At 42.1% G+C, this 71,507-nt stretch overlaps 2 protein-coding genes across 4 annotated transcripts in view; one reads left to right on the forward strand and one right to left on the reverse strand.

Moving 5' to 3' along the window:
* The first annotated feature begins 5,599 nt into the window (after positions 1-5,599).
* Positions 5,600-52,471, forward strand: GARS1 (glycyl-tRNA synthetase 1). Of its 2 annotated transcripts, none has more exons than XM_021689813.1 (17): positions 5,600-5,842; positions 18,758-18,859; positions 19,566-19,668; positions 20,693-20,834; positions 22,276-22,364; positions 23,923-23,999; positions 27,979-28,124; positions 30,271-30,420; positions 34,655-34,817; positions 35,923-36,087; positions 39,873-39,980; positions 40,813-40,958; positions 45,113-45,198; positions 47,271-47,380; positions 49,786-49,879; positions 50,543-50,733; positions 52,093-52,471. In XM_021689813.1, the coding sequence occupies exons 1-17, from the start codon at positions 5,627-5,629 to the stop codon at positions 52,216-52,218; spliced, it is 2,214 nt and encodes a 737-aa protein (XP_021545488.1). In that variant the 5' UTR covers positions 5,600-5,626; the 3' UTR covers positions 52,219-52,471. The 2 variants fall into 2 exon arrangements, with proteins under 2 accessions (XP_021545488.1, XP_021545490.1); XM_021689815.2 differs by lacking the exon at positions 5,600-5,842 and adding an exon at positions 8,214-8,315 and having other exon boundaries at positions 52,093-52,410.
* Positions 52,472-67,630: 15,159 nt separating this feature from the next.
* Positions 67,631-71,507, reverse strand: part of CRHR2 (corticotropin releasing hormone receptor 2) — a 29,167-nt gene continuing 25,290 nt past the window's right edge. For both annotated transcript variants that reach the window (XM_021689706.1, XM_021689705.1), the window contains exons 9-12: positions 69,921-70,006; positions 69,602-69,737; positions 69,185-69,226; positions 67,631-67,771 (exon numbers count right to left, since the gene is read on the reverse strand). In XM_021689706.1, coding sequence (XP_021545381.1) covers positions 67,631-67,771; positions 69,185-69,226; positions 69,602-69,737; positions 69,921-70,006 — 405 coding nt within the window. The remainder of the gene's footprint in view (positions 67,772-69,184; positions 69,227-69,601; positions 69,738-69,920; positions 70,007-71,507) is intronic.

Below are 71,507 nucleotides of genomic sequence, written 5' to 3' on the forward strand. Positions count from 1 at the left end.
ACATAGTCAATTTATTTTCAACAAAGGCACCATACCTGATCAATGGTGAAATAAATATTGTGAGTTTTTTTCCTTTTAACAATTGGTGTTGGGGAAGATGGTGGAATAGGAGGACCTTAAGCTTGTCCTGTCCCATGCCCACGCTAGATAATACTCACAGCAGCGTAAACAGCCCCCGAAACAATCTGAAGACTGGTAGAACAACTGAAGGCTGAGAAGAGGCCACATCAAAGAAGGTAGGAAGGGTGAAGACACAGTCTGGGAGCAAAATGGACCATGGCCATCTGCGGTGGGGAGGAAGCTGGTGGCATGGAGAAGGGCAGAAAACAGACTATCACACCAGAGAGCTCATAAACAGGGAGGATGAATCCTCATAACATTTGCCTTTGAAAGCCAGAGGGGTCAGTTTCATGAGTTCATACAACCAGCAGGATTTAAAGCCTAGGATATTAAAAATCTGCAGGCTCAGCTCTGGGAGAACCTGGAGGGGGTTAGGAAATGGAATCCTTATCCTTAAAGAGATAGCAGGACAAACAGTCTATGCAGATACAGCATAGACCCAGCAGTCTGACAAATGTCAGGGGCAGACGAGAGGGAGAGTGATTTGCTCATCTCAGAGTGTGGCCCAGAGAGACAGGGATCACCACAGGGAGACCCCTCTAGGAACAAAGGAGCTGGCAGGCATTATTTCCCTCCCAGGCAGCTCAGCATAAACATGGGCCACCTGCAGGAAGCAGCACCTCAACAAAACTCTCTACTTTGCACCAACCCTCGCCCTCCACGCTTCAAGGATCCGCTCACTTCCAGCCATGCTCACTTCAGTCCTGGCACTGCGGGACCCTCCCACAGAAGACCTGTGCAAATTCTGCCAACACCACATCTCTTGGACTTGTGCATTTTGCAGGACCTCAGTTCCCGTGGCAGTGGGGGTATGCCTTGTTTCACAAGCAGACCAACCCACACCTTGTTAAAATGCCTCCCACCCCTGCTGGGGACCAAACACTGCCCACAAACAGGCATAGAGAGCCTCTGCAAACAACTAGATTGAAGGAAAATTAGGCCAAGACTCAACAGCAGAGTGTAGGCAACACACACAGGAGATACTCCCTGAAGTGCCAGGCCCTGAGGAACAGGGAACACTGCACTGCAGGGCACTATAGGACCTCTTCTTCATAATGCTGTTATTGTTAAGAGCAAAAAAAGTAGCTGACTTTCCTAACACAAAGAAACACACACAAAAATTCAGACAAAATGAGGAGACAGAGAAATATCTCCCAGATGAAAGAATAGGACCAAACTACAGCAAGAGACCAAAGTGAAATGGATATAAGTAATATGCCTGATAAAGATTTTAAAGTAATGATCATAAAGATACTCACTGGACTTGAGAAAAGAGTGGGGAACATTAGTGAAACCCTTAACACAGAGATAAAAAAAAGAACCAATCAGAGATCAAGAACACAATAAATGAAATAAGAAATACACTAGATGGAATAAGTAGCAGGCTAAAAGTAGAGGAATGATTTAATGAACTGGAAGACAGAGTAATGGAAAGTAACCAAGCTGAGCAAAGGAGAGGAAAGAAAATCATGCAAACTAAGAATAGTCTTAGGGAACAACAACAAACAAAACCCAAACCCAGCAAAAGGAAGGAAATAATAAAGAATAGAACAAAAACAAATAATATAGAAACTAAAAAAAACAGGGCGCGTAGGCAGCTCAGTCGGTTAAGCATCTACCTTTGGCTCAGGTCATGATCCCAGGGTCCTGGGATTGAGCCCCGCATTGGGCTCCCTGCTCAGCGGGGAGCCTGCTTCTCCCTCTACCCTTCCCCCTCTGCTTGTGCTCTCTCACTCTCTCTCTCAAATAAATAAGTAAAATCTTAAAAAAAAAAACCAAAACAATCTCATTTACAATTGCACCAAAAACAACAAAATATCTAGGAATAAACTTAACCAAAGAGGTGAAAGACCTCAACAAAACAAAAAAACAAAAAACGCAGAGGTGGAAGACTGAAAACTATAAAACACTGATGAAAGAAATTCAAGACAATGAGAAGAAATGGAATGACATTCCATGTTCATGGGTTGGAAGAACAAATATTGTTAAAATGTCCATACTACCCAGAGCAATAGACACATTTAATGCATACCTATTAAAATATCAACATTTTTCACAGAATAGAATAAGCAATCCTAAAATTTGTATGGAACCATAAAAGACCCCCAATAGCCAAAGCAATCTTGAAAAAGAAAAGCAAAGCTGGAGGCATCACAATTCCAGACTTCACATTATATTACAAAGTGGTAATAATCAAAACAATATGGTCCTGGCATAAAAATAAACACATAGATCAATGGAGTAGAACAGAAAATCCAGAAATAAACCCACAATGATATGGTCAATTCATCTTTGATAGAGAAGGAATGAATATCCAAAGGGAAAAAAAGATAGTCTCTTCAACAAATGGTATTGGGAAAACTGGACAGCTAGATGCAAAAGAATGAAACTAGATGACTTTCTTTCATCATGCACAAAAATAAACTCAAAATGGATTAAAGACCTAAATGTGAGACCTAAAACCATAAAAATCATAGAAGAGCACAGGTAGTAATCTCTCTGAAATCGTCTGTAGCAACATTTTTCTAGATATGTATCCTGAGGCAAAGGAAATAAATGCAAAAATAAATTATTGAGACTACATCAAAATAAAGTTTCTGCACAGCAAAGGAAACAATCAACAAAACTAAAAGGCAACCTACTGAATGGGAGAAGACAGTCGCAAATGACATATCTGATAAAGGGTTAGTATTCAAAATATATAAAGAACTGATACAACTCAATACCTAAAAACCAAATAATCCAATTAAAAAATGGGCAGAAGATATACAAATGGCCAATAGACACAAGGAAAGATGCTCAACATCACTTATCATCAGGGAAATACAAATCAAAACCACAATGAGCTATCATCTCACACCTGTTAGAATGGCTAAAATCAAAAATACAAGAAAAAACAAGTGTTGATGAGAATGTGGAGAAAAAGGAACCCTCTTGCACTGTTGGTGGGAATGCAAACCGGTGTAGCCACTGTGGAAAACAGGATGGAGCTTCCTCAAAAAATTAAAAATAGAACTACCTTACCATCCAGTAATCACACTATTGGGTATTTACCCCCAAAATACAAAAACACTAATACAAAGGGATACATGCACCCCTATGTTTATTTTTTTTAAGATTTATTTATTTATTTATTTGAGATAGAGAGAGAGAGCATGAGTGGGGGGCGGGGAGGGGCATGGGGAGAGGGAGAAGCAGACTCCCCGCTGAGCAGGGAGCCTAATGTGGGACACGATCCCAGGACCCTGGGATCATGATCTGAGTCGAAGGCAAATGCTTAACCGACTGAGCCACCCAGGTGCCTCACCCCTACGTTTACTGCAGCATTATTTACAATAGCCAAATTATGCAAGCAGCCCAAGTATCCATCGATAGATGAATGGATAAAGAAGATGTGAGGGATATATCTACAATGGAATATTATTCAGCTATAAAAAGAGTGAAATCTTGCCATTTGCAACAACATGGATGGAGCTAGAGAGCATAATGGTAAGTAAAATAAGTCTGTCAGAGAAACACAAATACCACATGATCTCACTCATATTTGGAATTTAAGAAACAAAACAAATGAGCTAAAAAAAAAAAAGAGAGAGAGAGAAACTGAGCTTCATTAAGTTATACGTTAAAACTGCCTCTGCCCCCAGCTCACATTCTGGTCCTCTATTCAGTAGCTGTGTGACCATGGTCAAGTTATTTATATCTCAGCGCTCTGAATCTTGAACCTATAAAATGGGAATTATTAAAGAGTCTATCTTATTGGATTGTGAATAAATTTACAGGAGATAAACTGGAATGCTAACTTGTACATAGTATGCCCTCAATGAATATAATCTATTATTATTGTCTTGTAGATGTAGTTTCCCAAGGGAAACCACTTAGGAAATTCTGCTAAGGGCCATGTGGACCTATTGAAGTGTCCTGAGCAGAGAAGCAAAATGTACAGCTTTGTCTTTTAGAAATAATCACTGAGGCAGCAGTAGCAAGGATGAACTGGAGGGGGGAAAACAGATTTGGAGACTAGAGCTGGGATTGTCCTCATGTGAAAATCGATGAGACATTATTGATCTAAAGAATTGAAAATACATATAGAAGTAGATTCAAAATATACAGAATTTGAATGTTTTAATAACAATGTAAATAAGAGTATATGTGAACATTAAAATTGTTTTTCATCTTTAAAAATATTAAATTCAAAATTACCTATTAAATGAAGCCAAATAAAGATGGTGATTAATGTCAAATCTTGAAATAAAAGTTTTAAAAACACAAATGGTTTAATACTGCAGAAGGTTCTTCTGCACCTGCCCTGCTTATGCTCAGCTGTTAGTACTTCTCCAGAACCACAAATTGGAACAAGAAGAGAATATGGACTTCCATAGTACTGGGAAAGGCAACTTCATTCTGGTGAGCCTGTCTACTCTCCTAAGCTCCTGGGGTGATCACAGGGAAGGTGTGTATGGTTGGCTCTAATAGATGTCATCAAACAGTTCATTAATGCAGCTGTGTGGGACAGACAGTCCCAGAGCCTCACTTGCCATTTTCCATCATTTTAATTTTAGACATTCTGGGGGGTGTGCGCAATGCTATTTCTATAACCAACACTTTCTTTATTTTTCTATTCTCTCTCTGGAAAGGGAATCCAGCTTTGCCTGCCAACCCACCTTTGGGGCAGAAGGGAGGGAGGAAGCCATCTCTGGAGGGTAGCCAGCTGAGACCCAAGCACAAGAGGGCAGGTCTCCTGGGGCAAGGCCACGCAGGAGGAAATCGCGGGCACCTGGATTCTCAGCTCCACTTCCCTGCATTATCTTTTTTCCTAGTCTTTCCTCCTCTCTTTGCCTCTTGCCTTTCCTCATGTCCGCTGGTTCAAATCCTGCTCGCCCTACAAAGGTTGCTTAGAACTCACCTTTTCAAAAAAAGACCCTCACCTCTCCTCCGCCTTTCCCCAGCTATTTTCTTGAAGTCGGTAAGGCATGGGTGTGTTAAGATGGGCAAATCATTAACCTCTTTTGTTTCTTCATACGAGGAGCATGAGAGCTTGAGCAACATTGAGGCTACGTCCCTGAGTTGATGTGATATGAGCCTTTAAGGCTCCGGAGCGCACGAACACAAACAGAAGTGTGTATTCCCGTGGGTGAGACCGAGTGTCAGTGCCCAAAGCCTACGCTTTGACGGTCCTTGTGCATCTCAGTCTGCAGGTCTCGGATGGGGCTGCGTCCGGGAGTGTCCACCCTGGGGTGGCCAGGCTCATCTTTGTGCAAGTCTGTTGGCGGGGTGTTACCTGAGATCCCGCAGCCCTCCCAGGCGCCCAAGGTGGAGCGAGCCCTCTGGAGTCTCTGAAGGACTGCGGGTTCTGTGTCGAATCTGCCGGTCGCCGCGTCGCGGGGTGGGGAATGTGCGGCTGCGCGCGCGCCGCGGCGTTTACGCGGCGATTTCATCATGCTCCCGGCCGGGCCGCGCGCGCCGCTTCCGCCGCCGCCCGCTCCGGACCGCCCAGGCCCGCCCGCTCATGCACTCTCTGCGCTCGGCGCTGCTTAGAGCCGCCCGCGCCGCGCTGCTGCTGTCGCTGCCCTCCCGGCTCCCGGCCCGGCCTCCGCTCCCACCCTGTCGGCCCCTCAGTGCCCGCGCCCGGAGCTCATTCCCCGCCGCCGCCTCGCGGAGCAGCATGGACGGCGCCGGGGCTGAGGAGGTGCTAGCCCCTCTCAGGCTTGCCGTGCGCCAGCAGGTACTGGCATTCTGCGCCTCCCCTGGGCCCCGGGCTCTCCTCCCCTTGGTCTGCTCTCCGTCATCCTCTCTCCTCCTCGGGCACCCGTCCACCGCGCCGGTTACCCCTCTCCTTCATCCGCTGGAAGCCCTTGGTTTCCTGGTATCTTCCTCGCCTCCCCCACTTTGGACTCCAGTCCCCGCGTGCGTCGGCCACCTTCCTTGCCGTGGACCCGCGTCCTAGCTTATCCTTGGGTGACTCCCTCGGATCCCCTCCGACATCCTGCGTCCCTCCCTTCGCGATCTGCTCTCCTTTCCCAGTCGTTGTTAATGTCTGCGCCTCTCCTCTCTCCGTTGGGGCTGGGATCTGTGACCCTTGGTTACTCCTCCTGGCCTACCTCAGTATCCTCAACTTCATTTTTCCAGTCTCTGCGGTGTTCTTTGTGTCACCCGGCTGGCGAGGTTCCTAATTCTTCCCGGTCAGGGGCGAAGCTGTCGGTTCTGTCTTCTTACGGCTGGACTATTTTAAAATCTTCAGAATGCTTTGCATAGTGTTTCCTCCTTGACACCTTCCTTCATTCAGTGCTTAGTTAGCCAGATGATCGGCTGAGAAAATAAAAAGTTGAAACGTGGATGTGAGAGGGTGTTTGAACTTCTTTTTCTAATCATGATGTGAGTTCATTGTCCTTCGCTCATCGTCCTTCGCTCACTCCTGTCATCTTCTTTGCGTTCCCAAAAGACTATTTGGAGTGAGTGAGCTTTCAGATCGTAAACCTGGGAAACTGGAAATGTTCCTTAGTTACTGGGTGAAGTCAGCCATCCTCTGTATGGAACATTTTGAAATTTGATTTTGGGGTAGGGAGGGAAGTTTCATGGGCTGGAGGGCTTGGTGATTTAATACAGGCCTCCTTTACCTAGGGCACGGCATGAATGTTAGAATTTAGAGAAGATAAGGAAAATGATTAGCTCAAGTGGATTCTCACATCCAGTCAGGCAACGCCAAAAGCTTGGAATAGGACCCGGGTGTCTGTGACCTAGTAGTAAACACCAAATGGGCTTCTTCGGCACCGGTGCCTGATGCAATAACTTGCCTTAGCTACGGAGGGTGGAACCCTGCCTCAGAAATAATTCATTGGGGCAGAGTTGCCAAAAATTAAGCAAATGCTGCCACTTTGTAATGTCTACTTCTCTCCAGTTTGAGCCTGATTCAGTAGTGTTTCGTTTTGAAATTTCACTATAGGCTTAATTTTTTCTTATTTATTATTGGTATTTGTTGGTATTATTCTGTCTCCCTCCACCCACCCTACCCAAAGAAAATTAGGTGTGGTTCTTTGTCCTTTCTGTAACTCTCAATTTTTTCCCCCATATCCTTTACTTGAGGAGGGAGAATACATCTAATTTGGAAAAACACGCACCCAAACCCCTCCCTCTGCCACGTTAGCCTGAAACTGCAGTGCAGATTATCCATGTGTAGTAAGACTGTGGAACTAGTTAACTGAAGTAAACTTTGATCCTGGAACAGCCTTCTGATGTGATTACTATTTAGTGTATTGTTTATGTTGGCTTGGGTTTTTTGTTTTGTTTTGGTACTTTTAAGATTTTTTTTCTGAAGATATAAGTTCTAGTTCTTTTTCTATTTCTCCAGGACCACATTTATCAGTTAGCTATCTGGAACCTTGAATCACACAGATTCCAGTGTCAGCTGGAAGGGAATTTAAAGATCATCTGGTTAAAGCTCTCTTTTTGCTTATGAGGAAATGAGACACATCGTCACATCTATCCATTTGACATATTTCCATTGTGAAGTTTGTGCAATTGAAGACATTCTTGGAGTGGGATTTTTAAGGCGCTTAACAACTGGTCTTGTTAGTGGCATCTGTTTTATATAAATATGCTAATCTGCTTGACTACGTGGATGCTGTTGCTTTTAAAGGTTTGGCTTGTTGATGGACTGAAATGAATTTTCCCCGTGGCATATTCTTAGTTATTTCCTGGAGAACTAGTTATGGAACTTGTAGGAGGGCTTCAGAGCATCTAGAAAACACATTAGTTGTTTGATCAAGGGCACACTGGGGCACTTGAGGTATGTATGTATGTATGTATGTATTTATTTATTTTATTTATTTTTAAGTAATCTCCACCCCCAGCTTAGGGATCAAACTCAGGACCCTCAATTGCACCCCAGGGCAATTGAGTTTTTTTAAAAAGTTGGGAATTGGGGCATCTGGGTGGCTCAGTCGGTTAAGCATCCGACTCGGTTTCTGCTCAGGGTCATGATCTCAGGATCGTGGAATCAAGCCCTGTGTCAAGCTCCATGCTCACTGGGGAGTCTGCTTAAGATTCTCTTCCTGTCCCTCTGCCCCTCCCCTGCTTGTGCTTTCACTCTCGCTCTAAAATAAATAAATCTTTAAAAAAAATATAATAAAAAAATGTTATTTAAAAAAAAGAGTTGGGAATAAGAACAGTGTGGCCAGCCTTCATTTTGCCAAATAAGAGTAAGTCAAAAACTAGTATAATCCTCACAATACCATCTACTTTCCTCTTTTATTTTATAAAGGAAAGGATATTTTAATACAAAAAAAGCAGGTTATAACTCGAAAGAAAGAGCAGTCCTTTTTTTTTTTTTTTTAAGATTTATTTATTTTAAAGATTTTATTTATCCATTTGACAGAGAGAGCCCAAGCAGGGGGAGCTGCAGGCAGAGAGGGAGAAGCAGGCTCCCTGCTGAGCAAAGATTCCCAGGACTCTGGGATCATGACCTGAGCCGAAGGCAGACACTTAACTGACTGAGCCACCAAGGTGCCCCAAGATTTTATTTTTAAGTAATCTCTACACCCAAGGTGGGGGCTTGAACATACAACTCTTAGATTAAGAGTTGCATGCTCTACCACCTGAACCAGCCAGGTGCCCCAATTTTTTTTAAAAAGCTGTCTTTTATTATTTTATTTTTAATTTTTTAAAAAATTAATTTTTAGGGTGCCTGGGTGGCTTAGTTGGTTAAGCGACTGCCTTCGGCTCGGGTCATGATCCTGGAGTCCTGGGATCGAGTCCCACATCGGGCTCCCTGCTTAGCAGGGAGTCTGCTTCTCCCTCTGACCCTCCCCCCTCTTGTGCTCTCTTTCTCTCTCATTCTCTCTCAAATAAATAAATAAAATCTTTAAAAAAATAAAAAATAAAAATTGAATTTTTATTCAGCTTTTTTATATTTAATAGGTTTAGTTTTGGAAAAAAGATCTAATACAGTGTCTTTTTTTTCCTTTTACCATGTGTTGGAAAAACCTCTGTCTTGGAGTATCTTGTTTGGGAACAGTTGCTGTAGGGCAGTGGTTCTCTGGTCTTCAAACCCTTGGAGGTCTTCAAAGTCAAAGCCATTTTCATAATGAAATTGAGATGTTATTTTCACTTTTTACTGTGTTATTTGCACAGAAGATATAAAAATCATGGTGGCTAACTGCCTGCCCTTAGAACTAAACACACGAGGACACCACATCATACTCTGTCATATCCTAAAAGTTAAAAAAAAAAAAAAAAGTTTTGCTTTAGAGTGTCCTTGATGGGGCAGCAAAAATTATTAATTTTATTAAATCCAGACCTTTGTACACCTTTTTAGTGTTCTGTGTGACAAAATGGGAAATACACGTAAAGCATACGGAAATATGATGATTGTCTCAGGAAAAACATCTGTATGATTGTTTGAGTTGCAAGCTGAACTACCTGCTTATTTTCATGGAACACTATTTGTAAAATTCAGTTTTGGCTACTGGGCATTCATTTTCTGAAATATGAGTGAAGAGCGCCTGTCATTTCAAGAAAACAACTGATAGTATTTATAGCCAATAATAAAATCAGGCTTTTGGTTAATTTTAGAGTTTTGGAAACATTATCTGCTGCATGAACTAGACAGCTTCACAGTATTTACAGACTTTTCTGATGGGATGAGTAGTGATACTAACAAATGTACTTTTTTTGATATAGTGTAATAAGTGGGTCAGTATCTAGAAGATTTACATAACTCAGTATTTTCCGTATGACAATGCCTGATGTTATGGAATCAAATATTGGTAAAAGATTTATTCAGAGTCTAAAATACATTAATAGATTTAATGTAATGGTATAAAAAGTTCATTGGTATAGTTTCCAATTCCACATTGCTATTAACTTTTATGAAATAACCTTTAAGAAACTACCACTTGGGGCACCTGGGTGGCTCAGTTGGTTAAGCGACTGCCTTCGGCTCAGGTCATGATTCTGGAGTCCCTGATCCTGGAGTCCCTGGATCGAGTCCCGCATCGGGCTCCCTGCTCGGCGGGGAGTCTGCTTCTCCCTCTGACCCTCGCCCCTCTCATGTGCTCTCTCTCTCAAATAAATAAATAAAATCTTTAAAAAAAAAAAAAAAGAAACTACCACTTGTCAGAATTTGGGTATAGTCTAAAAAAAGAATATCCACAACTATTTGAAAAATCTTTTAAAATTCTCCCTTTTCTAACTTGTGGTATTCTTTGTATACTTCACCATTAAAATGCTATATTGCAAGAGAGGCAGATATGCAAATCTAGCTGTCTTCTATTAAGCTAGAAATTAAGGGATTTGCAAAATTATAAAACCTTTTCTCACTACTTTTTGTTTTGTTTTGGAAAATACAATTATTTTCACAGAAATGTTATTTTTATGCACATTGGCACATATTGAGCTTTTATTGTTATTGAAATGAATTAATATTTTAAAATTTGCATTTTAATTTCTAATATAGTAAAAATTGGTAGAAATAACCCACAATAACAAAAACTTTTTGGGATTCTCAGTAATTCTTAACAGTATAAAGAGGTTCTAAGGCCAAGAAGTTGTAGAACTGATGTTTTCGGGGAATGGAAGTGTCTGATTTATATGAAGACAGATTTGGGCTCTTGTTTGGAATGTAGCCCCCAGAAGCTCCCATTTCCCCAGCCTGTTTTACCCTTTATAGCTCAGTGTTTTCTCTTATCCTCTCATTGTCTCCACTTTCTTATTTCTCATTTCATTCCTTTATCCACTGCCCTCTGCCCTTGGCCTCTACTACTGCCCTTTCCTGGTACCCTAAAGGGTACTTTTCAATAATCATCATTTCACCTATCTTCAGCATTTAATTGTGTTGATCATACTCTCCTGTCAAGAATGCCACCCCCCCCCCCCCCCCCCCCCCCTTTTTAAAAAAAGGGGGGGGTATTTTTTCTCAAGGTCCCAGTGCAAACAGGATCTGTTGAGATGACTTTCACTTGATCTGGAGGTTTAGGGAGGAAGTGGTGTAGAGATTTGGTTATGTATTTTCAGTATCATTGCTTGGAATTAAGAGGTCACTGAAATGATTTAGGTGGATATAACTTGATGCTCTAACAAAGTAATTAGTATGGAAAAAAATAACCAAGAAAGACTTTTTTTTTTTTTAAACCTGTAGTAAAATTTAATAATTGTCAAAACCGGAGAGGTTTTGCAGAATTGCTAAATGGGCTTTCTTTATACCCTGGCGTATTTTTGTGTTGATGCATCTAGTAATAAAAGTGTAGGCTGTAGGGTGCCTGGGTGGCTCAGTCGGTTAAGCGTCCAACTCTTGATTTCGGTTCAGGTCATGATCTCAGGGTCCAGGGATCCAGCCCTGTGTCAGGCTCTGCGCTCAGTGGGGAGTCTGCTTGAGATTCTCTCCCTCCCTCTCTGTCTGCCCCTCCCCTCCCCCCAGCTCTCTCTGCCTCTCTCTCAAATAAATAAATAAATCTTTAAAAAAAAAGTGTAGGCTCTGAAGTTATATTTCCAGAGTTTGGATCTGACTCCACTGTCTCCTAGCTGGTGATGTTCAGCAAATTATTTAACCTTTCTGTAGCCAAACTTCTTCATCTGTAATACGGGAATGGAGTTATAAACATTAAAATGAGATAGTTCATGTGAAGTGCTGAGAATGCTGCCCACTGTGCATATAGTAAGCTCTTGCTAAAATGTTAGATATTGTTCTGAGATGATTGTGGCTTACTGGGGGTACTAGTTTTACCAAACCATTGCTGGCATGGAGCTCACATTTTCTTGTGATTGCCAGTTTGAAAACATTTTGCACCTTTAGGAGAGGATTGATGTCTTCTGAATTTGGTGAGATGGGGTGCTAGAAAAGCATTTTTAATGGTTTCTTGGGAGGTCTTTTGTAATGATTTACCATGTGAAATGCCAATGGTAGGAATAGATGTGTGAATAATATTACTTGTGTTTCAGTATTTCAAATTTTCTTTTGCTGTGATTGGGAAGACACAGATGAAACTCGTATCTTGGTAGTAGTGAGAAGACTTAGGGTGAAGAGCCTTGGATTTTTCTCTGCTTTGATTTTCTGGACTAAGAGTACCCATTAAAGCTCTTGCTTAATCCACAAGGGGGAAAGGAAAAGTTTATGAAGTTTTTGTCAATAATTATAAAACATTGGGGAATCTGAGATGAACTCAATCATAACAGGATTCTTCTACCTACGTGTATGTAAAGCTAGGTGAGGAAATGTTTTCTTGTTGGTTTTTCTTGGCTGGCTGAATATGCACCATGATATATATGAAGGATCCATGAAGAAGATCCCTTGGAATGATTTCTCATCTAATAGCTACTCTGCTTTATAATCATAGGCTCTTAGTTCTAATATATGTCTTTATGGTAGGAATTTATCCACGGACTAAGCTGCTGCTTTTTTTTTTTTTTAAAGATTTTATTTATTTATTTGACAGAGAGAGACACAGCGAGAGAGGGAACACAAGCAGGGGGAGTGGGAGAGGGAGAAGCAGGCTTCCCGCTGAGCAGGGAGCCCGATGTGGGGCTCGATCCCAGGACCCTGGGATCATGACCTGAGCCGAAGGCAGGCGCCTAACGACTGAGCCACCCAGGCGCCCCAGGGACTAAGCTTTTTAAGGATAATTTAGAGATATTGATGATATTTCATGTCAGTTTTATTCAGCGCACACACACATACATGCAAACACAACCCAAAATATAGTTGAGCAGTGAAGAAAGAAGGAAGAAAAATAATTAGATATTAGGACTGTTTAAGTACCTTCATTCCATGTTTAGATTACCTCCAATTCTTTTGTTTTCAGGATTGGATCATTATAAATCATGGTTTAATTATTCTATTATTCAGAATAAACATGATTATTTCCTTTCTTCACTGCATTTTACAGATGATTAACTCAGTGTAGGAATCCTTACTCTCACACGGTTTCTATCTATTTATTTTTAAAGATTTTCTTTATTTATTTGTCAGAGAGAGAGAGCGAGCACAAGCTGGGGGAGCAGCCGGCGGGGGGAGAGGGAGAAGCAGGCCCCGCCGAGCAAGGAGCCCGACCCAGGGTTTGATCCCAGAACCCCGGGACCATGACCTGAGCCAAAGGCAGATGCTTAATTGACTGAGACACCCAGGTGCCCCACACTGCTTCTTTTTAATAGTTGTACTGGATGTATGTGTTCTGTACCTTGATGTATGTGTTCTGTACCTGAATCTTAAAAAACAAAAAAAAAAGTTTTTCAGGGGAATTTATTTTAAATTCTTCCTGCCTTTACTGTGGCCTTGCTTGCTAGTATTCTCTGAGAAGCTTCAAAAGAAAAGGTAGATGAAGTATGTGGGAGTGCTAACCCTTGACACAGAGTGGTTAGATATCCGAAAGAACTACTTGCTTACTTCTTTCAGACATTCAAAAAGAACTACCATTTGCCTACCTCTTTTCAAAACAAAGGCTTTCACAGAATTCTTATCCTCATGAAAAAGCCCTGTTAGTGAACATTTATTTTTTTTTATTATTTATTTATTTATTTATTTATTTTAGTGAACATTTATGAGATAGGTGTTCTGATAGGTAGAGAAAAGGAGAGGAAGCACTGAGTAAAGAATAAGTCAGTAGATATTTACCTGAATACTAAGTGCTTTGTACTTTGCTAGATTTAGGTTGTGGTATCAGTCAATAAGTATTTGAGCGCCAGAATTGACATGCCAGAATTCCCATTTTTAAAGAGCATACTTTATTCTGACAGGGACAAATAAAATGCATGTAAATAAATAAGCCACTGCATTGATTGGGTGACTTCAGTTACTGTAAGTGTAATGAAGAAGCCAAAATAAAGTTAGAAGATGACTGAAGATGTTTCTTTAGCTAGAGAGGTCAGGATAATAGAATAAAAACTGCTAGTGTGATAACAGACCAGACTTATTTGCATATGATAAAGAATAAGAGGAATAACTAATTCAGTGGCTCTGAACTTTCAGACCTAGTGTCCCCTTTTACACCAGATATTTTGGAATCCACTAATGAAATTCATACAAAATATCTACAAGATCTAATTAAAGAAAAATATGTGTACACATAATGTTTTAAATGTAATACAAAGAAATAAAGTAATTTATGATAAAATAATGTGCATTTCAATATGTAAATTGTTGGGTATGAATCCACTGGAAGTCGTATGGAAGTAAGTAGATGCTCCTACCTGTACATAGATTTACACTGAGAGTAGCTGCAATGGATACACATGGATATACGTATATCCTGTTGGTTGCTCAGATACCAGACAACATTGCTGTTGGTCCCATCTTATTTTTTGTTTGTTTCAAATAATACCAACTCTCTGTAAAATTGTGAACAAAAACAGTATATAGTCTTCCTTTAAATTACATTTTCCTGGGTGCATTCTTGGAAAACTCAGTGTAAAAACTGGGAGAATACTTCTCATTACACGTAAGCAGAGTTAGGTTCCAGGTTAGATAATTATAAACATCTTTGTCACCTCCTGACCAGGACAATCTAAAGTAGAGTGCATCGCGGAAAAGAAAACTGTTAGTGAGGGGAAGTAAGCGGGAGCTTAAGAAAATGTCAGCAACAAGGGGAAAGGGTAATGACAGGTCCTTCAAAGGAACTTGGGTTTTAGAAGTAGCAAAGAAGAATCAGTTTGAAAGTGCATTGGGGAATAAGGAGGACATCTATTCCATTTCCAGCCTCTGAGGATCAAGGGATATGGGAGAAAACTCAGCCTTTAGTTGAAACATCCTTAAGGGAAGCTATTGTAAGGTTGGGATATTCACGAAGTGAATTTCATTAAGTGAAGGGAAGTGCTTTTGGATAACAGGATAAACATTATTAGTAGTATTATTATTAAATTTTTTTTAGAGAGAAAGAGCACGCACTCATGTGCAGTTGGGGAGGGGTGGAGGCAGAGGGGGAGAGAGAATCTTAAGCAGGCTTCACGCTCTGCGGGCAGCCTCACATGGGGCTCTATCTCATGAGCCTGAGATCATGACCTGAGCCGAAAGCAACAGTCAGATGCTTAACTGACTGAGCCACCCAGGTGCCCTGAGGATAAACATTATTGAAAGCATGGGGGTAGGAACAGTCACCAAATTAGGAATGCTATGTGCTTGTGAAAAGATTTACGAAGGTTGGGGAGAAATGACATGCATTAGGATAGTTTGGGGTGAACGTATCTTAGTGTAGACACTTTGGATGAGAACCAAATTGGTAATCTGTTTTAGCAATCGAGTCTACGGGGTGTGAAAGGGAGACAGTAGATTGAAATTTGAAATTGACCAGATTTTGGCAATAAAGAAGGATAACTTGATGTTTCTTATTCGGGAAATGGTAGTTTTTTTGTTGTTAACAAATAGAAAGCAATACATAGGAGAAGGAACAAGTTTAGGGCAGAGAAAAATAATTCTGTATAAACAAGTTGGGTTTGAAGTATTTGAAAAATAACTCAGCCACAACCAAGTTGGGGTGTTTTATAGCATGGTAACTATAATTTTTTGTGTGTCTACTGTTTGTTAGGTACTATTGAAAATATTCTGCTTAAATTGTTTCATTTACTCTTTTTTTTTTTTTTTAAAGATTTTATTTATTTGACAGAGACATAGCGAGAGAGGGAACACAAGCAGGGGGAGTGGGAGAGGGAGAAGCAGGATCCCCGCCGAGTAGGGAGCCCGATGCGGGTCTCGATCCCAGACCCTGGGGTCATGACTTGAGCTGAAGGCAGGTGCTTAATGACTGAGCCACTCAGGCATTCCTTATTTACTCTATAACAATTCAGTGAGGTATTGTTATCCTGATTGTACAGTTGAGGAAACAAGCTTAGAGAGGTGTCAGCTTGTTCAAAGTTTCACAATTAGCTGATCGGGAATTAAAACCCAGTCTCTAATCTCTCTCATAAGTTTATAGACTTTTCTAGATGTAGGTTTTTGTTTTGTATGTTGTTTGGATTTCATGGTGCTTCCTAAATCTGATAATTCATGTCTTTGAGCAATTATAGAAAAATTCATAGTCGTTATCTTTTCAAAATCTTACGGATTTTCTTTATTTTCTTTGAGAATTCTGGTTGGATGAATGTCAGGCTCTCTTTTTTCTGTGTCTTATTACCCTGTTTATATTTTTACATCTTTGTCTCTCTGCTCCATTCCATGGATTATGCGTGGATAATTTCTTCAGGTCTGTGCTGTAAGTCACTAATTCTCTCTTCAACTTTGATCTGCTGTGTAACCTGTCCAGTGGGTTTTTAATTTCAGTGATTCATTTCTAGATGATCTGTGTGGTTCTTTTCCCCCTTATTTATTTATTTATATATATTGAAGCATAGCTGACACAATGTTACATAGGTGTACAACATAGTGATTTGATAGGTTTATATGTTATGCTGTGCTCACCACAAGTGTAGCTCCCATTTGTCACCATACAGTGCTATTACAATACCACTGACCATATTCCCTATGCTGTCTCTTTTATTCCTGTGACTTCATTCCATAACTAGAAGCCTTTATCTCCCACTCCCCTTCACCCATTTTGCCCCTCCCCCACTCCTCTGTCATCTTCTTGGACCGGAACCTGTGTGGTTATTTGTCAGGTTTCCTGATTGTTTTTGATAGTCTCTAGTTCTTTGCTCATGTTTTTGACTTCTTTTCTTTTCCTTTCCTTTTTAACGTCTTAAGCATTTAAAAAAGTATATTTGATCATTCTAATACTTTGGAGGCTCTAATTCTGTTATTTGTCATTTCCACGGAGTCTCACCTATGGTGGCTTGTTTCCTCAATGGGTTTTTAAATTTTGAGTTGAATGCTTATTATTTTGGTGACCTCGATCTGTGAAAATCCTAAAAGGCCTATGCGGAAGGTCTACTCCTCTAGAGAGCAGTTACTTCTGTTGGGAACCCAAAGGCTCTATCAATTTGACAACTTTAATTTCTCAGCTTGAAGTTTCTTAGACCTAATAGGTAATGTTTTGTTTGTTTGCTTTTTCAGATTCCTTACTCCACCACATTACTGTAAGTGGGGGAATCAGTGTACAGGTGGTAGGTTGTTGGAAGTGAATAAGGTATTCTAGAGAAATTATCAAGGAAAAATTGTAACAATTAAGAAGAGGGCAGAGGGGGGCGCCTGGGTGGCTCAGTTGGTTAAGCGTCTGCCTTCGGTTCAGGTCATGATCCCAGGGTCCTGGGATCGAGCCCCACATCGGGCTCTCTGCTCAGCCGGAAGCCTGCTTCTTCCTCTCCCACTCCCCCTGCTTATGTTCCCTCTCATGCTGTCTCTCTCTCTCTCCCTGTCAATTAAATAAATAAATAAAATCTTTAAAAAAAAAAAAAAAGAAGAGGGCAGAGGAATATGAGTTAGTTGTGACTAAGAAGAAATGGCCAAAGTAGGTGGAAAACCAGGACGGTCGTTTTTGTAAGTAGGAGAGAGATTCAAGGGAAGGGTGGTTTATTTATTGGCTCTTTGTGTTCTCAGTACTAACCTTGTTCTTTCACAGTTTTTTGTTTTTGTTTTTACTTTTTAAAATTAAACTTTTTATTTTGAGATAATTGTAGACTGGCTTGTAGTAATAACTAATACAGAGAAATCACTTGTGTCCCTAACTCACTTTCCCCCAGTGGTGACATCTTACAAAACTAGTACAGTATCACAACCACAATATTGACATTGATATAATCAAAATAACAACAGTTCAATCACCAGATTCCTCATGTTGCTTTTTTTATGTATACAGACTTTTATTTTTTAGAGCAAATTTAGGTTCACAACAAAACTGAACACAGAGATTTCCCATATACTCCCTGATCCCACATATGTACTGCCTCCCACACTATCAGCTTCTTGCACCAGAATTTGTTACAGATTGTTACAATTTGTTACAATTGCTGAACCTACGTTGATATGTCATTTCACTCCAAGTCCATAGTTTACATACATTAGGATCCACTCTTGGTGTTTTACATTCTCTGAGTTTTGACAAAAATATAATGGTGTGTAACCACCAAATATAGTATCATACAGAATAGTTTGTTACTAAAAATAGTTTGCCCTAAAAATCCTCTGTGCCTGCCTAGTCATGCTTCCCTCACCCCTAACTCTTGCAAACCACTAATCCTTTTACTCTTTGCCTTTTACATAATATGATAGCTTTTCCTTTTACAGAGTATCATATAGCTTAGAATTAGCCTTTTCAGACTGGCGTCTTTAACTTAGCAATATGCATTTAAGATTCCTCCATGTCTCTTCATGGTTTGATAGCTCATTTATTTTTCAGTGCTGAATAATATTCCATTGTCTAGATGTACCACAGTTTATCCATTCACCTACTGAAGGACATCTTGATTGCTTCCAAGTTTTGTCACAGTTTTTATCAATGCCTTCCTCTCCTTTTCCACCTGTTTCCTCTCCCAAAAGGAAAAAAAAGCACAGTAGTACTAATCACCCTTGGAACATAGTTATTTGTATACTTGTTTGTATATTTTGCTGGATTATAAATACTGAGGGCAAAGACCTTCAGTTATTTATAATGACATCTCACATAATAAACATTTGAATGGCCTCATTCTTACACAGATACTTTTTAAAGCCATGCTTAAAAACACATTCATAACTTTTCTTGACTTCTAAAACCAATCCTGAATATAAACTCTCTTTGTTGGCTAGGGAGATCTTGTTCGAAAACTGAAAGAAGATAAAGCACCCCAAGTAGATGTAGACAAAGCTGTAGCTGAGCTCAAAGCCCGGAAGAGGGTTCTGGAAGCAAAGGTGAGTCTTGGGATCCTAAAAGAGGAATGTCATCTTTATTTAATGTCTTTGGATGGGAAAGACCTAGAGAAGTTTCTGAACAGTATCATTTGCCTTATCTCTATTTATCCAGCATGCCTTCTTATCTCCTACCTGGCAGACTTCTCATGCTTTCACGCTCCATCTCAAAATGTCACCTTGTCTGTGAAGTCTCCCTGACTTCTGACCCACCCCTCCCCTAAATCCTAGATTTAATATACTCCGCGAATTTCCCTGGAAGGCATTGTGCTTGCTCTTCTTTATAAATTCTTCTATCCCTGGAAATAATGGTTTTGTGTTAAACTTTTTTTTCTTTTAAGGAAAAGGTGTATCCATCTGATACCTGCTCCCAAATCTTTCAAACAGTAAATGTCCCATCACCAAACTGAAATAGTTTGGAGTTCTAAGTCACTGTCTCACTACAGTGATCCAATAAAAATTCAGATATTGCTTATCAGTATCTGCATCTAAGTAACCTTAATCTTCCTAAGTAATTAAGTTAAAGGGATCTTTTTTGTAACTGAAAGGGGGGAAAAAACCCTAAGGTTTCTGTTTTTTAAAGGCATCAAAATCTTGTCTGATAAATTTTGTATTGAATTTTGCTGAGGAATAAACCAAACTCACATATATAAATTCATATTTCCTCTCACTCCTAATCACACGTTTTCTATTTGAAAATCCATTACAGGAGCTAGCATTACAACCCAAAGATGACATTGTAGACAGAGCAAAAATGGAAGATACCCTGAAGAGGAGGTTTTTCTACGATCAAGCTTTTGCTATTTATGGAGGTAGGGGATTAATGATAGCGCAATTATGTTGTTGGTCACTTTACTATTATTCTTAAATCAAAAACATGGCTTTTCAATCGATAACTGTATCAGGTCACATAAAACAGAACATTTTGCTTTTGTTTGTTTAATATTGGCCATTTGGTGTAAAATCTGTTTATTCCTTTCCATCCTACTTATTCTCAAAGACTGCTTTTTTCCCATTTGGATGTAGGGAATTGTTAGGGGCCCAGGTATGAAGCACTTAATATGTCCATGTACCTATCAGACTCTTCTTTGGAGCAGTTGAGGGCCATTGTAACACTGGCCAGCTGTATCGTGCACCTTCACACAAGGGCAGTGAGAAGCCAGGGTCCCTAGGTTATTCTTTATGGCAACTGCCAGGAGAAAACATTCTTCATAGGTATGTAGGTAAATCTCTACATCTTTCTGAATGCTTTGTGAAGGTATGTAGGCAAATATAATTCACTGATTAAATGTATAGTGGTATTTTTCATGGTGGGTGGAGATCATTCCAATAGTATTAGACTTTTAGTACTTTGTCCCTGAAACTTGATTTGAGTTTGGCTAAGCAGATCTCTAAATGTTTAACTTGAGGTTTAAATATAGTGGCTCATATACTCAAGATTAAATATAGTGGCTTGTATATCCAAGAATAAATTAGAGAATTGGGTGCTAAAATTCATCATTGTTATCAGCTCATGCAACAAGTTAGATCTATGGCAGAAAAGTGTAATCTGTTTTTCATTGTTTCTCATATATGGAGGAACATCTTTTGCTTTTAGTTTTTTGCTAATCCTACTTGGGATTCTTAATATAGAAGTAGTAAATGGAGTAAGAGCTTTTTAATTTTACTTCTCTTAGCTAGCTGGAAATAACCCCTTCAGTATTGAGGGGTTTGAATTGTTGACTTTAATACCTCTTTAGGGAACATGTGAAGTCGTACAGTTTCGTACATCTCCTTGCTTTAATTTGCTCGGAGTGACAAGGTAAAGTACGGATTTTCCTTGTTCATATTTTATAGGTGTTAGTGGTCTGTATGATTTTGGGCCAGTTGGATGTGCTTTGAAGAATAATATTATTCAGACCTGGAGGCAGCACTTTATCCAAGAGGAACAGATCCTGGAGATTGATTGTACCATGCTCACCCCTGAGCCAGTTTTAAAGTAAGATTTCTACTTTGGGGGCTGAAATTCATTAATATGCATATTTAAGTAACTTCTCCTGATTACAAAAACTACTCATATTCATTGTAAAAATGTGGAAAATAAAGAAAGACAAAATATACACCTAATGTCCATAGACAGCCATGTCAAAATCGTTGTGTTTATCCTGTCTTCTTTCTCTGTAAGTCCTGTACATACATCTGTGTTAGCAGCACACTGCTTTTTTTCATGTAATGTAGGTGAACATTTACTTATGTCATTAAATATTCTTCTAAAGCATTTTTAATGACAGCATAGTACTCTCTTGTGGGTATACCATAATTTATTTAGCTAGTGCCATATCATAGGCATTTAAATTGTTCCTGGGGCGCCTGGGTGGCTTAGTTGGTTAAGCAGCTGACTCTTGGTTTCGGCTCAGGTGTTGATCTCAGGGTCCTGGGATCGAGCCCTGAGTCGGGCTCTATGCTTAGCAGGGAGTCTGCGTGAGGATTCACTACCCGCCCCCCCCCCCCCCCCCCGCCACCGCCGTGCATGCGCACTCTCTCTCTAATAAGTAAATCTTTTAAAAAAATAAATTGCTCCTGATTTTTGAGTCCACTGAACATCCTGATAGATGGATTTTGTATATATATGATTATTTCCTTATTCTAAGTTTTTAGAAGTTCTGGGCAAAGGTGTGTATACATTTAAAATCAAATAACTACTATTTGTGTTGAAGTGTTAGTGCAGAAATTTATTTTATTCCTACTAACATTGTTGAAAGCAGGGCAGGATTGCTAGAATATAGAAAGAAGAATCCTTTACATTTTGTATCTCATCACTTCATTTAATGTTGCCTGGTAAAGAGCTAATTTTCACTGTTTGCATCCTTTGGGCTCTCTCAGTAATTTCAGCCAATAAAAACAGGATGAATTCCTGTTGAGGGATCTAAAAGATCAAGACAACCTATTCTTTAGCTACTTGCTCCACTAATAGGAATGCGTAAGAGATAATACCAGTGTCCATACAGTTTTTGGTGACAGAAAACTCTTTTCTTAAGATTCAGGATCTATACTGAGTTATGAATTCTTGCCTAGTCAAATTCCCCCTGGTTTTGGCCTTTGCATAAGTCGTTAATAATGAGATAGGCATGGATTAATTGATTCTGCAAGGTAGCACATACTTTATGACAACTTGTAAAAGAGTATAATCTAGTTGATGTCTCTTTCCTGTGGGATGGAAGAGCTTGGAGGAAAGGGTGGAGATAGATTTGAGGAAGAATTTTCTGTAGCCTACATTATCTACCATGGATACATCATTATATATATGGGAGCTTCCATCTTTCAGATACACAGATATAAGCGTGATATACTACATATAGAAGGGGGATTATCTTAGAACGTAAAGTTTATGTATTAATTTGTATGAAAATGACAAATTGGCTTGGCATTTGTTAACTTAGGACCTCTGGCCACGTAGACAAATTTGCTGACTTCATGGTGAAAGATGTAAAAAATGGAGAGTGTTTTCGTGCTGACCATCTATTAAAAGGTATGGTTTTTCATCTCGGATAAGTATTCTTCCAAGTAAAATTGATCAAAACAGAGGGTTTAGATTAAGCTTTTCTCATATTTTTTCTATTAAAATTTTTGGGGGGCATAACATACAAAGAGTAAAGTGCTCAGATCTTAACCATACAGGCTGACCTCATTTATTGTACTCTACCTTACCGTGCTGTATGGATACTGGCAACCCGGGGCCAAGCAAGTCCGTCAGTGCTGTTCTTCCAACGCTTTTGCTCACTTTGTCTCTCTCACATTTTGGTAATTCTTGCAATATTTCAAACTTTTTCATTATTATTTGTTATAGTGATCAGTAATTAGGACTCGCTGACAGCTCAGGTGATGGTTAGCATTTTTCAGCAATAAAATATATTTTAATTAAGGTATACTTTTTTAGATATAATGCTGTTGCATATTTAACAGAGTACAATATGAGGCAAACAATTTTTTTTTGATTCTTATGTTAATCCCCATACATTACATCATTAGTTTTAGATGTAGTGTTCCATGATTCATTGTTTGTGCATAACACCCAGTGCTCCATGCAATACATGCCCTCTTTAATACCCATCACCAGGCTAACCCATCCCCCCACCCCCCCTCCCCTCTAGAACCCTCAGTTTGTTTCTCATAGTCCATAGTCTCTCATGGTTCGTCTCCCCCTCCAATTTACCCCCCTTCATTTTTCCCTTCCTACTATCTTCTTTTTTTTAACATATAATGTATTATTTGTTTCAGAGGTACGGGTCTGTGATTCAACAGTCTTACACAATTCACAGCACTCACCATAGCACATACCCTCTCCAATGTCTATCACCCAGTCACCCCATCCCTCCCACCCCCCACCACTCCAGCAAACCTCAGTTTGTTTCCTGAGATTAAGAATTCCTCATATCAGTGAGGTCACATGATACATGTCTTTCTCTGTTTGACTTATTTCGCTCAACGTAATACCCTCCAGTTCCATCCACGTCGTTGCAAATGGCAAGATCTCATTCCTTTTGATGGCTGCATAATATTCCATTGCATATATATACCACATCTTCTTTATCCATTCATCTGTCGATGGACATCTTGGCTCTTTCCACAGTTTGGCTATTGTGGACATTGCTGCTATAAACATCGGGGTGCACATACCCTTTCGGATCCCTACTTTTGTATCTTTGGGGTAAATACCCAGTAGTGAGGCAAACAATTTTTATATGAACTGGGAAACCAGAAAATTTATTTGACTTGTTTTATTGCAATATTTGCTATATTGTGGTGGTTTGGAACCAAACCCACAATATCTCCAAGGTATGCCTGTACAACTTGAGTCCCTTATTTAACAAAAAGAAGTTAATATGATAATTAGAAATTCTGAGTCAGCAAAGGAATCAAGACAGTATCATGATTCTCCCTGTAAAATCAACCATGGGATTTATATAAAGTGAAAACATTATCCTTGGATTCAGTTTTTTTTTTTACCTCTCCAGCACTGAAACTCAAAATGCATTGTCCTTTTACCCCTTGATTGAAATTGACATGTACCAACACTGTTCTTGTAGCTCATTTACAGAAATTGATGTCTGATAAGAAGTGTTCTGCTGAGAAGAAATCAGAGATGGAAAGTGTCTTGGCTCAGGTGAGTACTTCAGAGATGTTATCACAGCTGTCTTTCTTACAGTGTTTGGTGACTGTTGAATTCCACATTGTGCTGACCCAGGCCACGATTGTAAGGAAGTAGAGTTTATCTTCTGTCTCTCTTTGAATTTTTATTTTCTTCTCTCTCTACCTTTTGTGGCTTTATTTTAACTCAAACTAGCAATTCAGTGTAAATAGGCGTGAAATTTGTTCTATCTCTTTGGAAACCAATTTTCTGGATTTAATAGCAAAAACCAGAGGAGTGACTAATGATGAATAGTGTTCGGTCTTGATGTGGAGATTTTGGGGCAGATATCCTTATGAACACTGTCTCATCAGCCACTTGATCTGCTTCTGGTTGCACTATCCCTGACTATGTGCTATTACTCTTAGAACCTGATGAGCAGGCCCCTGCTTTTCTTAAAGACTAAAAGTTTTACAATTTCTATTTAAGTTGGCAAAGTTTAGGGAAGACTTAAAAGAAACCATAGAGATAATCTGTTCTGACTTTTACCAAGTGCAGGAATACCTTCTTTATCAGAAATAGTTCTTACCTCTTTTTTTTGGGTCACAGATCACTTTAAAAATATTACAAAAACTGTACCTCTTTCCCCCAGGAATATGCACATGTCCATGTATGTATGTTGCTGATTTCTCACCTTATGTATCCATTTAAGCAAAATACATTTCTCCTACACCATATTTGATCATGAGGTCCACCAAGGCTCACCTCTTAAATTTTATTTACTTCCTTGGGCAAAAATGTACATACACACACAGAAACCAGTGCTGTATTTATAGATACTTTCTTTATATTGGCATATAAATATGTGAGGCTGAATGTAGGAATCCCTGTCTCTTTTCATTTTCTCATGAGAATTTACTGGATACTTTTCCGCTGCTGCCTTGTTTTCTAAAAATATGCTGATTTTTCCCTGTGGTATCTTGCTTTCTAACGGTAGCTGAGAAATTTTCTCCTTCCTCATTTAAATTGAAAGAAAATCTTAATTTGGCTGTTGACTCATCTGTGAGTTTATTTTAGTCCTTGTGAGGTATATTTTATCCTTTGCTTGAAGCTCTTTGCTTTAGTATTGTTGCTCATGATTTAATAAATCAATTCTTGGATTTTGACACTGTTATAGCCAAAAATTCATTTCTCATTTCCTTTCTTTCCCAAAGGCATGACCTTTATTAGAAAGAAGAAATGAAAAGCACTTCTAATTACCCCTTAGTTACTGTTTCCCATTTAGAATGTTAGACTTACTAAGCTTTTTGGAAGTATGTGTCTTTGATCTTAACAGTTTCATTCATTTCCGAGTCAATTGTCAGAGCAGGAAGTAATTAGTTGATTCATTAAGTCATTTATAGTTTGAACCCTGACTTTCTGTCTCATATCCATGGTTTTAGAAGAGCAGTCTGTTTTTTTGTTTTTGTTTTTTTTTTGAAGATTTTTTTTTACTTGTTTGAGAGAGAGAATGAGAGAGAGCACATGAGAGGGGGGAGGGTCAGAGGGAGAAGCAGACTCCCTGTTGAGCAGGGAGCCCGATGTGGGACTTGATCCCGGGACTCCAGTATCATGACCTGAGCCGAAGGCAGTTGCTTAACCAACTGAGCCACCCAGGTGCCCCTGTTTTTGTTTTTTTTTTTTAGAGAAGATGTGTGCACGTGCTTGTGAGGGGAGGGGCAGAGGGAGAGGGAGAAAGAGAATCTTAAGCAGGCTCCACTCCCAACGTGGAGCCCAATGCAGAAGCCCAAAACAAGGTTCTATCTCACGGCCCTAAGATCATGACCTGAGCCGGGCGCCTGGGTGGCTCAGTTGGTTAAGCGACTGCCTTCGGCTCAGGTCATGATCCTGGAGTCCCGGGATCGAGTCCCGCATCGGGCTCCCTGCTCGGCAGGGAGTCTGCTTCTCCCTCTGACCCTCCTCCCTCTCGTGCTCTCTGTATCTCATTCTCTCTGTCTCAAATAAATAAATAAAATCTTTAAAAAAAAAAAAAAAAAAAGATCATGACCTGAGCCGAAATCAAGAGTTGGATGCTTAATCAACTGAACCACCCAGGCACCCCAGAGAGCAGTCTGTTTTTTTGATTTACCATATCAGATCTACATACAAACTGTCAATGTAACTTTCAGTGAAAAGTTGGGGACTGTGTGGTCTAATACTCAGAAATGGTCCTGGTGGATTCATGGCCAAAGGCCCATCTGTTTGCTTGAGCAAATAATAGCATTTTCTCTACCTGTTAGTGCTTGTGACTCCTTTTCAGCTTTATTTTAGCATGATAGTTTCTTTAAAAGGCACTGATTCACCCTCTGTGGTAGGCAGAGCTTTATTCCTGTTGTGGATTCAGCAGCTCAGAACTGTTTTTCTTTGTCCATTTTTGCTGACCCACCTCTGCATGTACCAGTTTTTAAGTCATTTTTTAATTTTTTGTTATGAAGAATTCAAAACATATGCAAATAGAAAATAGTATAATAAATACTTATGTACCCATGAACCTGCTACAATGTTACCAAATTTTGTTGAATCCATTCCCTGCTTTCCTGCCTTCTTCTCCAGAATTATTTTGAAGTACATCTAAAACATCATTTTATTACATTGTCTTAAATGTTCACCAGTTTTTTTTTTTGTTTGAATTGGGATCCAGATAAAGTCCATACTTTGTGAGTGGTTGATACATTTCTTAAGTCTCTTTCAATCTTCAGGGTCTTTATCTCTAATTTTCCTTGTATTTTCATTAAAGTTGAGACACTTGTTTCTTAGTGCTTTCTACTATCTGGATTTGGCTGATTGCATTATTTTGGTGATATTTCACATGTTCCTCTGTTTCTGTATTATAATTTGGTAATCCGACCTTGAGGCCCAGTCGGATATTTTGGCAAGACACTTAGTAAGTGGTGTAGTGGTTGCTGTGTGCCAAGCCCTGTGCTAAGTACTTTACATAGTTAATCTTCATAGTAGCCCTTCATAGTGAAGTAGATGCTGCTTCCTTATTTCACAGATAAGCAAATTGAGGCCCAGAGAGGTTAGATAAGAACTTCTCTTGAGTCACACAAGCCGTACGTGGTAGAATTGGGTGGTTGGTTTACCCAGGTTTTTCTGACTCCAGAGCCTCGGTTCTTACGGTCATGAGTTGATTTATGTAATTATTTTGCTTCTATTAGGAGTTTCTTTTTTTTTTAAGTTTTGAATATTCTTCAGTATTAGATGGTTTGTCATAGTCATTTGAAATTTTCAAGTTGGAGGTCATACATCATTTTAGAGGGTTTCATGTTGGTTATCAATGTATAAAATGTGCAATACACTGGAACATGCAGACATGAATAAGAAACAGTTTCTACCTTCAAGAGCTTAATATCTAGTGGGAAAGAAAAGTTTTATGCACATTTAATTAATAGACAGGGAAGTATACCTGACTCTTAAATATGCAGAGCGGTAAAATGCAACTTCAAAAACTTATTTGTGGGACGCCTGGGTGGCTCAGTCGGTTGAGTGTCTTTGGCTCAGGTCATGATCTCAGGGTCCTGGGATCGAGTTCCGTATTGGGCTCCCTGCTCATTGGGGAGTCTGCTTCTCCCTCTGTGCTCCCCCCCGCCCCGCTTGTGCTCTGTATCTCTCTCTGACAAATAAAATCTTAAAAAAAAAAACTTATTTATATGATTTCAGATTCTTGCCAATCAGTAACTGTTATAGTTGAACCAGAGATCTTTTTCTTTATGTTTCCTTGTGAAATGGTGAATGTATGAGTTTTAGGTCAGTCCCAGAAAGATACTCCAGTTTTCTGGAATGGTAAATGGTAAATTGATAAACGGAAAGTGAACTGGTTATGATTTTAATTTGGGTTTTTGAAGGTTAGAGTAACTTTGATGTTCTTATTTTGGGTGATTTTTAATGATGGATGGGTTTTATATATATAATACTTTTATGCCCTGTTTTTTTCCTGAGTCTTTTACATTAATTATTTTCTTTACCTATCCTTTAGCTTGATAACTATGGACAGCAGGAACTTGGGGATCTTTTTGTGAACTATAATGTAAAATCCCCCATGACTGGAAATGATCTCTCCCCTCCAGTATCTTTTAACTTAATGTTCAAGACCTTCATTGGGCCTGGAGGAAACATGCCTGGGTATGTATCACTTATTCTTTATATAATGAAGTTACTGAAGTTGTTGTAATAAAAAGTAAACATCAGATCAGCCATGAAGGAAAATTTTTGAAAAATGATATGTAGAAAGTACAGATAAATATTTTAAGTAGAAATAATAACAGACATATTCTTAAATTTATTCTTTCTGAATGTATTTTTTTTTTAGTGTATATTATTATTATCATTTTTTTTGCCACAAAATAAACAGAAGTCTGATCATCATATCTCGTGGTGATAGCTGTGTAGGGCAGGAGAGGTAGTTAAAGAATGGTTTTGAAAGCCATTGAACTTATTGCTGAAGGAGACTTAGAAACCATTTAGTCTAGACCAACACTGTCCAGTAGAACTTTCTGCAGTGGTATAAATGTTCTATAATCTGTGTTGTCCAATATGGTAGCCACTAACCACATGTGGCGCCTGAGCACTTGAAATGGTGTTAGTGCTTCTGAGGTACTGAACTTTAAAATGTATTTAATTTTAATTAATTTAAATTTAGGCATTTGACTACTAGCCTACCATACTGAACAACATAGGTTTAGCTTGTTATTTAAAAGATGTGGTTTTCATAGTAAAGAAAGCTGAACAGTTACAATATGATCCAGAACTAGAATTTGTATTTACAGATTCCTTCTCAATGTTAACAAACTTAGCCAAAGTATTCTTCATAACTTCAAATATTTTTCTTACGGTCTCATTGTAAGGTAATTGAGGGTAGGCTTTTGTAAGATGAAGCTAGATAGATCATGTCTCCTGGAATAGAAACTAAAGAATAGTAAAAATGAATTGTGACAGAATGTATGAGTGGAATTATTTTAGTCACACACTGTGTTGACTTGGGATATTTTATGGAAAGAGGCCAAAGGTAAGCGTTTCATTTTGGCAGTACATACAGAGAGTCATTGAATGGGCCAGACCCTCTGACCTGTCATCCCACTCCTGGGAATTTATCTGAGAAAATAATTCAAAAGGAAAGGAAGCTATATTTATCAAGAGTATATAAATTAAAAGTAGAAATAACCTATTTATCCAAAAATTTGAGATGATTAAATTATAATAGATTATTTTAGAATACTCTGCAACTGTCAAATATGAGAAATTATTATGATTATTTAGAAATGGAAAAATAAAGAATACATAATTTTACACATATAAATCACGCACATAGAAGTACCTGGCTGGCTCAGTCAGTGGAGCACGTGACTCTTGATCTTGGGGTCATGAGTTCAAGCCCCACATTGGGCGTAGAGTCTACTTAAAAATAAATAAAAAATGAAATTTAAAAGTCTTACAGCTTTTTTAAAAAATGCATGTAAAACTGTAGTTACACTTCTTTTGGATGAAATCTGGAAAGGACCACCAGAATGAGGAGTTGGTGTGTTAGAGTGAGAAGAGGGTACAATTGTATTTTATTTTTTCTTTGTTTTAAAGTTTTCTTCATAAACTATTTATTTTGAAGTAGGCTGCTGGGAAAGCTTTCTTAGTTGATGTTTTTGCAAAGAATATTTTCTGTAAAATTGAGAAGAGGACAGTGGCTATCATGGGGTATTTGCTTGGCCGTATCTTAAAAATATGGAGAAAAAGAGAAGAAGCTTCTGGCTGGAAATGTAGAATACCACAAAGGAGAAAATGATAGGAAAAACCTTGAAATTTGCCTGGCCTAGTGTGTTGATTGTGATGAGTGAGCTCAAATGCTGAGTGTGAGCCCATACTGGCTTCTTTGTAGCCACATAATTACACTCTAATACGTGAGTTAGTGGGCATATACTTAGGCAGGGTCTTATTTTCAGAAGGATCTGAATTGTTGTCTGCCTCCTTGTTAAATGATTAATCAGGTTTTAGGGACATTAAGAGAGAGGTGGTATTTGACTCACTGGACTGATGAAATAAAATGACATTTCTAATAGTAGTATTGCCATACCAGTTGCTTGATACGTTCTCTAACACTTGCTTGAGAATGTTTGGTACCAAGGAAAATGTTTATTCCTCCTATTCCTTTGCTTTAGAGCATATATGTACTGCTTTGTGTGAAAATAGTATATTTCGGACTTTTAGGATTTATATCTTTCAGATTTTTGGAAAACTTAATTTCTTTCTTTCTAACAGACTGATTTATTTAAATTTATAGGTACTTGAGACCAGAAACCGCACAGGGGATTTTCCTGAATTTCAAGAGACTTTTGGAATTCAACCAAGGAAAGTTGCCTTTTGCTGCTGCCCAGATCGGAAATTCTTTCAGAAATGAGATCTCCCCTAGATCTGGACTGATCAGAGTCAGGTACTGCCCATATTACTCTTCCAGTAAAATTTGTGAATGATCTCGGCTTTGAATGGGAAAGGGAAGCTTGCTATGTTGAGACAATTCTGTTTCATTCTTACATGACCATGTCTTTATTTTTGTCCTCCAAAAGATGATGCTTTATGTTTGTAATCTCTGGGACATCAGGTAGTTGTGAGTAACTAATGAGAACTTGAAGGGAAAGGAAGGAAGGAAGGAAGGAAGGTGAAGAATAGATCACGTTTCTCACCTGCTCCAAAATGATCTTTCTCCCTTGTTTGTTATATGTTTAGAGGATGGCAGGATCTTGATTGTCTAAACCAAGGCATTTTCTGGCAGTGGTGATATGTGCAAGTGTAGAGTGAGGTGGGCCGGGGTGACAGGAGGGGAGTGTCATGCTGGGTGTCCAGGGCAAACAGCAGTGCTGGAGTTGGGCCGGGGGTGTTTCTGTAACCAGTTGACATTCCTCCAGACATTTGAGGCGCCTATATGACAGGCCAGCTAGTAGGCTTGCTTCTGTCTACTTTAGTCTGCTCACTTGTCTCTATTCTAATAATCTCCCTTTGCCAGATATCTCCAGGAATGTGTGGGAGGTCATATTAGCACTTAGTTATAGTTTTCTTTAGAAACTTACTGTGATTTAGCTGCTTTTGACTTGAGTTTTTTGTGATTTCTATGTATTTTCTTACTGATATCATCTCTTGGTGAAATAAATTCCATATAAAAAATAAGATATGTAGGTAAACTTAGCTATCTTAGACTCCAGAAGGATTTTCCACAGCCCCACCACCCCACCCATCTCTCTTTTCTTACTCACTATAATTACAGACTTCAGTCATAGCATATCCCAGCCACTGACTCTACATCATAGCACCCAAAGCACCTGCCTAATCTTGTTAGTCTCCATGACACCCACTGAGGAAATGCCCCTATGTATTGACCAAACTGTTTCTTCCGGCCTGTGATTGGTTCAGCCTTCTGGTCAAGAAAGGGGGGACTGCACAGAGGAAGGGGCTTGCACAACTTAGAGAAATGGGGTGGGAGGGATTCCCTTGGGCCTTTGTGCGGAAAGAAGAGGTGGTCAGAAACTTTAACCAGCTATAATAACAATGAAAAACTTGTCAGGCTTGAGTCTGTTTTACTTCCTGGTGTCTGGGTTTTTCTGTCTCTCTTTTTCTTTTGTTTTTTGGCTTTCCATCTGTTCCAGTAGTGTCTTCAAGCATGCTTTCAAAATACTGAGAAAGCCTGGTAAGACTGACTTTGTCTAAAGCCAGTGTTTTGGAGAGGATATATATAACATAGAGTAGCTCTTGGAAGTTATAAAAGGACCACGAAGTAAGGCAAAACCTGGGGCTTGTGGAATAGAAAGTGGTAAGTCGAAAAAGCAGCTCAGAACTAAGGAGTGATCCTAGGAGTTAACTGGTAAAAGGTCCGTGGGGCTTCCCTGGATATTTTTTATTTTGGTCGTTTTCCACTCTAAAGCGTCCTGTCTGGATTCTGGCTGGTTTTTGTTCATGCATCGCTAAGATCCTGACTAGAAGTCTATTCGTTCTTCCATGAGCCAGTATCCCCATGGTTTTTGTTCCATGGATAGGGCTAGGATTTGTTTAGTGTTGTGATTTATAGAGTTATCAGGTGATTAGTCTTTGCATGGCTGTGATTTCTTTTATTTAGGTTGGGAGTATTAGACTGTTCATATGTAATTTTTAAAAGTTTATTTTTATTTTGATTGGCTGGTTCTGTCTTCTAGACTACATGTATTGTAGTTCTCCATGGTTCAGGTACAGCATCTGAACTCAAAGACAGGAGACCACTGGTAGAATCACTGTTAGAGTTGATTTCCATCTCCTGTCTATGAGCTGGGATTATTTGACAGAACAAATGGAAAGGCTGTGGCAGCAGATTATTTTGGGATTCTAGGCAGGGCCCTTATTTTGATATGCTTTGCATTTTAGATGTTCTCTTGCTATCCGCCACACTATAAGATATGTGAGGACAGACATTGTGCTTCTTTGTCTCTGTCCTATTTCTGTGCACACAGAAGACATTTGATAATGGTTGAAAGACAAGATATAGGTGCTATAGGACCAAGTAAGAAATAGTATTAAAAAATAAAGTTTAAAAATTAGAGTTCTTTTGCCATGCATTTCATGTATTTTTAGGTCTCGTTTAAGCAATTTTTCATTGCTTTTAAAAAATCTGAAATAATCATGAAAGTGCACTAGTAAATGTGTGTGGGGGAGTGTGTTTAAAGGAGAGAGATTTGATTTTGACTCATAAAATTAACTTAAAACACTTTTCCCCCAATAGCTACTTAATTGCCATTCAGAGAAATCTCTTTGGGAAAGCATTACTGTATGCATATTTATTTCATCATTATGCAGTTAGCTTGATGCTGGCCTGTTCAATTCATGTCTTATGTCCTCTGCCTTGAATAACACTTTATTTGAGAAGCTGTTACTCTAAAAAAGCCAGCTGTATGGTGCCATTATCAGTCATTTACTTGTTCAGAGCAATAAAAAGGAAGAAACCAAACTACTATAAAAGCTAAAGAACAATTTCACTTCACTTTTAATTTCCCATTCTTGGAAAAGGAAATATCGGGAACTTCATTTAGTATATATTTATAAAGACTTGCTAGTGCTATAAGGAAAATCATTTTATTTGGAAGTCACTATTCAGTATCTCATTTCTTTTTTGTGTCTGACATTTGCTTAAGTTTTCCTAATATTAAAAACTATCTGTTCTTTAAAAATTATTTTCCATTGAAAGTAATAATCTTTTGTTGTTGTGGCTAGTATGGAAGGAAAAACAGATGGACAGTAGTTAAGGTGATAGAAACAGATTTTATTCAAGACTATTGCAGTAGAGGAGGGCGCCTGGGTGGCTCAGTTGTTAAGCGTCTGCCTTCGGCTCAGGTCATGGTCCCAGGGTCCTGGGATCGAGCCCCCCACATCAGGCTCCCTGCTGGGCAGGAAGCCTGCTTCTCCCTCTCCCACTCCCCCTGCTTGCGTTCCCTCTCTCGCTGTGTCTCTCTCTGTCAAATAAATTAAAAAAAAAAAATCTTAAAAAAAAAAAAGACTATTGCAGTAGGCAGTGGGGGGAAAAGAGATCTCAGTATGGAACCGGGCTCAATTTTGCATATAGCATGGGCAAGAAAGAATTTCTAGCCAAGGCGTGGGGTGAAGTGGGGTCAGTGGCTAGAAAACTACTTAAAGGGACCATCAGGGACAAGGCAAGGGGGATTCTGGCTAAACCAACCTGATGGGATGTTGCTGGAGACAGGCCAGAGTGATCAAACACCACCTGGGGGATGGTGGAGGATGACAAACCCAAAAAGATATCAGAGATGATCACATAGCAAGGGGTGGGGTAGAGTGGTTCTGGTTAAACTGACTTAATCAGGGTTCTTGCTAAAACTGGATTTTACAAAGAAGTATACAGATGGGCCTAGGAGGAGGTTCAGGAGACTGACTAAAATTTGGGCAAGCAAAGAATTTTTGTCATAGGACAGAAGTTAATATTTGAGGGCACCTGGGGGGCTCAGTCATAAAGCGTCTGCCTTCGGCTCAGGTCATGATCCCGGGGTCCTGGGATCGAGTCCCACATCGGGCTCCCTGCTCGGCGGGAAGCCTGCTTCTCCCTCTCCCCCTCCCCCTGCTTGTGCTCCTGCTCTCACTGTGTCTCTCTCTGTCAAATAAATAAATAAAATCTTAAAAAAAAAAAGTTAATATTTGAGGAAAGTTTGATTGTATTTATTTAAAATACTATTCAAGTGAGTTGTAAAGTTTTCATTAATATGTTTTTTTTTTTTAAAGATTTTATTTATATATTTAATAGAGAGAGAGCGTGAGGGGGAACACAAGTAGAGGGAGTGGGAGAGGGAGAAGCAGGCCTCCGGCTGAGCAGGGAGCCCGATGCGGGGCTTGACCACAGGACCCCAGGATCATGACCTGAGCCGAAGGCAGTCGCCCAACCAACTGAGCCACCCAGGCGCCCCATTCGTTAACATGTTTTAAAAAAAATAGCCACCCAAACAAATTTAATCCAACTTTTTTTTTCTTTTCTTTTTTTTTTTTTTTTTTGCCATTCCCTTAGGAAACAATTTTCTGGTTTAGTGATAAGAGATTCCTGTAGTATGAGGGCCTATATCATTGTAAAGTTGAAAATAAGGGCCTTGTTTATTTTTTATAGTAAAGCATGCAACTTTTATCCCTTATATTTTTGCTTCCAGAGAATTCACAATGGCAGAAATTGAGCACTTTGTAGATCCCAGTGAGAAGGACCATCCCAAATTTCAGAATGTGGCAGACCTCCACCTTTATTTATATTCAGCAAAAGCCCAGGTCAGCGGACAGTCTGCTCGAAAAATGCGCCTAGGAGATGCTGTTGAGCAGGTAAGATTCCGTAGGTAATTTCATTTAGGTTATTCCAATTTAGGGTCTGCAGCACTTAGCAAATTCTGTGTCCTGGATAACAAAATATTTATTTTAGCAGTCATTTTATTTTTTATATAGTATTTGTTTTTATATACAGTATTTATCCTACACTATTATTATAGTGGGAGGAAATTACCTGAACATGCCCATTTGTAGGCCAGGGGGCCAACATGAATAAAATATTTAGCAGAGCACTTGGAAAAAAGATCTTTGAACTGTGGCCTATCAATCCAACTTTATCAATATGTACTCCTTTTGGGGAGACATTTTGACTCACAAAAAGCAAGTCCTCTGGATTTTAATCTTTTCTGTATTACCCATAGCAGTTGGGATAAAGTCTTGCATAGGATAGTATTTCTCTAAGCATTTGTCTAGAGAAGTGAGTGAGTGAAAACTTTCTGATAGTTGCTGCTGCCTGATAATGGAATGAATCTCCCCAGGGAACAATGAACTTCCTGCCCCTGAACATATTCCAGTGGAGGCTGGGTGATAACTTGCCAGCCATTTTGCAGAGAAGAGCCCTACAGTGGGTAGGAGATGGGGCTAGATGATTTCTAAGATCTTTCTGGTACTGGAATCAGAAGATGACATATACAATATGGGGTGCACAAACTTCAGTGGATAAGGGTACATTAAAATCCCCTTCAACATGTCTCATTACTTTTGTTAATTCAGAAGAAATATATCTGCCCCTCTGTAGGGTCATTATTATGAATGGCATTTTTAGTGCTCTAGATTTAGAAGGTATGAGATATTGGGCTGAAGTTTTGCTGACCCAGTGAGTATGGCAGAAAGATTTTCAATGACTCTGTTATTATGAGCTTGTTAACTTGACATTAACCCATTTAAAAATAGCCACAATCACATTCTGGGTATTTGAGATTGTTCTGAAAGCTGGATAAATTAGCTTACCTTGTGTTTCAAATATTTTTCAGTAGAATGTGAATAAATCAAAAATGGTACATTGGCCTTAGAAAGAATATGTATTTTTTCCTTCTTCTGTGCTTGTTTGCATATTTGCTTGCTTATTTATTTACTAACTTGTTTACTCATTGATTTTTAGGGTGTGATTAACAACTCAGTATTAGGCTACTTCATTGGCCGCATCTACCTCTATCTCACGAAGGTTGGAGTATCTCCAGATAAACTCCGCTTCCGCCAGCATATGGAGAACGAGATGGCCCACTACGCCTGTGACTGTTGGGATGCCGAATCTAAAACATCCTATGTAAGGAGAATGGAAGGCTTCTTAGCATGTGATCTTCACTTAGGAGCGTGGACATCAAAATTGCTTTTTGTGTGCTGTATGTCAGAGAGCAACAAAGAGAAAAGAGGTCTTTTCCAAAGCAAAATGGAAAAAGCAGTTGCCCCCTGCCCTCTTACAAGGAAGGGGTTATGGGTTACTCTTGTGTCTCAATAGCCCTTTGTAGACTTAGATGGCTTTTACAGAGACTGAGAGTAAGAGAGACAGAGAGGGAAAGTCAATGATGGGGCAGTGCTGGTGTGTACATTCCTGGGGTGGGCAGTGTTATGAGTAATATCCCTGGGTGCAGCTAAGTTGGAGTGGCCTCCTTCCTGACAAGGACCCTAGCAAATGTTGGAAATGTGGTAGGGCTGAGTAAAGAAAGACATGGTGCTCTTTGTTTAGAGAGCTATTTGTTAGGTTTTGGTGGTAGACTAGTAGTTATGATCTCTTGTTTAGGAACTACCTTTTCTCAAATTCTGTGTATTAATAATAATTCAGGGAAGACCACCCAGCTACCGATTCTCTGTACCCTACCACCCCCACCTCCCAAACATGAACATTCATACTGGAGCTTAGAATTGACAGACATTTGGGTATAGGAGGGCTGGCTGGTTGGCTCAGTCAGAAGAGCGTGCGACTCTTGATCTCAGGGTCATGAGTTTGAGCCCCATAGTGGGTGTAGAGATTACTAAAAATAAACAAACATTTAAAAAAATAAGTTAAAAAAAGACATTTGGATATAGAAGTTGCTTTCTGCCCTGGTAACAGTGGGAACAAGGTGGTATCCAGAACAAGGGGCCTCAGAGCCTCCTGGCATTTCCCTTATTTGGTGCTAGAGAGGCTCTTCGGTGACTTTTGACAGTCATTCGTTCCCACGTATCCTTGGTTTCACTCTTTACTTTGCAAAATGACTTTCTTTTAATAGATTCATTTTTAAAAATTAGAAATAAAAATGACTCATTTTTGTAAAATGAAAAGCAAAAAGTAATTCTGAAGAATATTATGTAGAAAGCGAAACTTCCATTTGTATACATCTCCCCCAAAGTTGTTCATGTCTCTCTACATCAGGGATCAGCACATGTTTTCTATAGTAAATGTAGTAAAAATACTTTGGGCTTTGCAGATTTTTGTTGCTTCTTTGTTGTTTGTTTGTTTCTTTCTTTCTCTCTCTCTTTCTCTCTCTCTTTTTTTCTTTCTTTCTTTTCTTTCACAACCCTTTAAAAATATAAAAACCATTCTTAGCCCCATGGGTTTTTTTAGCCACTGTTCTAGATGGCTTTACATGCATGACAAACATATATGCATGTATACATGCATAATGGTATGCAGATATCTGTAGTGGGTGTTATTGATGTTGTTTTAAATATATTCTTTTTCTTTTGTGGATTTAGGAAAGAATTTCTATAATCTATAAATTGTTACTTTATTTTCCTCACAGACTTGCTTGACATGTACGCCAAAATGATAGCAGTAGTTGTTTTTGGATTATATAGATTATAGATTCTATAGATTATAGAAATTATATAATTTCTTTACATGTTTTAAATTTTCTGGAATTTCTTCGTATTTGCACATCAAGCCAATAAAATATTTTCTATGTTGTGTGAGAAAAGATTATTTCTTTTCTCTTTGTTCTATACCAGTTCCCTTTCTTAGTTTGCTGTGACTAATTTTGTTAAAGCAGACACAGATTCTTGCTGTCTCACTTGAGATTCTGAGTGGGGCCTGGATTACATTTTATTTCTTTCATTTGTTTGTGCATTCAACATGTATATTTGGTAAGGACTGTGCTTTTCCATTCTAAATGCTTCATATGTAGTATCTTGTGTAATCCTCATCATAGGTCCTATTTCTGAGGAGACCGAAGTGCTGAGAAGTTAAGCAATTTGCTTGAGTCTCACAGTGAGTGGTAGAACTGGGGAATGAACCAGGGCTGTCTCACTCCAGGCCCGTGTGCTTAACCATTGTGCTACATTGCTTTAATAGACCCTGCGGCATTCCTGCTCATGCTTTTCTGAGTGCCGCTGTGAGCTGTGGCTAAATCATCAAGTACTGAGAATCAGAAAATGTGGGCCTCAGTCTTGCAGATGTGATGAACATCATGGTGACAATAGTTAATAATGCTGTATTGTGTATTTGAAAGCTGCTAGGAGAGTAGGTCCTATAAGTTCTGGAACCAGGTGTGGTGCTGGATGTTAACTGGACTTATTATGGTGCTCATTTTGCATTATCTACAAGTACTGAATCATTATATTGCATACCTGAAACGAACATAATGTTTCATGTCAATTGTACCTACATTTTTTTTTTTTAATTAAAGAATAAAATTGAAAAAAGGAAAATGTGGGCCCAGCATTGAGATTAGGCTACAACGTTTTACATAAGGTCATTGGGAAACTAAACAAAACCAGAAGCTCGAAAGTAACAGGAACTTTCAAGGAGAGGGAAGAACTCCTTTAAAGACTTTTTATTGTTTTAAGTCCTCACAGTAGTGATTTTGTTAAACTAGTTGCTTTATAAAATGTCGTAATTGTTAACAGTTTACCAGACTGTAGACAACTGGTGCCGTTTGCTGAGCATGTTTTATAAAGCAAAGGAAATGCCAAAACCTTATCAAAGTTCTTCCGTTGCAGCCTAAGAGAACAAAGGACACTTGTTTCTCACTCACTTAAATCAGGGAAATAAAACAGGTAAAGAGCTTCCCTCCCCTATCTGAAGCACTCCATCAGTAGAACGGTCTGATAAATAGAAATTAGACAGTCCATGCATTCAAGAAGAGACGAACACTTCCTTTTTGTGTGCTTCATATTTTATTTTTTTAATGAAAAAAAAGTCACTGAGGCAGCTAATGCTCCACCCTTCTCTTCTTCCTCAGAGTTAACCACTATCCCAGAGTTGTTACTTGCCGTTCTCGGACGTGTTTTTGTAATTTTATCTTTTAGTACATAAATATGTTGACATCTTCAGTGCGTGTCAGATGATCAAGTGACATGATTTTCGGTTTCATTCTTTTAATTTCTGTTTTGTTGTTATGTGTTGGGGTTTCTGAGCTTGTGCCCTCTTTAGTTCATGCACCCCATGTGGTAAAGGGGAAAAGGAAAGCTTAGTAGTTGTGACAGTTGCAATTTTTCATACTCTTTGGATCAAAGGCAAAATATAAATATTCATGAGGACTAACTAGATATCTCCTAAAAGAAGTCTTTAACATCTATGTGGTGGTGTTGCTGTTAAGTTTTATTCTGTGACTTAAATGTTACCTGCTCTTTATTGAGATCTCTTTTGTTGTGTAAGAAACTGAATTGAACACAAATGCCCACGTTCCTGGTCAGCTGAGGTGTGTGTTTAGCACAGCCATTTGATGCCAGGTTGTGAGATCAATAGACACTTCATCCAAAGAGAGTAGTGGTTTCTGCCAGATTGATTTTGAATCCTGGCCTCAAATTTGAAACACATCTACTGGTTTTGTCTAGGTTCAGATTTTATTTCCATAGTTAAAACCTAGACTCTATTAGTTTACCCCACATTCACAATATGGCAAAAGAAATCTGCCCAGAAAATAAGAAGACAACTTTGTGTACATGTGTGAATTATATTTTATAGGTTTGTTAGCTGCCTGATGTATAGAACTATTCCCATTTCAAACATTTATAAAAGTTGAGTGGAGATGCTATAATTTATCTTTGGGTATGTGAAAATTACTTACAATCTGCATGCATCTGTGAATGAACCCAGTGCAATAAGTGTTTTTATCTATTATGTCTTCTTAGGGCTGGATTGAGATTGTCGGATGTGCTGATCGTTCCTGTTATGACCTTTCTTGTCATGCTCGAGCCACCAAAGTCCCACTTATAGCTGAGAAACCTCTGAAAGAGCCCATATCCTTTCTGGTCACTTCAGCAACTCAGGTCTAAAGTGTAAACATCCTGAAAATGGATAAATCCAAGTCTACACATTCTATGGATAAACAGATGTTTTGGATATTGTGGTAACACTTATTTAAACCTATTATTCTACCCATCTCATTGCTCCTTGCCTAGTCTCTTTTTTGTAATCTGATATACCCACCCATTGTTTGGTCTTTAAAAGAAGCATATTCAGAAAAGTGCTCTGAATGTCTTTCCGAGTGTTGGCCAATTATTCTCAGCTGTTTCCACAATACATTTCTCCACACCTGCACCTACCTACGTGCTCTTTAAATAAAGGGCACCTGGTGAATACTTTCTCTATGAAAAGATGAGTGCCATTTTATGGTAGATGAAATAATAATTTAGCTCACTTAGTCTGTAAATCAGCAAAGAAATTTCCATTCTTTAGTAGGCAGTGAGGTCGTGAACTCATCTTAGGGCTAGGCCCGTGACAGAAAGTAGATCCTGTTGTGTTTGGGACATTTCAGAAATCAGTAAATGGTAAGTAGAGGTAATTATGCTGTGTATCAGGTTATGTTGCTGATTAGAATAATATCCCTTTTATCTCACTGTAACTTTGTAGAAGTCTCTATTGACAGTGTTTACTTATTTTCAGTGAGGTTTGTCTAATGATTTTGTGGGTAGTTATTTCATCTTACACTTGAAGTCAGTATAAACGGGATCTAGGATGCCAGTAGAGAACTAGTCATTGTTTTAATTTGATGATGGATTGTCCTCAAGATCGTTTTCCGAAATACTATGGCAGTTCTCTGTATTTTTTGGTTCCTTGACTACTTCATACAAAACAGTCAATGTTGTTCAGTTTGAACCCAATAAGGGAGCAATTGGTAAGGCATATAAGAAGGATGCAAAGCTGGTGCTGGAGTACCTGGCTGTTTGTGATGAGTGTTACATTACAGAAATGGAGAAACTACTGAATGAAAAAGGGTAAGATTTAAGATGTGTACTTTTATATGGGCTCCACTTAGATATGTCCTCTCTGCAGATTCTGAAAGGGTAAGATCAGTTTCTGTAGACATTTTTTGCAGGTAAGTATTATCTCTATATTTAAAGAATTGTGTTTACTGAGATTCTGGCATTATAGCCTGGAAATAGATTTGAAATGATCTTTTTTTTTTCCCCAGTAACTTTCTTAGAGGAGGAGTTTTGTCTAAGGAAGTGACTGAGGAATAATTAGAAATGACATTCTCTCATTCATTTCTTTTTTTTTCTTTTGAGCTTTGGAGTGGTCTCTGTAATTGTTTTAAGCATAAATATAAAGATATAGAGACATCTATAAAGAAATATGACAAAATCCAGTACTAAACAATGTAAAATTTACTGTGTCCGACAAACAATAAAAAACTTATAAATAGGGGTGCCTGGGTGGCTCAGTCAGTTAAGTGTCTGACTCTTGATCTCAGCACAGGTGATGATCTCAAGAGTTGTGATTTCAAGCCCCACATTGGATTCCACGCTGGGCATGGAGTCTACTTAAAAAAAAAAGTTCTAAACATATAAAGAAGCATGAAAACGTGACCCATATTGAGGAGGTCAGTCAAAAGAAACACCTAGAAGTGACAAACATGATGGAATAAACACATAAGGATGTTAAAACAGTAATAAATATACTTCATATGGTCAAGGATATAAGGGAAAACATGAACATATGAGGTGAGAAATGGAAATATATATCAAAAAAAGAACCAGCAGACATCTAGAAGAAGTATTGCAAATGAGAATTCACCAACTGGGATTAACAGTAGATTAAACATTGCAGAAGGAAGATCATTGAATTTAAAGACATAGCAATAGAAACTCTCCAAAGGGAAGCATAGAAAAAAAAGAGACTGAGGGAAAAATGTCCTTTGGATCAATATGAGGCAATCTAACATGTGTAATCAGGAGTCACAGAGAGGGTGTACAGAGCAAATAATCTGAAGATACATAGGATAGGTCAAAATTTTCCAAGTTTGATGCAAACTGTAAACCCAGATTCAAGAAATTCAACCTCAAGCAGAAAAAATACAAAAACCACATGAAGGTACATTAGAATCAAATTGCTAAAAACCAATAATGAAGAGAAAAGTCTTTAAAGTAGCCAGGGAAACAAAGACTCATTATGTTAAAAGGAGCAAAGACAGGGGCACCTGGGTGGCTAGTCAGTTAAGCATCTGCCTTCCGCTCAGGTCATGATTCCAGGGTCCTGGGATCGAGCCCTGAGTTGGGCTCCCTGCTCAGTGGGGAGTCTGCTTCTCCCTCTCCTTCTGTCCCTTCCCCCGCTTGTGCTTCTCTCTCTCTCAAATTAATAACATCTTAAAAAAATAAAGCAAAAACAGTAACAATATATTGTGAAATTTAAAACATAGAAGTAAAATGTATGCCATCTACAGCTCAAAGGATGAGAGCAAAGAATTGGGAATATACTGTTGTAAGGTGCACACATTACATGTGAAATGGCATAATACTCTTTGAGGGTAGACTCTGGTAAGTTTGAAAAAGTACATATAGTTAACTCTAGAGCAATTACCTGGAAAAAACACACAAAAACTAAATAATAAACCAGTAAGGGAGATAAAATAGAATAATAAAAAATACTCCAGAAGAAAGCAGGAGAAGGGGAAAAATGAACAAAGAAGAGACAAATAGAAAGTAACTCTTGAAGTGTTAGATTTAAACTCAGCAGTATCAATAATTATATTAAATGTAATTAAACACTTGAATTAATAGCCATCGATTGTCAGACTAGTTAAATCAAGACCCAATTAAATGCTGTTTACAGGAAACTTGATGTAATTGTAATACACAAATAGGCTTAAACAGAATCAAAAAATATTTCCCATACAAATATTAATCATTAAGTTAGGAGTGGCTGTATTAATATCAGATAAAGTCAACTTCAGAACACGGGAAATTGCCAGAGACAGAGTTACATTTCATAATGTTAAAGGGATCAGTTCATCAAGAGGACGTATTACTTCTAACTGTATGCAACTGAAAACAACCTCAAAATATATAAAGCAAACTTGACAGAACTGTAAGGAAAAATAGACAAATCCACAATTACAGTCAGATTTCTACACCCTCTGTCAGTAATTGGTAGAGTAAGGAGACAAAACAAAACAAAACGAAACAGGAGTTTGAAGATATAAACATTATTAGTCAACTTAATTGCCATTTATAGAATACCTAATAACTGAAGAGTACAGTTTTTTAAGTGAACTTGTAAAATCTTTTATATTGTTTTTTTTGTGCAGCCCTCCAACTGAGTTTTGCATTATTTTCTAAGTGTTGTTTAAAAAGCAAAGAAGGGGCTCCTGGGTGGCTCAGTCAGTTAAGCATGTGCTTTTGGCTCAGGTCATGATCCTGGGGCCCACATCGGGCTCTCTGCTCAGCAGGGGGTCTGCTTCTCCCTCTCCCTCTGCCACTTTCCCCTGCTCGTGCTCTCTCTCTCTCCCCCTCTCTCTCAAATAAATTATTTTATTTTATTTTATTTTTTTAAGATTTTATTAATTTATTTGACAGAGAGAGACACAGCGAGAGAGGGAACACAAGCAGGGGGAGTGGGAGAGGGAGAAGCAGGCTTCCCGCTGAGCAGGGAGCCTGATGCGGGGCTCGATCCCAGGACCCCGAGATCACAACCTGAGCCGAAGGCAGGTGCTTAACGACTGAGCCACCCAGGCGCCCCATCTCAAATAAACTCTTTAAAAAAATAAAAGTAAAAAAACAAGCAGAGAATACGAGAGACTAAAAAATAATAAAGCAGAAAATACGAGAGACTGCATATGGCCTTCAAACCGTGAAATAGTTCATATCTGGCCCTAGACAATAGGCAAAGTGAAAGAAGTCTGACACAAAAGTATTTATATGTAAAACAAGGAAAGATAACTCGAGTTTATAGTGGTAGAAAGCACATCATTAGTTGACTGGGAGTGGAGGGGATTGAAATGGAGCCTTGGGGTGATGGTGGTTGCCTGAGAATATTGTCAAGAGAAGTTTTATAAGATGAACCCTTGTAACAAGTTGAAGATATGATTGTCCATTTCAGTAGGAAAATTTTTAAAGCATTCTGGTCTCCCAGAATTAACATCGATTTATGTTAAAACACTATCAAATGTCATTAAAATGGACAAGTTAGAGCACTAGTTAGATACCATTATCTGTCATAAACATGACAGTTTCCTTTATTAATTACTCTCAAATAATGGCTTCTTGCTAATTTCAGCTTTTTTTATGACCGTAGGCTACCTACTTTACACTTAGACTGTACTCACAGAATATGTATGATAATGCTTATGTAATGGCATTTTAATGCACTTACAAACTTCAGACAGAATAGTAAAAATGGAGGAAGTGAGTGAAAACCACTCATGATACATGAGATTATCAGTGCTAGAAACTAGCAAAATGCAGTGCAAAGTGTGCCACATGAGGGCTCTCTTCCTGGCACTGAGCTGCTTGTGAGCCAAGACAATCCCTACTTCATAAAGGTGAATTCTTATAACCAGCAGTGGAATGGGCATATCTCAGGATATGAACATAATGCAGTCACTGATTTTTGGAGGGATAGTGTTTTATATTGACATATTGAACAGAATCATTAAACTTTTTTAAGCTGATCTTCAGCGTAAGTGTCAAAGTTTATTTTGGAATTAGTGTGGGGGTTTTAAAATTACCTTCTATAAGATGACAAGCTGGTCAGTTTTACATTTCTGGGGACAATAATGAGAACAGTGGTCTTTTTGCCAGCAGGCCTTTTTCTGACAAATTTATTGTAATCTAAAACTGAATTTTTTAAAAAAAGTGGTTTTGGCTTTATTTTGATCTCAAAACCAAAGGAATTATTAATTGAGTCACTTGTGGAATTTTATAAGACTAGTCACGTTTTTGGGTGCTTCCCAGAATACTATTTGGTGCCATTATTAAAATAATACTTAATTTGTGTTCCTTATGAAATAATTTAAATTTGACTTCAGCTATTTTATCTGGAGAATTGACCAACCTGTATTACACTTAAAAGAGTCTAGCAATTGGTAAAACTCCTTTAAATTAAGAGATAGGAATGCATGTTTTCACTAATATGTGGTGTGTTTTCTTTGTAGGGAATTCACTATTGAAACTGAGGGGAAAACATTTCAGTTAACAAAAGACATGGTCAACGTGAAGAGATTCCAAAAAACACTACATGGTAAGTTTGTAAAAATAATTAAGAAACAAACACAAAAAATCATTACTCCTTAAAGTTTTTTACGTTTTATGACATAACCATTTTATAGAAAATTTGGAGAAGAAAAATAAATACTTAAGGCCACAACCTTAAATTTGATGAATATATTTAAGGCATTATCTTTTGCCTTTTTAAAAAACCTAAATGTATTAATACTGAAAAATAGTTTATAATGCCCCCTTTGTATTTCCTATGAACTGAGGTGCATATGAAGAATATCTCTTTGATTAAAACCATCTTTTCGTTTTCTCCCATTTTAAGGAAATGTCCTTTTGTTTTTTTAAGCAAAGGGGAGAACTCACCCCTTCACTCTCTTGTGGCAAATTAACCTTTTTTTTTTTTAAAGATTTTATTTATTTATTTGACAGAGAGAGACACAGCGAGAGAGGGAACACAAGCGAGAGGAGTGCGAGAGGAAGAAGCAGGCTTCCCGCCGAGCAGGGAGCCCGACGCGGGGCTCGATCCCAGGACCCTGGGATCATGACCTGAGCCGAAGGCAGACGCTTAACCGACTGAGCCACCCAGGCGCCCCGCAAATTAACCTTTTAAAAAGTCATTTAGATTAGTGATCTTTCATGCTTTTTTAAAAGATAAGGAGGTGATTATTTTTTGGAGAACAAATTACATGAAATGGGATATGAGTGTTTTGGAAAATATACAAAGGATGCTTATGATTAACTGTGGCTGAGTGGAAGCTTCTGGAAACTTAGAGTAGTAGGTGGGTATTTGAGAAGCTACTGCTATTGGAGAGAGCATGCGTACTTTTACATTTGTTTTTGGCTTGCCCTCTAGCCAAGCTTCAGTGAGCTGTAAAAACCTGTCTGAGCAGTGATCAGAGTAAGCAGGGGATCCTTCTTGCTCTGGGGCTTTTTAGCCACCATTCTGGCAGCTGGTTCAGAACTGTACTTCACCGTGGCTTAGGTGACCCAGAAGGATGGGCAGGAGATGCCTTGGTCATATTTCTAAAATGTTACTCTTACTCTTTATCACAGACAGAAGAAACAGCCTCTCTTTTCCTCCACATATTTGAATTTTTGGTCCTACTTATCTCATTTCTCTTGAAACAGACTATCCAAGGTTAAGGTCAGTTACCTAAGACCCAGTGCTTAGCAGTCCTTCCTTTCTGAATAATAAGTAATAATGAATCCATTTACTGTGTGTACCACAGGTGTAGCCTCCCCCATGTGAGGCCTCTGGTAAAATGTCTTTGATTGAGTGCAGATCCCCCAGCAAACTCTTCTCTGAGGGCCTCTTGACCCCAGAACCTTGGGAGTACAATGGTAGTAACCTGACTTTCTTAAAGAGTTCTCATCAAGACAGCAAGATAAAAAGTAAAACACAAAGCATGTGATACTTGTGTGTAGGAATTGTTTTTGTTAATTTTTCCAGCAATGCTGGTAGATTTTTGGTTCTCATAGTCTTATAAAAGCTCGAGGGGCGCCTGGGTGGCTCAGTCGTTACACATCTGCCTTCTGCTCAGGTCATGATCTCAGGGTCCTGGGATCGAGCCCCACATGGGGCTCCCTGCTCTGCGGGAAGCCTGCTTCTCCCTCTCCCACTCCCCCTGCTTGTGTTCCCTCTCTCGGTGTCTCTCTCTCTGTCAAATAAATAAATAAATAAAATCTTTAAAAAAAAAAGCCTCAAAAGTTCTAATGCTTTTTGCAAGGCAAGGCAGATGATGGAGTAGCTGCTCTTGCTCATAGCTTACCAACTGTGGTATACTTGGTGTACATAGCATGCTGTGGCATACTACGGAAGGAACACTGGTACCTTGTTTCAGTTTTACGCTGTACAAACAAAGAACAATTTGGTGAAAAATTTTTTCACTCCTGCTTTCTCTTTAAAGGCATCATATTTCTTACCAGCAAATAGTTTTAAGGAATGTTCTGACTTCTTTGTCCTGATGTATAGGATCACTCAAGTCCATCTAGAATAGAGATCTTTTTAGTGCTAATAAGAATTGTTGAGAGAGGACCCGCAATGCATTATGTAGGGTTTGAGAGAATGTTATTGGATTTCTATCTCTTTTGCAGTGGAAGAAGTTGTTCCGAATGTAATTGAACCCTCCTTTGGCCTGGGCAGGATCATGTATACGGTATTTGAACATACATTCCACGTACGTGAGGGAGATGAGCAGAGAACGGTAAGTTATCTTGGATAGTGTGCTATTCTCTCACAGTGTCAGGGAATGAAACTTATTGAAGAACATTATTAATAAGACTCTGGAATGATTGGTTATCGAATGTACTAGTGGCATTAACACTCATCTTTGCTTAACCGTTTACAAAGCAAAGAACTTTCTTATGTTAGCTCACTTGAGCTTTGGAATATGTAGGTTATTCTAGATGGGGTTGTTTCAGTTGCCTGGTGCTCTATATTCTGAGACAACATATTACTGTGGGGGAACTATCTGTATTGCATCAGTGGAAGATACTGGCACTTTCTGGATATACTCATGTTTTCAGAAAATTGGGAAGAAGGGGATGGCTCAGAGAATTTGGACCAACCAAATAACTATAGCCAAGCACTGGTGAAGCATTAAAGGGAACTTTCTCAAACTGCATAAAATTTGGGGACTTTGGGGAAAAAGGTTCTGGTCCAGAGATACTGATTCACAGATCTGAGACCTAGGGATCTGTATTTTTTTATAAGAACCCCCAAGTGATTCCAGTGTGAGAAATTGACAGGGTAGTAAATTGGGCAGTGGTATTTGGGGTAGAGCCTTTCCTAGCATTCAAGCACTGCTAAAGGTAAATGTTTCTAAGAAGTCTTCATTAACTCCCACACACTGTCTTTTGGCCCTCATGCTTCTGAACACTGCTCCATGCCTTCCACTTTATCTCTTCACTCTGCCTTACTCCACCTTTCTCATCTTGACATCCCTGCAGAAATTACACTCTTGTTGTTTATAGGCACAGATTTCCAGGAAAATCATTCAGAAGACTGGCTAGAGTGGAAAGGTGGAATGTGCCAAATTAAGTGAATGAAACATTCTTATCTGCATGACCATTCTGCAGCTGAGTGTACATGATGTGAGACATAGAGTTCTTTCTAGGACATTTAACCTTGAAGAATAGACTGATGAGTTCTTGGTGCCAGTATTTTAGAAAGTCTGATATACTCTTGGTAATAATGTAGCTAATAAACTTACTGTTTTATCCTCTGCCCTAATTGCATCTTAATTTCTTGACATTTAAGGAATAGCTTTTCATTCATTCAACAGATGGTAAGAGCCTGGTCTAGACACCAGACGTATAAATATAGGCATGGTTATTCTTGAGGAATGGTGGCATACTGAAAGTGTTCTTTTTAGATACTAAGTTTGCTTCGGGCCTTTACTGTTTATTTTCTAGTAAAAAGGTTTTTAAAAAATCTTTTAGCTGTTTCTTTGAATCTAACAATATTGGTATAACCAGAACTTTAGAAATTTTATAAGGGCTAAGCAAGAACAAATTAGTGACAGTGTTTTATGAATTGCACAGAGATTACTCTCATGAAGAGAAATTTGATTAGGCTCTGAGAAGCCAGAAATGTTTCTAAATTTTAATCACATTGTCCCTTAATCCATTTTCCTATAAATTTGGTATAAAAACATTGCCAGTGAGATTTAAAAAATTATTTTTCTATAAAGGCAGGTCCTTACTTCTCTCTTACCAGACAGAGGAGAGGAGTGGAATTCTGAATGTTCTGTGATTTGGGCAGCCACGGAGTCTAGGACTTACTGCCGCTTGGCATTTAAAGCTAATGGGGCTTTTGAGGGACTCAGCTGGAACCCATGTCAGTGATTTTTATGGGACCTCTTCATCCTGAGTTCCATATTCTTGCCTTCCTGTGGCCCTTTTATACAAATATTATTTAAAAACTGACTTCAGCTTTTATTTCCAACTCAGAGCGGTAGACTAGTTTGCCTTCCACAGAATATATTTGCTTTCGTTATGTCTCAGTAACTCTGAAACCTACTTTAGGAGCAGTTTAGGAGGGTTGTACTTTTCGGTATAGGTATACAAAGCATCTGTTTTTGTTTCACCCTATTTCTTTTGAATATACATTTGCAAACTAATTAAACTTTTCCGTTTTACCTGGTCACTAAGACTCACAGATCCTTCAGCCGTGCTGAGTTTCTTAAAGGACAGAATGGGATTTTGGTTTTTGGCACTGCCACTTACTATTTGATGATTTGGCGGGATGTTCTTCATGGGTTTCCACGGAAAGAAGTAAGGTTTTTATGTGGTACCAAAAAATGACCATCTTATATGGTAGCTTTCTGAATGCTTTCACATCATTCAGCTTTTTACAGACGTGTGAAGTAAGCAGAGCAGATGGGAGATACCCGTTTTTAGATGGAGAGACTAAGATCTAAGTCATAAGACTTAGATCTAAAGTGGTTCGAATTTAGAGCTGAAAACCAGATCCATCTTGCTTTTTCTCTTTTGTCACACTGCTTTTCAAATTATGTTTTCTGGTATTTTGATAATGAAGTTTGGACATTAATGTTTAGATGTTTATAAACTAATGTCTTTGGATTTCTTTCTCTTTTAAAACATGTAGTTCTTCAGTTTCCCTGCTGTAGTAGCTCCATTCAAATGTTCGGTCCTGCCACTGAGCCAAAACCAGGAGTTCATGCCATTTGTCAAGGAATTATGTAAGCAAATCCAGTTGGGTAATCTCTAGGGGAACACTGTCAAGTAGACTGAATGTTAGGAAATGTATCTTTTTTTCAATAAAAATACATATTGAATAAAGAGTAAATCTGAGTGATTTTAGCCTCTGCCCTTACTTCTAAAAGGGAGTGTGCTTGTTCAGAATGTTTTCTCCTAGTATTTGAATTAGTCAGGGTAGGACCCAAGGGTCAGATTCAAAATATCCTTGCTTCTCCTCTTGACCTTGGCGCTGCTCCCTTCATCAGGGGAATCCTAGTGGAGTGTTAACAAACTGGACCCACAGCACTGAATGGGCTCCTAGTGGTCATGTGGTGGGGCCCACCGATTTCAGAGTTGGGAAGTGGGAGGAGTTCATTGAGTTGCTTGGGGTTGTGCAAGTAGAGGTGGGGGAGTCTGGATGGGGTCCCCTGGCCTTGGCTCTTAGTGTGATACTTGTTCCCCTGTAGCCAGGTGAGATGTGGGTAGGAGCTACACTGAGGCACTTAGTAAACTTTGGGGATTTTTCTTTCTTTTGCAGCTGTAACTTAATTGCTCTCTTGTCTCAGGCCCTTTTATAAGTTTCCCAAGCTTGTATGACAACATGTAGATGACATTGGAACGTTGTCCGTTTTTTATTTTTAATTTACTTAATTTATTTTGGATAGCGGAAGCCCTGACCAGGAACGGCGTCTCTCACAAAGTAGACGACTCCTCTGGGTCTATTGGAAGACGCTACGCCAGGACTGATGAGATTGGCGTGGCTTTCGGCATCACCATTGACTTCGATACAGTGAACAAGACCCCTCACACGGCAACTCTGCGGGACCGAGACTCCATGCGGCAGATTAGAGCAGAGGTGGCTGGCCTTCTTTTTGGCATTTTTAACTTAGAGATGTATACTGGTTCCTTCTGATTTGACCTGGATTTTGTTGTGTTTTTGCCCCCCCCACCCCCTTTTTTCTTTTGAATTTTAATCATAGGCTTGTATCAGAGTACAGATTCCCAAATCCCCTTGGCTTAATTATGAAAATACCCGTTAACAGTTATCTAATGTTTTATAACCATTTGGCTCACTCTGGGCTCATTCTCCAGCAGTTTGCTTTTATGTAATTGTTTGTTTATTTGGGCAAGAGACGTATGATCCCAAGTGGTTGCTGCCATAGTTTTATTGGCAGGCTTTGGGGGGCTTTGACATTTGTATATTTCTATATAAATGTGTACATATGTATAGATACATATGTATTTATAAACTTTTCCTGTTAATCCATTCAAAATAGCCAATAATGTTTCGGTAATTTTACTTAATGGGAAGGGATAATGGAGATGGGAAAACTACGGAAGGGGAAGGAAAGAACACCCACTTTAACTGACAACTGCCTGACTGATTTTGAGCAGAGGTTCTATTTAGCATGCCTGTTAGGTGCTCAGCTTGCTACAGAGAGTTAATAATAGGAAAACAAAAGTAAAAGACTGCTTTTTTTCCAAAGGAGTTTATAGTCTAATTTGGAAGTCAAGGATTTCTGGTTTTTCTTTTTACAAAGCCAGATCTGGCTACTGTGGACCTACATTCCCATCTGATAGTGGTTTTCAGAGTGTGGTCCCCGGACCAGCACCATCACATCACTTGGGATTTTGTTAAATAAGCAAACTCTTCACCCCAGACCTATTGAATCAGAAACAGGTGGGGTGGGAGGTTGGAGACAGATAGAGGGTGGGCATGATGTGACCCCTGGATGATTCTGATGCACGCTCAAGTTTAGGAACTGCTGCTGAGTGGTAGCCAATGTTCGGTTGTGACTGAGGAACAACTGGCCCCCTTGGTTGGGGCTCCCCGGTTTGCTAGTCTCCCCTCGCTCATTTACTTGACTAGCTCCTCTTCTAAAGTTAATGCACATGAAGTAGCGTCAGGTGACAGCGATTTAGAATAATTAGGAAAGGCTTTGTGGGAGAATTGAGTGATCCAGGGGTTAGACATTCTGGGCTGGAAGAAAAGCATGAACCCAGGCCTGGGAGAAAGGTGAGTATAAGTAAGGAAGGAGGCTTCCGTAGAAGTGATGGGAAACATTCTGTGGGGGCCAGTTTGCAGAGGGATCTTGTGATTATTTAGACACTGATTTGGCTCTCTATAAGGTCTCCTGAGTTCAGGGTGAATCTTTTTTCGATGGTCTAATCAAGTCTGTTGATTCTTGGAATTCTCTTTGCTTTATTACCCCAGGTCTCTGAACTGCCCAGTGTAGTCTGCGATCTGGCCAATGGCAGCATCACGTGGGCCGATGTGGAGGCCAGGTATCCTGTCTTTGAAGGGCAAGAGACTGGTAAAAAAGAGACAATCGAGGAATGACGACAATTTTAACGACTTTTGACCACTTGCCCTAATAAAAAAATAGCTCTTATCATGTCCACTTTACAAACAGCATTGCAATTACTCCTGGGGACTGCATTTTATCCTCAGTGGCTGCCTGATCTGACCCCCACAATTAAAGTTGAAGGAATTCTGAACAAACTTGTAATCCATTTGCTCCTCTTTCTGCATTTTCAGCAAAGCTGTATTTTTCCCCACCTTGGGTAGACATGCTCATGAGTTAATGTTAAACACAGTTAATACATTTTTTTTTTTTCAATTAACAGCCGTATTGGGGTAAAATTTACATACCATAAAACTCAACAGTTTTAAGTATCCAATTCAATGATGTTTAGTGTATTTACAGAATTGTGCAACCATCAATGCAATCTAATTTTAGAACATTTCCATCACTCCAGAAAGAGGTTTCATGTGCTTTTAGCGCCACTGTCTATTCCAACTCCAGCCCCAAGCAGCCACTTACCTACTTTCTGTCTCTCTAGATATGCTTTTTCTATTCTCTCTCTCTTTTTTTTTTTTTTTTTTTTGAGAAAGTGATGCCTTGTGTTAAAGAGACAGCATTCCGTCAGCAGCTGGAACCCCTTCTAGGAAAAGCTGGGGGGGGGGGATGGGCAGCAGGAGCAGTGGAGAAGGAGGAAGCTTGCTGCCATGGGGGCTTAGGGCTGCCAGCAACGATGTTCTGAGTACAGAAGAACTGCTTTTCTGACTCCAGGAGGGTGTGCATTGGCAGAAGCCTGCTGTGTACAAGAAGTATGCTTGTACTTGGCTTCGCAGGTAGCCCTGGCGATCATTAAACTTCTGATGCTGGAGGAATCCCACCTGTCTTGTCTGACTTAGCAGTTCTCAGCCATCACGGTGTCTTGATTCTAGCCCAGCAGTTTTGGGCTCAGCTTTTGAGGGACTTCTATTATGTTTTTGTATAGAACACTCAGAACACATATATTTGTTAGGAAAATATTCAAGGATGTGCAAATTGGAACAGCTCTCTTTCCAGAGTTAGGACTTTGTCTAGTGTCTCAGCCTCCTCTCAGACAATGTGAGATAGGGGCACGGTGGTCTCCAGAATGCTTCCTTTGTCTTGGGTATGAAGAACAATTGAAGTAGTGGATCTCCCAGGGATTCCCTTCATTTTTATCTCCTCTCTGATGATGCCCACCACAGTACGTAGTAGGTATTCAACAAATAGACTTGGGATGAGTCTTGAATTTTTGAATGAACTTCTTGGGGATGAAAGCCTTTTACTGAAGTTTATTTCTCTTCTGCCTGGTGCTTTTTTAAAGCATTCATTATTAGAAGGAACTAGATTTTGAATAAACTGAGTTTTCATTTTGTAGGGATTCGTTTCACCTCAGATTTCTTACAGCTCTTGACTTAGCATATATTCTAGCATTCTCACATTGGAGCTGGAGGTTGCCTTTGCTTATTCTAATTTACTTCCTTTTACAGTGAGTACCTCCACAGTCAGTCAATCACCACCACCTCAGACATTCTTACGAGCTCATTAATAGTAAAGATACATATTTAATACATAGCGGGATCTGCCTACTTTGGATCATAAAAGGATTAGAACTAAAACTGTCTTCACTTTTCATTGGCAAATACATCTGTCATGAGTTCAGTGCTGGATATTACTTCTGGGAGCCCTCCTTTTCTCTTCTCTGTTCTCCCCTAGGGCCAGTGTGTGATTTCTCCTGAGAGAACACCCGCTGCATTTCAAGTGACTGATTACCTGAGTGGGGAACGTGGGCCAGTAGCAGAGCTCACGGGTTCTGTTTGTGCCATATGTGCTCGATTCTGAGCCCAAGCAGGTGAAGGACTGCCTTCTGAATGAAGAGGCTCTTGACACACGAGTTTTGCGTGCACACATACACACATACACACCTCTCACCTCTCTTCTGTTCAAGCTCAGTATGTATTTAAAGCCAGAGTCTTTCTGGCTTGTTGCTCTGTGAGTCCTTTTTCTTAATTATTTGTGTATTTGTGTGTATCAGACTGTGGGCTAGTTCAACAAGAGCTGGATAAATAGCACTGTCTCTCAGAGAAGTTACTTCTGTTCATCACTCTCTCCAAAAATAGTGATGGGGAAGGGTCAGATTCAAACTGATTTCCATGGAATGTGCGTAAGAACACAGTAGTTTCTTTAAAACCTAGGTTGGAATTCAGGGCATTAAAATACAATGAGGAGGTTTGTCCAGAGAAGTGCTCTGTGCCTGACTAGTGCAGGAGCTCGTAATAGTAAAATACTGAACGTAGCTGGATGTTCTAGAAAAGGAATTCATTGCCAAGTCATAAAAATACAGAAATGATCTTACTAATTGCGTGAGATGGTACTAGAGATGTCAGATGTCAAATGAGCTCTGTGACAACTTGCAGAATTATTTTGTTCATGAAATAGATTCCTTTTAGACCTTTATTTACTTTTCCTAAACCAATATAAACTTAGGGTAACAGTAGTGACTGTTTTAGCCAGTGGAATCTACTCATGAGAGAACTAGGTGCCCAGGAAATAAATCCAAATTATCTCTGAATATAGTTGCACTTAATCTTCTATCCCCAGGAAAAACTATTAATCTGTATCTCTTGACTGAGGCTAGGATGGAGAGGTTTTGATAGCATTGCTCACATTAAAGAAACTCTCGCCAGCATCTTTGCTGATAGCCTTTAGTTTAAGGCAGGTTTTCATTTGGCATTCGGCCAACACCATGAAGAATTTTAGCTGATTCAGTAAGTGAATGGATGAACAAGTTTGCTGTGCTTCAAAATTCACCTCTTGTTGCCTCTTCAATAATTCTTGGTTATCGGGCTGCCTCTAAGCAGTAATTGTGTTAAAATCATGTGGATGGAATTAAGGTCTCTTCTGGAAATTGGGACATAATTTGGGAGCTTCGACAGGAATTGCTGGAAAGAAGCAGCCCGTGTCCCTGTCCTCTTGTCCAGGAGCTCCTCTTGTGTTTTTGACATGCTGTTCTCTCAGCTGGATGGTGTTATCTTCCTAGCATGTTAAAGGACACATCTTTTTAAACCTGTTGCCGCAGTAAAAGATGTTAACCCTGGCCGCACAGTAGAATCACTTGAGCTTTAAAAAATACCCATGTCTGTGTCCCCTTCAAACCAGTTTAATGAGTTTCTCCAAGGTGGGGCCTGGGCATCAATATTATTTTGAAAGCACCTAGGAGAACCACTGCTGTAATGGATGTTACAGCTCAAGCCATAGAGAGCCTGAGCCCCGCCCCACCCCCCCCAAATTGGGGAAAGGTCTCCTGAATGATTTCTTCTGACAATAGGGGTCAAGTTGTCAACACCAAAGTTTCTCTCAATGTGCTCTCACAAACCCTAAGCATCTCTGCAGCTTATGTTCTGCTTCCCTTACCTTGTGTTGGGGGATGAATTCCCCTCCTCTGTCCTACTTGCCCAGCCTGCTCTGATTCTGTCCAGAGACTTCAGTGAAGTATTGTAGCACAGTGTTTGCAGAGGAAAGGCACATTTGTAGGGGCCTACTATGTGCCACGCTGTGTTCAAAGAGCGTTCCTATGTGTTACGTCTTTTAACCCATACAATAATTTATCATTATTATCCTTTTACATAAAAGGAAAAGAAAGCTAAACCTTTTCAGGTTCACTCAGAGGGCAGAACCTGTTTTGAACCAAGTTCAAAGTACATGGTCATGTCACACTGCTGCCATCTGTGTTTTGCTGGTTTCTACCTTTTGTGACTAGGGATGAAGATAACTTGAGAAAGAGTGTCTTGAAGTGTCTAAGATAATCTTGCCTTTAAAAACATATTTCAGGGGGGCGCCTGGGTGGCTCAGATGGTTAAGCGTCTGCCTTTGGCTCAGGTCATGATCCCAGGGTCCTGGGATCGAGTCCCACATCGGGCTCCCTGCTAGGCGGGGAGCGTGCTTCTCCCTCTGCCTCTGCCTCTCTGACTCTCATGAATAAATAAATAAAACATTAAAAAAATATATTTCAGGGGGCGCCTGGGTGTCTCAGTCGTTAAGCGTCTGCCTTCAGCTCAGGTTGTGATCCCAGAGTCCTGGGATCGAGCCCCACGTCGGGCTCTCTGCTCAGCGGAAAGCCTGCTTCTCCCTCTCCCACTCCCCCTGCCTGTGTTCCCTCTCTCGCTGTATCTCTCCCTGTCAAATAAATAAATAAATTCTTTAAAAAAAAAAAAATTTCAGGATATTCAGCCTCAGTGAATGAGGAAATCCACATGCTCTCTGACAGCAGTGGGAACTTACCTTCTTAGAAGATGGAAAAGCATGAGCTCTTGGAATCAAAATGTCTGACCTTGAACTGGAGCCATTGAATCACTACTGTCTTAGAATCGTGGAGTTGGTTTTGTGGCTAACTGGACTAACTGAATAGGCTTGTAGGTCTGTAAGGGATGGGGCTCCTGGAGAGGCCTACTAACTTACTTCCTGTCCTGGTCACTGTCCTCACTGCACCAGCCTCTTACTCAGTCACTTATTACAAAGTTTCAATAGTTTCTTGCTATCGGAATATGCTTATTTGTATCTAACCCTGCCCTATGACTCAAGACCTTTCCTTCTGGTCTCAGACTTTGGAGTTTGTAAAAGCTGTTCCCTCTCTCACTGTGTCTCTCTCTGTCAAATGAATAATAAATAAAATTAAAAAAAAAAAAACTGATTCTCAGCCAGGTTAGGAGATCTAGTTTTATCAGTTATGACTTATCTCAAGATAAACTGTCTGTAGATCTCTCCTTGAGGAGGGTGTTGCTAACATTAGAGAAGAAGATGAGAGAAGGTGTAAGAAGACTATTCGTAGGCTCACTGTGTGCTACAGAACTATTTCTTGTCTCCATGCGCCTCAGTTTCTGTCAACCACTGACATTGCTTAGTGCCCTAGCTGGCTAATTTCTTCCTCTTTTGTCCTCCCTTCCCCCCTCCTCTCTCTTCTCCCCCTCCCCTTCTCTCTGATCTGGCACTTGCTCATCTTTCTGCTTTTATCTTCTTGACTGCTGTTCGACATTAGCCCATTTTGGGGGTATTTTCCATAAAGGACACACAGTTTTTACTCAGCCTCAGGAGGTTCTTTCAGAGCATTCCTGTTTGCCTTGATACCTAGATTTACCAAAACCATTTAGGAATTGTTTTGTAAAACCATTTCAGATTCTTTTGCCCAGGTGAGGGCTCGTGTCCAAGAGTCGAGTCAGTGACCCTGGCAGTTAGTTAGATGCACAGTGCTGTGATGGATGCCAAGGGAAGTATTATAAAAGGAACCCTAAGGGAGGGCCTTTGCTCGGACAGGGGAGAGCTGAGTTGTCACTTGAGTCACTCTGTCCTTTTGCTACTGTCCTTGAGGGTTATTTCCTTTTCTGAAAGCTGGTTGAACAGAATGGGTTCAGTGTTTAGTACATCTGCCCATGAAACAGCTGAGTTTATGTCTTCCCTCTCCCTTCTTGAAGTTTGCTGTTGGAGCTGGTGGAGAGGAAAGTTCCTGTCCTTGGCCTGAATTCTCATGTCGCGGTGTGAATTGGGCTCGGACACCACATATGGGTACATTCCCCTTGGGCAATTTGTATAACCTAAAGCTGACAAGCCTTCACCATTAGAGAAACTCCATGTCCTCATTTACAAAGAAAGAAGAAGACTCTGTCAGCAGAGCTTTAGGCAGAAAGATGGACCTGTGTTGGGCCCAGTGGGCTGGCTGGCCCTTGTGCTAAGCGAAAAAGGCCAATGAGTGAGCCGTTTTTGGCTTGATTTTTAAATCTAAGGCCACTCCAAGCTGGCCAGAGAGGAAATTACAGAATACAGCCCTGGACACTGGCTTGAGAGGCCTCCGTCCTCGTCATGTGCAATTGGATTTCAAAGAGAAAGGGGTCCCTTTGAATTAGCAAATGTCCATCTACTCTGTGGGACCCCCCACTTTGTAATGCATGTGTTTGGGGCAGGGACAGTGTAGTCAAGATGAGCTGTGGGGGATCCCTCAGAGGAGATTGTGGTTCCTTTTGGCGTTTTCCCTACTATTTCTACAGTTGGGAACTTTCTTCCCATATGAAATGCGGACCCATTGCTCCCCCGAAAGGGCTTTCCCTTGAAATGTGAATTTATAAGAACCTGTATCCAGTGAGATGATTAGCTAAGTGGGGCAGGGTGGAGGGGCACGTGTGCTGTGGGATTTTAGTTTCCCTGGGTGATCTCATGGAGCCACGAGCTTACAGGATATGGGGTGGGGGGCTGTGCTGGACATAAAATAAAGTGCATTCTAGTTCCGACTCTTCCAGAATCTAGCTGTGATGGTCCTGCTGTAACCCTCCATGCCTCTGTCCCAAGCCACAGCCTGAGCCTGAACCTAATGGAAATTTTGTGAGCATGAGGCTGGGAAGAGAGAGCCCTTCTCTCTTTGGGAGTCAAAGCTCTCTGCCTGCTCTTATAATGTTCTGGACTTGGTACAGAAGTGAGCCTGCATAGAATCTTTCCAGACGGTGTCTGCATTTGTTACGTCTTAAAACTCAATCGCCAACAACGCAAAAGCAGTTGTGCTAACTAAAACAACTTAGCCTAATTACAACCTTTTTTAGTTCATCAAAACCCACTATTCTGCATCTGAGTGCCAGTTAATTGATAGTGAGATTAAGCATAGTGAGACTGTGGGAAAGGAAAAAAAAACACAAGCTTTAAAAAAGTCCTTATTAACATTCTTTTAAAAATTGAGACCAGACCTTCTGTTTTTTTCTAAAGAATTCTGAAGCAAGCTTGCAAACCTGACCTCTCGGTTAGTAACAGCTCCTCAGTGCCCATCCTGACTGCTTTTTCTCTTATGTGCCTCATCCAGACCATCGGCTCCATCCTCACTGGATATTCAGAATCAGGCCACCGCTCTGGTCCGGCCCCCACCATCTCCTCACTGGTTTATTGCAAGACTTATCTGAAGTCTGTCTCACAATCTGTTCTCAACACAGCAGCCCAGGTGATCCCACTGGTCCCACAAATTCAGACTCAGTCGTTTTTCTTCTCACTCAAGAATAATACCTGCGTGGTCTCCCCCATCTCCCTCCCCACCAGCCTACGCACACACGCATGTACACACGCATGCACACTGGGCTTTGGCATTGGCTTTTCCATCCGTCTGCGACACTTCCTGCCAGGATCAGATGCTCACAAGTACTCCCTTCGTTCTCAGGACTTGACCCAGCAGTCACCCCAGTGAGGCCTCCCCAGTGATTCCACTTATAGTTTCAACCTCGAGCCAAACCTTCCTCCCCTCACATTCAAACACATACACATTCTATATCCCATTCCTCGTTTATTTTGTCCCCTTTATCGGTTAACGCTGTATAGCATATTTTCCTTCTTGTTTAATTTATACTCTCCCCATTAGAATGTAGGTTCCATGAAGTCTGGAATTTGGGTCTGTTTTATTCATGGCTATATGCCTGTGATGCCCAGAAGACTGTGAGCACTCAGTAGGTGCTCAATAAATATTTGACTTAAGGATGCATATTCTCCAGGGCAGCTCCCACATTCAGTATTTTGGTGTAAAAACTGGCTCACTTCGGAATGTCTGCCCCCTAACGCACATAACGTAACTCAACTCTTGGCTCAAAACGCAGGTCCCTCGGGAAAAGCCTGGCAGTCGCCGAGTCATTCGTGCCAAGGCAGGTTCACAAATTCAGTATATTCTAGTGACCTTGATAGAGGACACCAAATCTCAAAACTCTGTGGAGTACATTAGGGAATCCCCAGTTTGAGGAACTGTAGCTAATGTTTTGTATGATTAAACTGTATTTCCGTTGACACTGAAAAGGGTGTTTTGAGGTCAAATATTTTTTAAGACGATTATTAAATTTTTAAGACTTCCACTACCTTTTTAAGATTACAACTAAAATGAACGTGGTAAATTTAAAAATTCATATAAAATCGTAGCCTCAGAAGAAGTTCGAAGCAGAGAAACTCTTAAGACGTCAAGGCCCTTGAGGGACAAGAGTTCCCGGGTCTGGGTTAGACTCCCTGAGAGGAACTGGTAGCGAGCATTGTTTTTCTTTCTTTATAAGCTGAGTTTTTCTATATTGCCGGATTTTTAAGAGGATTAAATGAGAAAGTACATGGGAAAACATTTAGTGCAGTCTGCCATGCTGAGGCCTGTGTGTGTTCACTTCTTTCCTTTCTCCCTCCAAGTTCAGCACACTGATACAGTCGGCCCTCCTACACGCACCAATTCCTGCACTGTCTTGTCCCGTTCCACTGTGCTTCGGTAGAAGCTTCCTCTAGCAGCCTCACTTAGAAAGCTCCTTCCGGCCCTGGGCCCCAAGAGGAGAGAGCCCAAGGGACTAAGATTGTGTAAATTCAGTGGTTTTCAGATTCATGCTTTTGGAACCCTTGGTTCAAATGAAATCTCTTTTGGAATCCCGACATTTCCTGGGTACTGGCAATTCAGGACTGGGGCAGACAAGGCTCCGGCTGGAGACCCAACCTACATACAGTAGCTGGTGTGGGAAAAGGCAGAGCTGTGCCCTGCAGGGGAGAGGTGGACAGCAGGAGATGCAGCGAGCCAAGGGCCTTGTGTGCCGGGGAAGGAAGGAAGGAGGGAGGGAGAAGAGGCCTTGTGTGCTGGTGGCTCCCAGGGCCCTCCTGGGTGAGCAGCACTCCCGGAGCCTGTTGAAAGTGTGAATTCACACCCCCTGGGACTGTGTTTCAGGAGGTCTGGAGTGGGCTCACAAACCTGTGTGACACAGAATGCCCTGCTGCCTCTAACACAGGCAGGCTGGAGCGCCGCCATTGTGGGAGACTCTTTAATTAGCTACATGAGAGCGTTTTTCTCTTATCTTGAGGCTTTTAAACTTGGGTCTGTGGTTCTTTTGAGGATTTCTTTAGAAATTTTCCTTCACTATTTAATGCATAATATTTGTACATTTCATATATTTATATTTTTCTAGGTAGGGAAAAGAATCCACATTTCCAAGGAAGGACCTTTTTCTCATTCCTTCCGATGGAAATGTTGAGGGAAAAAAAGGCAGGAAGAATATGACTAAGAATAAACCATATACAACACGGGGCCCACTGATGCACATCTGAGACACGTAGAACATGACATTCTTCAAGGGTCTCATGACTCATGTTTTACTAGATAAGAAAGGGTAACCTTATCTTGACAATAGCCAGACCTCCAAGATCCTGTAAACCTCACTTTCAACATACACAAATTCCTTAGAGACTTAGCCCTAATCCCCACTAACTAAACTACAAAGTATATAATCAATCACTCCTTACACTCACAAGTGCAGCTCCGTCTGCCTGCGGGTCCTGTCCCTGTGCTTTAATAAAAGCACATTTTTGCACCGTGAAACACCTCAAGAATTCTTTCTTGACCTTCACGCTTGAGGATCCCGCATCATAAAGACCTTAACGTTTAGGTGTGCAATGTTGAGGGTGTGGGGTGGGGGATAGCCCAGAATCTGTTTCAAACCGAGGACTGAGATGGATGTGGAGCCACAGGGCTGGGGGAGTTCATTAGGGACTAGAGGCACAGACTCCATAGTGCACGCTTTGGAAAGCCCTGGAAGGACAAGCTATTTGGGCCAAGCTGGAGGAATAAGGAAAGGGTCCCTATCCCTCCTGGGTCCACCACCCGCCTTCTCCAGAGGACACGGAGACCGGACCTGGGGGAAGCAGGAAGAAATGACAAGTCTGAATTTCTCTATCTTCTCGGACAGAGGGGCCTCCATGGGGATCCATGATGCTGGATTGTTCATTGCACGCGGTTGGGCCTGAGGGAGCCAGAGAACGCTCCACTTGGTGCCCTGTAGAACTAATTATGAACCACAATTAATTACTTTCTTGTTTTCACAGCAGAAGCAGAGGGATGGTTTTCTTCCAGAGCTGATGCCCCTGCCTGCTCACTCATTTGTCCAACCAGCAGTTATCAAGACTGGATGCAGGACTTGGCCTCGGAAGATCCCTCTGCTTGGGTTCTCTTTCCAAAGTGCAGTAGCTAACACTTCGAAGTTTCTGGGGGCCCTGGCTTTCATCATTCATTTCTCCAAGCAGCATTTGTGGCCCCTGCTGCGTCCTCAGACAAATGTGAGGTTTAAGCAGGGTGATCATAAAGTGAATTGTCTAAGCCAGGACCTTCATTGGGAGAGGTGCTTCCACTCCCCTAGCAGAGGACCGCAGGCATCCTCTGCTAGACAGCGGGGGTACAGGTCTGGTCCCCTACCTCCAACCAACAGGAAGTCAGGGCCCATCAAGGCATGGGGCCGCACGCACGGCATGAGATTAACGGTCGGACACCTGCAGGGAAGTCTTGGAATGATGGAGAGGCTCTCCTCCGATTTTCTGCCTGCACATGGGGAGGGGATGTGCTCAGGCTGGGCCTGGCCCCTGGGCTCTGGTGGGGGGGTGGGTGTCTGGAGCTGGAGAATGGATTTTCCCCCAGTGTAAAGCTAATAGATCTCTGGGATTCTTTGCACCTTTGGTCTGTCCTGCCAGCACTGGACTCCCGCTTGAGTTACCAGCTCTGTGGAACAAATACGAAAGGCCAGGTTATTCAGTGAATGTTTCTAGAGCTCCTACTGGGAGCAGAGCTCTTGCTGTGGACGTAAGGCCTTGAGCAGTTCCCAGCCTGGCAGTGGAGCCTGGCAAGGATTGTCATAGGGGCTTCCTGGGGGACTTGTCCGACTGATGCTGGTAGGAAGGCTTCCTAGAAAAGAGGCTCTTTGGGTTGGGTCCTGTAGAATGGACAGGATTCGCTAGATGGAGTCCACTTGGTGGTTCTGTGGTGGGGGAAACATGCCGCAGCTCTGTGGGAGGGCCTCAGGCTCTGAGTAAAGCAATCGCTAACAGTATCTGGGGGAGACTCAGTCAACACGGGGCAGTGATCTCAGCGCGCTCTCAGCCCACTCCTGCTAACTAACATCTCTAAGTGGGGCGGCTCCCTCAGGAGAATTAGTGGCATCTCCAGGGCAGAGCTGGAAGCCATAATAAGCATATTGGTGAATACACTTACATGTTTTGTACCTGCCTCTTTCCTCCTGCTATAGCTGCCTTCCCTTAGAGGTTTCCAGAAAGGCAGGTCAGGTCACTCACCTTCCCTTTCTATAGTAGTATGTGTGTGTGTGTGTGTGTGTGTTGGAAAGGAGAGACAAGATGTTTCCTTGTTAGTTCAGTGGCTCCCACACCAGACAGCAACAGAAACACCTGAGGGGCTTGTGAACGTGCAGATTCCTAGATCCCACCCACTCTGGAAACAACGGTTCCCAAAGTCTGCTCTCGAAGAGCAGCCCCGTTGGTTCTGATGAGCCACCCGGGTGTGTTCTCAGAGCAGTGGGACCCCGGCCAGGCCCCCTGGCAGGAGACACAGCTCTTTTCCACAGACCTCTCCCACATCCTGGCTGAAGTGTCACTCTAGGAAAGGACTCCCCTTGTTTCTTGCAGCCCCCAGGCACGCCCCGTATCAGCCTCAGACATGTGAAGGGGGCGACCTGTTGTGTGACAGCCCCCCTTCCCAGCCCATTGCCTCCCTGCCCATGTGCCCCATCTGCCCACGGCGCCTAGAAGATGCTCAGGAAGGAAGAGCAGCAAACACTGGGCTCCTTTTCCAGTTCTGTCTGTCTCTGTGGCAGTCCGGGATGCCCTGGACTATGGGAAATGGGCAGGGCATAGGGGAGGGCAGCTGAGGTTCTTGTGTCCCCCAAACCCTGTCTGGCTTGAGGCCACCACGGGCGTGGTCTCAGAGACGTGGAAAATGCAGGGAGCGGAGGAAAGCGCCAGCCGCAGAACCTGACTTGTTTTCCGTCCTTAGGCCTGATCCTCTCCTCGTCACCACAGCAGACGGAAACGGACACTGGCACCTCCAGTCAGGGAGGGACACAGAGCACATCCTTTCTCCTGCTTCTACCTGGTGCCGTTGGGGAGCTATTTCTTCTCAAGCAGACTCTGAGTTTCTTGGAACAGGAACCTTGTGTTATTTGTGCTGTTATTTCCCTACGTGGCACACAGGGGTGCTCAGTAAATGGGGAACGACTTACTGGTGGCCGCGTGTGCATCTGGTGTCTGGGTGCCCCTCTGCGTGTCCCCGGGAGTCTCTCAGTGTCCCTCTGGGCCTCCCCGTGTTCGCCTCCACTCCGTGAGCCTCTGTGTGTGCCTCCCGCTGCGTACGTCCACGTGTTGGTGGTCAGTTTCCGCGAGCCTCTTAATTCCACTCGAAGTCCATCCTTTCTGCTGCTAGCCAGCCTCCTTCCCAGGAGAGCAGGGGGCTTGCGGCTGCAGCCCTCAGGTGGAACCCCCACCACAGCCGCTCCAGCAGGGACATGTCATCCGCACCTTCCGCTGCCCACCGCACAGACGCTCCACGCCTGCCACGCCTGCTGGCGTCCTTGTCGTCTGCAGGCTCAGACCCCTGCAGGGCCCCCAGGGCCCCGCTTTGCTAACAGGCCAGGCATTGGAGCCGTGCTGGGGTCAGGGCTCTGTGGTCTCTCACTGGGAGTGGGGCCAGAAGGCTGGGCTGAGGCATAGCCTTGTGGTCTCAAGCCTTCCTCGGCTTTACCAATCCGGGGGGTGAAAGGGCCCTGAGGGGTCCGGGTGCCAGAACCTGCCTACCGAGGAGGGGCGTCCGCCAACAAGGCCACTTTTCAGGAAAGCCAGCTCGGCGAGGGACTGCCGCGGAAGCAGATGCTCACAAGGCCTGGCGTGGTGTGAGGAGCAGGTGCCTGACGAGTTTAACCAGGGCGGGACCCGCAGAGGGTCTAATGGCTCTGGTGGCATTTCACAGCCAGCGCCTGGCGTGGGGCATGACTGAGGACCCCAGGGATGAGGGGATGCACGGTCAGTGCAGGAACCGAGGAGGGGCCTCCTCTGAGGAGGGACCAGGCCAGACTGCCTGCTGAGCAAAGGTCCATGACTCTGATGCTCTGCAGGCTGGGGAACAGGGCTGTGGGGCGAGGAGCCGCATCTGCGGAGCGGTGACGAGTGGCCGGGACCTCCGATGAGCAACGAGCTGCTTGCTCTACCAGCACCCCCAGGATGCTGACAGAAGCGGCCTGTACACCGCCTCTGAGCACACAGGGAGGCTTTACAAGACACGCAAGAAAGCACAAAGGCAGGGAGCCCCACTGCCTTCCTGCAGACCGAGGCAAAGCCGGGGCCCCGCCCAGCCATTAAGCTCTCCCGCTCAGCTGCCCATGGGGTAGTCAAGCCTTTGGCAAGTCAGGTGGTTTTCATTTCTTTCAGCCAAATTTAAAGAGGACTTAATCAAATGGTGGGCTGACACATAATTTTGGATGATAGATCACTATGCAGTTTTTGGCATACGTCTCAGAAGGAGGTCCGAGACCTGAGTGACATCTACTTATTTATGTGAAAAAGCTTCTCATTCTCAGCGTGTGGAGCTATAAAAATGAAAAAGAAAGAAAAGATGCTAAGTCCTGATTCATTCCAGCAATAAATATTCACCCACGGATTCATGAACAATTAAATTCCTATCCATTCCGTTAAGATGTGTTTTCAATCAATTTTCCTTTTGTAAGGCTTTACATTTGCCTTACAAAAACTTTCAGTGTCTGTGTTGTATTAATCAATTGTACCCTATGTTTTATATCAAAAGTAGTTGCGATAACTCAATCCAGAAGATGTTTTTTTAAAAAAACTCTTTACAAATTTTAGTCACAGAAAATTAAATAATTCTATTTCAATTTCTAAGTATATTTTGTGGCAGAGAAGTATGATAAGGTGAGCAAGGAAAGACTTTCAACCATAAAAATACTGCATTAGTATAAAATCCTGTGGGGGAAATGGGATGAAGACACAAGTTCAAAGAGAAAAGGAACAACGTAAAATTTCCAGCTCTTGAGGAAGAGCTGGTTAGCTTGTTTTTTTCAAACAAAAGAGGCTGGTTATTAAATCACAGCTGTGTTTGGATTTTGAACGATATACTTTAAAGTGTTGTGGCAGTTTTATTTTAAAAGTGTAAATATTTGCTAAAAGCTAGAAATCACCTTTCTCACCAATTTAAAAAATGTGAAAAAAATATTAGATGGCAACTGAAAAATATGCAAGATGGGATACATAATAAAAAAAAAAAATACGTTGCGGGTATTCCTAGAGCAAAAGCCCTTTTGAACCCTGACCTGATGGCTCTAGCCTCCTTTCCTCCACTCCCACCCTCTCCTGGAAACTTCCTCATGGTGTTGTTCACAAATACTGTGGGGTCTTGTCTATACTTGCTTCTGGATTTTAGAACATTTTGGGTTGGGCTGTGGCGTGCTGGGCGAGCTGCACCTCTCCTCTGTGGTGAATTAAACTGCCCTCGGTAGGAGAGGAGGGGTAGAGACTGTCTTGGGGGAGTAAGGGACAGGCCTGCAGACACACAGGTCAGAGAGGAGAACCAGCCCTGGACCAGGGCCATGGGCTCTGCAAACGAGAAAGGATCCAGCCCCCCCATCCTTGGCCACGGCACTCCTTCGTATGTCTGGTTGACTTGACCTGCGGGGAAGCTGTTTCCACAGAGGCATGGTTTATTTCACAGAGAGCCGAGATATTTCTGAAGGGGAGGCTGAAATGAAGCCCGGTCTGTTGTGGGAGCTGGGAGATTCTTCTAGTCACCAAAGACCTAATTGGTTTCTTACTCCTTGCCCCCGGCCACCATGCTTCTCCTCGTTTCATCTGCACTATGCATCTGGTTGCCCTAGCTATGTCTTCCTTCCCCACGTGTCCCTCCCCAAGGCTCTGAGTCTGTGGACTAGGCCGAGAGATGTCCCGGGACAGGAAGCAGCATCCTTCCTAGGACCCCAGAGATGGCTGGGGAGGGGCAGAGAGATGGCCTGCTCTGGGCTGGGGTGTAGGTGAGAGCCCCTGGGAGAAAGCAAAACTAATTCTTTGCTTCCAGTTGCTGTGACCCCCCACCCCCTCCACTGCAGAGGGCAGCCCTGAGCAAGGAGGCAGAAGGCCGGGAGCAGGGAGCAAGGCCTAATGTCACCCTGCTGTTGGTGGGAAGGCCCTCACAGAGAGGGGAGCCCCCGCTGTGCCACGGACGAGCTGTGTGACTCGGGCAGGCCCTTCCTGGCGCTGGGCCTCAGTTTCCCCGCCTGTGAATGGGGCTACAGTGAGGATGCAGGGAGAGAGGCTGGTGTGGGCAAATGCCTGAAGACATGTGACCCACTCTTTTCGGGGGTCGGGGGGTGTGTGTGGCCCCTGTGCCATCCCTCTGCACTGAGACTTTGGGCCTAGCGGGCCTGGCTCCTGAGAGCCTCTCGCACAGCCTGCTGCCACACGCCTCTCTCCAGCCGGCAGGGCGGGCCAGCTGACGTCTCCCCTCCCTTCCGCCCCCACCAGCGCCCGAGCGGCGAGGTGGCAAAGTGAACCCAGAGAAAGGCACCCCAGGAGGATAGGAAAGCTGTCCTGATGGTGGAGTGATGAGCGAGTGGGGTGACGGAGGGGTCACAGGGCGGCCGTCTGCTTGATGCTGTGGAAGCTGATCCGTGTGGGCGACGTGGGGATGGACATGGCCCGGGCCACGGGCACTCGGAGGGAGTGATGGTCCTGCCAACGGTGCCACCTCTTCCTCACGGCCGAGCGCACCTGCAGGGGAGGCAGAGGCTCAGCGGGGCCTGCGGGGGGCCAGTCCTGGGAACGGGGAGGCTTCTCCCCTGCTCCCTGCCCCTTGCAGGGCCCTTGAAGGGAGGCTGGGGTGCCCTCCCGACCACCACACTCACACCCAGGGAGGGACTGGCTGGTTCCAAAAGCAGGTCCTTCCCCTGAAGCCGTTAGCCCCAGAAGCTCCTGCCGTCCGTCCTCATCCCTCTCCTGGAGAAGCTCCCTGCTGACCCTTCCTTGGGACACAATGCCTTCCCTGCCCCATCCCTCTGCCACCTCCTCTTTATGGTGGGACCCAAGCACCAGCTTCGCACATCTGCCTCTCGCTCTCCCGGGCACCTGCTGAGCTGTGCGCTCTTCTCGCGTACTTGGCATCCCTCTCCCTCCTGAAAGCCCTTCCTCCAGCCCCCTCCAGCCCCCTCCACCAGCTGACGGACCCTGCCTCACTGGCCATAGCATGTGCTGCTGAGATGGAAAGCTAACAGTTCTAGTCATTTCAAAACCTGATCGTTGCTGGTGCCATATTATTCTCATTCGTATTGCAACTAAAGAAGTTTTCTGCAAAACGGATTATGTTCCCCATATGCTAGGCTAGCACGTGGCTGACCGGAATAAATGCCCCAGAGGCACTGTGTGTTTGCTTTAGCAGCTTTCTCTCCCTGCCCTCCAGCCCCGGCCAGTCTCCATTGTCAGACTTGCCTATGTGAGGTCTGCTTTGATTGCCAGAGACCTAGGTGTGCAGAGACATCCCCCTCCCCCCGACTGTCACCCTCTGCATAGGCAGGGGAAGGGCCTCAGGATGGCATCGGCGTTCCTCTTGAGTGTTTGGAAGCTCTCAGGACCTGGGGCTCTGTCTACTCTTTGCCCCATAGCCCACTGTGTGTCCTCACCGACCATAGGTCGGTGTGAGCCTCTCTCCCAAGCTGCTTATGCCGAGATTCTGGGCTCTGTGAGCTAAGCAGGCTGTCCCTGGTGCCTCGTTCCCTGGCATTGGCCCCAAGGTGTGTGGTCTGCTCTGTGGTGGGGGAATGTGCTGGTGTCTTTTCTGCTCCCTGCGTCCATCAAGGCCTGGGTGCTCGGCTCACACCTGGCCCGCTCCTGGAATGCCTTCCCCTGTTACCAGCTGTGACCTGGCTCCTCCTTCCATGAGACCCTGCAGCCTGGGCTCCCTGGCCAGCCAGCCCTCCAAGTGCCTTTGTGAAGTGCTGGCCTATTGTTTCTGGCCTGCACAGGTGACCTTCTAAGCTGGTTCGAGACGCTCGGGCAGGATTCCTGTTTCCCAAAGCTGGGTGTGGTTCCTCTGGCCTTCCCCTCCCCTGTCCAGGACAGAGCTGAGCAGAGCCAGGGACCCTCCACTGGGCTGGGAACTGAGGACGGCCCCAGAGCCTGGTCTCATACCTCTCCATTGAAGAAGCAGTAGAAGACAGACACAAAGAAACCCTGGAAAGGAAGGAGGGAGGGGTCAGTGACCTGCTTGGGGAGCCACTCTGCAGGGATGGCTGGGAACACCTGGGCCCGGGACCCCAGAGGCTCAGAGCTGGAGGGGAGCCCACCCCTCATGGTGCAGATGTACTGGGGCCCACTGGAAGTGACAGGCTGTCAGAAATCCTCAGAACAGGTGCTGGGCCACCAGTAGGTGCAGGCTAGTATGACCAAGAGCCAGTCAGGGGGTGAGCTCGCCTGACCCCTGGGGTGGGGGTGCCAGGGCCCAGGGCTGGGGTTCAGTGTGTGCATGCACTTGTGTGTCAGTGTGAACCATGTCCCGTGTGAGGTCTCTGTGAGGACACTGGTGCCCCATCTTTTCCCACAGCCCACCTGGAAGGATTGCAGGAAGGAGTTGAAATAGATGAACACGATCTGCGACAGGTCGTCCTCCCCGGGGTTGACGAAGAAGAGCATGTAGGTGATGCCCAGGAGGGGCAGGAGAACCAGGGTGGCCTTGACCGCCTTCCTGGGGAGTGAGAGGGCGACAAGGCTGGTCTGAGCCCACACTGCAGGCAGGGTCTCACTCAGGGGCCGTTTCTTCTGGGACCCCAAGCAAGCTCCCTGGCTGAGGACTACGAGGATTTGGAGGTCCCTGCCCAGATGCCCTCCTCATTTCTGCCCTCTGGGGGTTAAGGCACCCATCATTCACCTGTACTGGATCGTGTCTGATGTGGTGGATGCTCTCAGTTTTGTCATGAGGATCCTGACGATGTTGAAAAGAAATACAAAATTGATCTGGAGTGAGGGAAGGCGAAAAAAGAAGGACCATGAGGTGGGGAATGAACTGAGAGGCAGCCACTTCCCCCTATAACCCACTGAACCACATGTCCCACGCACACATCCGTCCTACCCGTCACCCCAGCCCCTGCCTGCGGTCCCAAGGCCTATACTTCTCCCTCACCAGGATGGGCAGAAGTCCCCGCCCCCTGAAGCCTCTAGGGCCTACTTCTCCACCTTCAGACCCGAGGGGGGGGAAGCAGCCTTGGAGGCAGTGACCAAGGACACAAAGGCCACTTCTCCTGAGGCATGGCTCCTCAGAAAGTCTCCCACCCCCTTGCCCCACCCGGGGATGCCACAGGTGAAGCTGCCCAGGACTCCACCCCAGTCCCTTGCCCTGTCTGCTGCAGAGTGCCCCCTTGTCGACTGAGGGTTCCCCTGAGGCCCTGCTACCCTGGGGGAGTGGACGTGGCCAGAGGGAGTGACTGATCTCTCACCAGCCCTCCCTTGCACCCAGGAAAATGCTTCCCAGGCACGTCTGAGGCCATGAAGATGAATGGGCTGCTGGGCTGGCTCCAAGGCTCCTGGAAGGGCCTCATTTATCTTCATTTTGAGCCTTTTCTTGGCATCAGAGCCGATGCACCCAGTCTCTTCCCAGGACCGGCCTGCGGGGCCGCCCAAAGCATGCTCGTGCTGTGGATGGTCTCCGTGGGCCTGCCAGTGTATGGTCCATCCGCAGCGGCTTGTCTGTGTGGCTGTGTGCTGCCCTCCAAACGCTTCGGGATGGGCGGGGGGTGAGTCTGTTCTCTGTGCTTGTGTGTGTTCACATGAGAGCCTGTGGATCTGGGGACGTGGGTATGCCGGCGTTTCTCTACATCCTTCTCCAAACGTGAGCAGACAGGAAAGTGAGATGCCCTTTCTTGCGAATCTTTCCCGAGGAAGTGCCCATGGGTCAGAGGGCGTCTGCTGGCTCAGGCATATGCACCGTGTGAGTACATGTGCGCACGTGTGTGCGCATACACACACACACACACACACGTTCCGCCCGAGGCTCTGTCCCAAGAATCCGTGACTTCTTAAGCCCTCCTAAGTCTGGATCCCAGGCTGAGGGTGGGGGGACACTGGCAGACACCAGGGAACAGAGAGCCCTGTGGCCTCTGCACGACCCAGAAGCTGGAGGAGGCTCTGGGGGCCTGGAGGGCTCAGGCTGCTCCTCAACCCCAGCCTGAGGCTCTCACACCCACAGTGGCATGGCCTGCAGAACCCAGGGTGGGGGGTGGGCGGGAAGCCTTCAGCCAGGGGCCTGCTGCACCCTGCTCCTTAAGGCGCATCTAATTTCTAGCTCCTGGGTTTCTGGTATATTCCCTTGGATCACAAAGTCAATCTTAACTTAGATCAATCCTAATTTTCTCATACAAGTGGTACAAAAGACTTGACCTTTTCTGATTCTTTCTGACTTCCGTGACAGTAGAGGCTGTTGGAATCAAAATATATTCTCATTTCTGGCACATTCCCTGCA

Source organism: Neomonachus schauinslandi, chromosome 12, assembly GCF_002201575.2.
Source record: "Neomonachus schauinslandi chromosome 12, ASM220157v2, whole genome shotgun sequence".
NCBI lineage: Eukaryota > Metazoa > Chordata > Mammalia > Carnivora > Phocidae > Neomonachus > Neomonachus schauinslandi.

Bases quoted from the DNA above. Each gene is read 5' to 3' on its own strand.
- GARS1 (XM_021689813.1), top strand. From the start codon at position 5,627: ATGCACTCTCTGCGCTCGGCGCTGCTTAGAGCCGCCCGCGCCGCGCTG. The intron at 20,835-22,275 runs GTAAGATTTCTA...TTGTTAACTTAG, and splicing joins ACCCCTGAGCCAGTTTTAAA to GACCTCTGGCCACGTAGACA. The intron at 24,000-27,978 runs GTGAGTACTTCA...CCTATCCTTTAG, and splicing joins TGGAAAGTGTCTTGGCTCAG to CTTGATAACTATGGACAGCA.